We start from the raw sequence: 70,935 nt of genomic DNA on the forward strand, positions 1-70,935 counted from the left end.
ATGGGGTCAGTGGCTCCGAATGGCTTTCGTTTCTCTCTGCCCAATAATGAAAAACGCTTCACAGAAACACTTCATCTAGTTTATTACTTTGCTGCCTGCGTGATGCGCTCCTTTTATTATTATTTTTCGCAGATATTTTATAAGAGGGAATGCATTCATGTCTTCATTACAAGCCTGCCAAAGGGAGGGTTCTTAACGGTGCGTGACATGTTAGCATGAATTTACAGGGTTTGTTTACCCGAATCACAATAGAATTAAAAACATGCTTCAGCCTTAATAACTGGGAGAGACATTATTGGGTATTTATTCTAAAGGTTTGAGATATCTGTTTATGGAGGGAGTTGCGCCTCCCTAGAGAGGGGATGACGTGCAACAATGCACAGCTAACAAAGGCAATGTTCTAACACGAGCTTTGAAGGCAGTGCCACAAACAAAAATCATTTCCATTTAGCGCTATCTGCATGTGCTGAAGTCAGAGCTTGTAGCTCTTTTTAGATGCGTGTGGAAATGAGGAACTATATGCAATGTTTACAGAAGGATAATATATCCTTCACATGCACAGAGTAAAGAAGAACATGTTGCATTTCTCATAAACGATGAACCAGTTAATCTGTTACACATTTATAGATAATCTTCAGGACTCCTGTGTTAGTTGAAACTGTGCACTTTTCTCTACACGGATGATTCTGCTACAGGATACAGTAGACAGACAGCAGCCTTAAGCCAGTTTCTCAACCTAATCTATCCCCCTTGTATGAATAGTCTTGTAGCACAGAAGCAAAATGAGAAGGAGATGGGGGCCAACTGTGACCTGAATGATTATTCTAGCACTTACCGGCAAAAGAAAGTTTCACCGTATGAATCCAGCGACAGCCTCCTCTCCTATACTGAACTTCCTTCTTGACTGCTGTCTGACGTTGACCCCTCCTTCAGATGACAAGAGGCAAAAGACTCAACAGAGGCTGGCATCAGTCTTCTGTGAAGTAGTCAAACCACCTGTGGGAGGATCCGAGTGAGAATGTGTGTAGTAATTTTTTTCCTGTTTTTCCTGTTCCCTCTCTTGGTCTGTGTGTGCAGTGCAGACTTCTGCTTGTTTCTGAATGAATCATCTCTGCTCTTGCGCCCTCCCTTTTTTTGCACTGCAGGCAGTTTTCGGTAGGTTGGTAGTGCAGGAAGGACAATAAGAGTAAGCCTGCTCCGACAAACATTACTTTCAAGTTCACAAGCAAACTCCCTGCACACGTCACGCACACACACCTTTGGATTTTCTGAACCTGTAGGAACCAATCGGTATCTGAAGATAAATGCACTATAAACACACTGCATCCTGTATACTAGCCAACGGACACATCATTGGTCCCTTTGTCTAACACCAGGAAAGGACTACCTTCAAAAGAGTGTTAATGCAAAATGTGCAGGCAATCAGTGACAGGCAACATAATCAACGTACTGACAGCTCTGACTATAAAAAGCCCACACTTTATCCATTCAGTGTTCACACCAAAGCCTCAGTATCACAACCCTTTTTATTTATTTAGCTTTATAATGAAATGTAGCAGCCTCCACTCCATTAAAACAGGAAATATGAAATCCTAAAGCGGCGTGCCCTGAATTTCACCTGAGAGCCGGTGCGTTGGATGTCTAAAAATATACAAAATGACCTGATTAGACAGAAATGTTTGTCAGGAGGTTACAGAAGTGAAAGACTACACTATGATGCATCAGGTTCTGCACAGCATATGACTAACTGTATTGGGAAAGTGTGAGGAAAAAGTTGTGCTCGGGGTTGGCTTCCCACTCGCACACTCACAGTAATGCTCACATGCTTATTTGATCAGCAGGCACACAAAAGGATCTCAGATCACTGGGACAGTTTTTAATTATGGGAAAGCCATAAAACCACTTACAGGTGTCATTAATTTACTTTATTAACATTTAACACATCCTGCATTGAATCGGGAGCAGAAACTGGCCACGATCAGGTGCTTCCCTTTAAGTAATGCATGTCTCTTTCTAGAATCCTGCAGAGAGCACCTGCTCAAGACCGCTTTATGGTAAAATTATGTTCTTTCCACTGACGGATTATGGACCCAACAGCGCTCACTGAAATCTTCAGTAGTTTATAAATTCTTCTGTAACCAGTGACATCAATATGTTTAGCAACAATAAAGTGTCGCAAAAGCTCATTGGTTTTCCCTGTCACAAGATGTTTTTTTGTGTAACACCTTGGTAATGAGCCATCTAGCACTTAAAAACCGACTGATACTGAAAGTAATAAATTCCTAAATTGGATTAGATCACAGGTGTCGGACTCCAGGCCTCGAGGGCCGGTGTCCTGCAGGTTTTAGATGTGTCCTTGATCCAACGCAGCTGATTTAAATGGCTAAATGACCTCCTCAACATGTCCTGAAGTTCTCCAGAGGCTGGTACTGAACTAATCATTTGATTCAGGTGTGTTGACCCAGAGTGAGATCTAAAACCTGCAGGACACCAGCCCTCGAGGCCTGAAGTTTGAGACCCCTGGATTAGATCTTCAACTGGAACACTAGTGACACCAACAGCACCCTCTGTGATGCCTCCAGCTACCAAGTTGATACTGCATAGCTGCAGACAGGCAGACATACAGCCCCTCCTCTCAGCAGTAGCTTAAATAGTTAATATTCACAACACTAAACAAAGAAAGCTCCCATTTCAACAACACTGCAGTACTGAACATTTACGGTGCTTGTTTTCGGCACCTCTATGCTCCAACATGTGGCGGTGCGCGGTGGGCATACCTTCTGCTATCCCAGTGCCTGTGTGAAGGATATTACTCTGACCGCTCTGCAGCTGTTGGAAACCCACCACAAAGCCTCAGCAACAGTTGTTCATGTCAGTACTACTGGCTTAAACCATCGTCAGAGATCCTCAAACAAGACTTACACCTCGTGTGCAGTCTGCTGGATACCGGAAAGCAATAAATCAGCTCCGGGTTACTGACCCGCCTGTACTGTTTTGATGACGTAAAAGTCAGCCGCCAGCGTGAAGGCATGTTTCTGCATGTTTAGCTCAACAGCTATTGGAAAAATAAAGACATTCCATTTGTCAATACGAGCATTCTTCAACTGCCTTGAAACACTTGTTGACCAATCAACAATCGGAAGTCGCTTACGTCATCCACTTCCAGCAATTTGCAGTCTCGATCTTGGAGAACTGCACTGGAGCACATCTCAGCTGGGTGAAAACCCTGCTCTGCCCTCTGTCTGACTGAAAAGTGTACGTGGATGGACGCATTTGCTGGACCATAAATTGTGCTCGAGTCTATCAGGTCAGCTGATGCTGTTACCAGTTTTAAATGATTGCTGAAAGCTTGTTTTCAGAGGTTAGCTTTCCTCCCAGGGATTTCCTCCATAATTTTAACCCTTTAAATACCAGTTAACTCACATAATTTGTATGATTTATATAGGGATAAAAGCATAAAATCCACATTTTTTTCTAAATAATACATGCAAACTGATTTATTTTCAAACCATGATGGAGGTTAGATGCGTAGCAATAATTAAAAGTATCAATGAGTTTTATGCATCTTTGTTTTTTTGTGCAGTGACAGAAAAATAAAAAAAAAACTCCCTCTCAGCTTGTTCGTGGCCAAAAATGGCCGCCCCCTGTTTATGTTTACAAAATACTATAAAATTAATATATATTAAAACACTTTCCTACTTTCGTTGACTTGATTTTTTAAATTAGCATCGCTTCTAGTCATAAAAACCAAAATACAATTCAAATTCAGATATTATACCCTTTGAATACCAGTCGGATTATGTATTATTGCTACGCTTTTGGTGGAAAATAGTAATAAAGTTGACATTTTTTAGCATATGAATGGTGAAACCTAATATTTTTTTTATCATCATTGCAGGTCAGTAACAGTAACAATGATTTATTTTTACTTTATTTATTTATCTTTTCTTTGGGGGTTTGGGGGTTTGGGGGTTTGGGGGGGGGGGGGGGGTGAATGGACAAAAAGAAAATCACACATGGTGTGTTAGTGGCCAGAAAGGCAATTTAATGACCAAATAACCACTGAAATGACCAATAAAATGATCAAAATTTATATTCCAGTGTGAGCTTCTGTGTGCATCCTCATTAGCAGCAAGATGTACTAACCACATTAGAGTGGTTTTTGTAGGCACACTTTCTACACCTGGTGCAAAGGGGCTGCTGTTCCAGTCCTGGAGGTGCGCCTTTTGCACCTTCTTCTCATTTCGTTGGTGGGATGTGGGTCACACTCTGGTTCATACTACTGTATCTTGAGATCAATGGCAGAAGTGGCTGAGAATCAGGGACAAGGGTGTCTTGCAGTTGTTGAGGTCACCAGCATGTGTCCCTGATTCTCAGGATCACTCTTCATTTGTAGGTTGTAGAGGACTCCTCCACTTCAGTGAAGTTGTTTCCGGCGGGACAAAGGCATCGTATCCCAAGACATCCAGGAAATTGGAGAAAAGAGCCATCAGCCATCAGTTAGTTTTCTTTCTACAACTCGAGGTGCCAGCATCCTCTCTAAGTTATCCAAGCAATATTTGTGCCTATTGTAGTCCAGGATTGCTTCTTGCTTTCACGCATCCTTTATTCCCCATCACTGACTGCTGGTTCCTTGTGTGTTGCTGTCAAAATGCACATTCCTCCGTTGCTTTGGCATGTGGGATATTGCTGTGGTAGTTTTGGTGAAGCCAAAGACAGACAACAAAATCGTCCTCTGTTGCAACTGGAGGAGCTGGGGAGGAAGCTCTGGGTTGTTTCCCCTGTGCCAGTTTTCATCTGAGGGGCTCCTCTGCCAAGGTGCCCGAAGGAAAGACGTCGTCCTCGGAGCTCCTCCGTCAGTTGGAGTCTGAACCCCTTTCCTTTTTTTACTTCCTGAGAACTTCCAGTGTTGTCATTCAACATGCTATGTATTGCTTTATTCTGGTGTAGGCTTTATCTCTACTTCATCCATAATCCTCCAGTCCTCACACCTTGGCCTCCCGTGCAGGTTTGTAAGGGTGCACAGCAGCTAAAAGATCTCCTTTGTTATAAAAAGGTCAAAAGTAGATCTCAGGCTGCTAATGCAGGAAACTGCATACAGGGTGACTCCTGGTTTGATACCAGTGGGTACTGGATTGTAGAGCAGTCTCTCTTCAGTGGTGGGACCCACATGGTTTTCCTTTCATGAGGGATCCACTCAGTCACCGGCTCCTCGGTCTCAGAAAATGCTCCTATGTTCTTTTCCATCAGCTGCTCGACCTCCACCTCCATGCCCTCCAACCCCAATCCTCCCCCAAAGAAGAGGATTCAGGCACTGGCTAGTACTCATCATCAGTGGTGATGCAGTCAGCCTCTTTGGAGATTGTCCCCTCATCTTCTGGAGAGTAAGTTTCTTCCTCTTGGGCAGATGTCTTTTCTTCAAGGACAGAGGACTGCTTGGTGTCCTTGCTCTCTGACCAGATCATATAGGCAGTGCTTGAAGCAGTGATGACCTTCTTGCCATATAGCCAGAATAAATGATCTGGAAGCTGTTAGGCTTACTTACAACAACGTCTGCATCTGCATAAACTCCAGGACACGTTTACAAACAGTGTTTGTTGTTGTTTGCGCTGCAGCTGCAGTTTTGAACTCTGCAAAATGTCCTGTGATTGGGTTTTTTATTTTTGTTTTTGTTTCTAGAGTTAATAGTTTGGGTATGGTATCTTTTTATGAAAAATACAAGAGTAAAAGTTCTTTTAACATGTGCTTCAAAGCTGAGTTTGTCTGGGAACCTCAAAGCTCAATAGCCTGCATCCACAGAAATTCACTGCAGCCTATGTAATGTTTGATGCGTCATTATTTATTCCAGTCTATCTTGCAAATACATGTTTGTGCTGCAATGTCATGCACAAACACAACCTATTAGATCCTTAAGATCAAACCTATGTCAAAATTGTTTCATTATATTGGTCCATTGGAGTGTGGTAGGCCATCAAAGGCCGCTACTAGAAACTCGAAATATTACATGAAATCGTTTGCTTGGCCAAAAATGGGTAAATGATGTAATTTGTTAAAAAACATTAAAAACTACAATTTTCATGTGTTGAGTTTAGAATGAAAGAAATTTTACCTAAATCGCATGATATAGTACTATCAATAACAAGGAATCAAAAAAGGTGGTTATAATGGGTTTCAATTGGCCAAAAATGGCCACGATAGAGTCAAGAGGAACAATTTGGTGTATAGTGAATATTATTGACATTATTAAGGAGCTGATGTTGAAAATTAAAAAATCTGAAAAAAATACACACCTTTGGGAAGTTTCATTCCATTTGCATTAACAGAACAAATGATTTTTACAGTTATATGGCTTAAGTATTAAACTTCCTCTTTGTGCTTTCCTCATTTTAAGACATAATGACTAACTTTTAAAGAGACTCAGTCGATTACTAAGATTACTAATGTATAAATAAAACACTTTTTGAACAATGGAAAATGCAACAGAAAGCTAATTATTTACAAATCCCTCAAATCTTATTTAACTGGAAACAGCACAAAAGACAGACAAATGGATTTGCTAAATATGGGACGAATAAAATGTTTCTTGTCTCGTTTTGTTTTATGAACAATCTCATTTTAAAATATCAACAGACAAGTGTCTACTCTAAACGCAGGGGTCCCTCAGGGGCTGAAACTGACAACGATTCAGATGAGCGGAAGGAAATCTTCAAACACTTTGTGACGTTACATTTAAACTGTTGAAATAGTCACCACCTTTTGACAAGTCAAAATGTGGAGGTAACGGTTGTTGTTTCAAAACAAAGTGCCACGGCTGCTGTACTTGTGAAATCGCACTTCAGAATCACTTTCAGCAACAAGGAAGGAAATGATTTCTGTGGTGAGTATAGGGATGCTGAAAAGATGGTGCAGAAAACTGCGTCTGATCAGATGGAGAAAAAAATATGTGGGAGAGTGTATTGGTATAAAATGAAAAGTCTGGCACACAGATATAAGAATGTCGTGGATTACACCCGTGTGCACTAAACAGGATGTTTTATCACAAGATGGCAGATCAATTTGTTTTGCCAACTCAGCTAAACAAGCCGTTTTGTAGATGGTATAACTAACGTGTCAGTTTATCTTAAAACAACAACTGTAATCTGCACATTTTATATTCTCAAAATGATCACCAATATTTTTCTTTCTAAGTCTGTGAACCCCTGCCCTCTTTTATCAGAGACAAGACAGAAAGTGCACTCATATCTGAAAAGTAATCTACAAGAGAAGCTCTCAAACAATAGATATATGTATATTTTATGTAAGTTTCTGCAGTTCCTCTATGTCCCACTTGAAGCTAGCATAAAAACGAGTCAGCCCCCATAGACCTCATATGAAAAAAGGAAACGTTACAGTATTTAAAAGCATTATTACAACCTACAACCAAGAGAAAGCAACAACTTCAATGCTGAGGCTTAAAATGCAGCCACTGTGACACTGTACACTGAACAAAGCAATGCCATGCATTTCTGTTCCCTTCCCCAAACAATGATGATAAAAGCCCAACCATGATCGCAAGATAATTCCTAAAAAGGAACACACTTCAACACTCAACGGGAAAGCAGGATGCTTTGCAAAACATATAAGAAAACAATTCCCACTAACGATGGAAGCAACAAAATTGCTTCACTGCTTGACTGAGTCACACTCATAATTAACACCGATTTAAACCGGCTACAAACGGACACTCTAAACGGTTCAAAGCATCCGAAACACTTGACTTTGTCTTTCCTGTTTTGTCTCTAAGTGTTTTTATGAATCTATGGGAAACACTTTGCTATCTCTTTATTGTGAAAAGATAACTGACACGGAACCAAAGTTTTATCGTTTCTCGCTCGCGCGCGCGCGAGCTCTTAAATATAAAACTACTTCTCTTCAAGTAGCAACAGAAGACGATGAGCTAGCTTAATGGCGATTACTTAATGAACCACTAAAATTAATTTAACCAAAGAAATTCTCAATATCTTGAAACTGAAATAAAGCATTAAATTCGTGTAATGTAAGTGGCTGTGCGTACCTTATAGTACGGTCAGAACTCCCCCAGCCGCTGCCGACTACTCCACGATCCTCACCGTTTAATTGATCGCACGGTAGCTGGAAGGAACCAAACGCCCTCTCGGAGCGAGGGGGGGCTAATTTGCATAGAAGCACACAGTCTGTTAAAAACCCGTCTGTTAAAAGTCTGTTTCTTGTCTATGCCTTGTTGAAACGGGTCATTCATTGTGAAACAGAGTTTATCAATGCCATAGATATCTAATCTTATAAACCAAAGGACTCTCATCACCCCACAAGAAAAGTAGTGACACCTGTAGCGACCAGGCATAAAAATCACCCAGCAATAATAACAATAGTAATAATGATTCCATAGCGACAACTGCTTTAGTTTAGTTAGCGTCAGATCCATCAGGATTGCCAGGTCTCATGTTTCTGCCATGTGACGGGCTGAAGAAAACTAACAAAGCAAGTGTGAGAGGCCTCAAAACACAACTTTTATAAATAATAATAGCAAGTCCACACCACTTTCCCCTCCACTGAACACTACTAGTTTGAACGTCAGGCACAGATTATTATCCATGATCTATCAACTCTGATTCTATCAGTATAAACGCTCAACTGAATACATGCAAATTCTAATGACAGTTAAAAGTGCTGTCTTTAGGGCATGACAAGTAACCATGTTGATCTGTCTATCTAAAAGATGGATCAGTTTTAAGTGACATTCATGCCACTTAAAACCCCCAACGTAAACTGGATGTAGTTAATCTAGTTTCATAGCAATCTGACTGTAAGATATTATCTGTGAGACTCAAAATGTTTAACAGGAACTGAAGTTTTGTTTGTCGCTTACAGCTATTTCTAAGAATCTTTCCTTTATTTTTTAGTTTTCGTGTATATGGGGCTTAAAGCATGCCAGCTTTCATGTCTCATTGACTCGCTACCTAGAAAAAGATCAGGTTACAATCATTCATCTGCTGGAACAGAATAAAGTGAATGTGAGTTTACAAGGAGTGGACTGAGGCCAGTGTTGGTGTTTTCTGTGTTATCAGCTTTGACATGACTTCAAATATCTGTCACATTATTTAACCCAAAGTCCAGGAGTGTGTCTGTAAACATATTATGACACATGAACGTCAGTCAAGATTTGAGCTGATATTACAAATATGTGACGCTAAAAATGGATCACTGTGTTTCTTGGACTTTTCTATTGGTCTGAGTGCTGTCAGACAAATCTTTCAACTCTTTAACTCTGGAAAGCTGAAGAAAAAGAAGTAACCCTACTGAGCTGTTTGTGCCACGTCTCAGACATCCTCATAGAACAAGATGACTGAGTTTCCATACGAAGTTGGCGAGGGTGGTCTCTATGCAGCTACCCTCGGGAAAACCCAGAAACCACATCTTTATAGATATATACTGAGGCGTCAAAACTCGTCATTAAGGGTACGGGGGTCGTCTTTATGTGTAAAAGTATACTGTCAAAAAGAATATGCTAGTTCTAGTCAATAACGACCACTGATCACTCTCAAGTGGTTAACAGGCCTTGTTAATTTAAAACACGTGGTATATTTCAGCTTCAATGTACGCTGTTCAGCCCGTGTGTATTAGAGAAAAACCAAAAAATTCAAACTTGTGTGACCAGTTGTTGCTTTTCAAGAATGTATTCTGTTTCCAGCCTGAAAAAAAGAACAGTTTGAAGAAATCAGTAAAAGTTCACCATGACATCCACACGCATTATAGTGGCAAATAACCTCACCACAAACGTCACAGGCGAGAGATCGCACGGCTCTGCCTTCGCCTATACCACATACATTGTTTCCTTTACTATAACTTCTTAAGCACCACGCCCCCAGGTACGGGGGCGAAAGGGAGATCGCATTGGTGCTTAACAAGAAATATTGAAGCAATGGAATATTGCTTCACCTTCGCAAGAGCTGACTTTTCAGTCCTATGAAACAAAGTGAAGTGAGAGTTGGCGCTTTGTTCATAGAAATACCAATGCATTTCAATAAATAAATTTTCATATATTTCCTTTGTTCGGAACATGTTATATAATAAATAAATGTTATATAATACTTTTGTCTTCATTTCGGCTTATGACTATTCTACAAAAGGAGTATTAGGAAGAATTAAGATTAAGAAAACACATTAAGAAAACAAATAGAATTGATTTAGAGAATAAAGTCAAAAGGAGGTAACGGTTGTTGTTTCAAGACAAAGTGCCACGGCTGCTATACTCTCAGAGTTTGTGAAATCGTATTTCAGAATCACTTTTAGTAACAAGGAAGGAAATGATTTCTGTGGTGATAAGTATAGGGATGCTGAAAAGATGGTGCAGAAAGCTGCGTCTGATCAGATGGAAAAAGCATATAAACCTGGGAGAGTGTATTTGTATAAAATGAAAAGGCTTTATTCTCAAAACGATCAACAAAAGTCTTCTTTCTAAATGTGGCCCTAACACTCTGTCAGACTGTTCTCAGAGAGCTGTGCTGAAGCATATTCACAGGATATTGAAAGGAAGGGAAAACCGTGTTAGGAAAAGGGAAAATCACAGCCCCGAGAGGAATCTCAGGAACCTGAGAGCACTTCACAAGGAGTGGACTGAGGCCAGTGTTGGTGCTTGGAGAACCACCATGCGCAGACGTTGCTACAACTGTCACTTTACTAATATGAGCACGCACTTGAAGCAGAGACATCAGAAGTGTTTTACCTGATGTAAGAAAAATAAAAGAAGTGTTTGCCCAGTGGTCAAAAGGAAATCCAGGTCTTAAAGTCTGGAGTCATATTAAGTCGAGTCTGTGGGGATTTTAGGTGCCGTGTGATCAACTGGTGCTCGTCACAATTGGTCTGTTGTGTTTTATCGAGTCCAAAGTCAACGCCATTTCAGAGCACTTCATAGGAAATAAACGAATACATTTTTTATGGAGATTTCCTTTTACAGCGGGACTTTGCACTGGCCCACAGTGCCAAAAATGGCAACCATGTTCTTACCTTTCCAGTGGTCATAACCAGCCAACTCCCATGAGCTCCAGCCAAGTACTGAGTGCATGAATTAACATGTTTTGTTATGTTTGACATTTCTATATGGAAATTGGTTTTAATTGGTCTTAGGAAACAATATTTTGAGGTACTGGATATCTGATTTCCATGCGCCACAACACTGGTCTAGAAAACAATATTTTTGTTTGCTACAGGAAACTTCAGATCTTAATCTAGTTTCCTAACATGAAAATAGATTTAAGCTTGCTCACAAAAAAAACAAAAACCCTTCCTCATGTTTGCCGTCACTTTTTTGAAGACCACACTTGTTTCTTAAATGCTGTAACGCATTGCCGTTTCTCTCCAGTCATCCTAGCTGTCAAATGCTTGGAACACCATCAGTAAAAAACAAATACAAAACTAGACAAAAAACTGTTTTCAGGTTTAAGGGCAGTGAGTGACATTTGTTCACACACAGGTGAAAGAATGCTTATTGACCACACACATTCATTCAATTAGTACCAGAGAAATGACTCAGACACAGGAAATCAACAAGCAAAAGATCAAAGACGTTGATATTATCAAAATAGATTTTATTCTAGACCTTGAGATCTGAGTGATATTACAACAGTCTGATCAGGAGGCTGCAGACTGCAGCCATGTGAGTGAGAGAGAAAGAGAGTACAAGGGAAAAGACGAAAAAACCCCCAACAAATCTTAAAATCAGTATTTACACGTTGTGTTATAATACATCGACAATTAAATCCAGATTTTTCTTTTTGTTGTTCCTTTTGAGTATACAGCTACAAATAAATCAAAATTACAAAAGTTTTGATCAGTACAAAACCTTCAAGGGCTCTCCAACTTAGCAAAGATAGAATTAGTACTTTTGGAAGGAACAAAAATTAAAAAATAAAATAAAATCGCGAACACACTTGAATGCAGCGTAAAAAGCTTATCGTCTAAAAACAAACCATTATAAAATACCATTCCACCGTCATAGACATCATTTGAAATAGTGTCCTTGTGATTCACTCCAAGTACTGCTGACTGTATTAAAGCAAACTTCAGCATAGTTCAGCTTCAGTATTTTATTTTTATTTTTTTTAAAAAGACAAGTAACATGCTGAACAAAACCTCTGAATTATCCAGCGACGTGTGTGCACATATCTAGCCGAGGGTGTTGTTATGGCTACGAGATGAGAGCGGGAATGCCATGAAGTTAGTTTATCTCAACGTTGAAGTGTCCTACGAGTCAGACAAGACACCGCTGACCTTACTTTTCCTACTGAACGCGTTCTAAATCATTTGAGCCGTCCTCAGGGACTTCTTAAATCAGATGTGCCTGAGACAGTTTCTCCATTTGCACCTAAAGTGCAGGTTAAAAAAATAATAATAATCAAAAAATCTACCATTGTCTTTTTCTTTTAAATTTAGTTCTAACTGTTTAATGGTATTTTATAAATAAAAACCATTCCTCGTGGTCACAACTGTCAGTGATGCACAAGAACATCACGTACTGTATTTCATGAATCTTGAAAAGGTTACTTTAAAATCCACCCATAACGTAGGAGTGGCATACACACACAAAAAACCCCTGTAGTAGCATAGATATATATTCATAAATGTATTTATATATATTATATGCAGATACCATGTTACAACAAGTCCTATGCTGAGAGTCTGCATTTTAACAACACAGACTTGCCTCAAAAACGAGCCAGACGAGACACTGCTAACCTTATTTTTCCTACTGAACGCGTTCTAAGTCATTTGAGCTAACAACACGTTACGAGTCCTATGCTGAGTCTGCTTTTCAAAAGCAGACTTGACTCAAAATGCCAACTCTGAACACTGCACACAAAAGCACCGTCTATCCGTGCATAGGCCTGAACACAGCCTGTCTCCAGTGTGTGTGTGTGTGTGTGTGTGTGTGTGTGTGTACGTTAATGCTGGTCAACTACTACCTGACAACAGCAGGAAACAACACTCCAGATCATCTTGGTCTAATTGTTTCCGGTATCGAGAAGCAATTAGACCAACAAAGCTGCATTATGAAAAACAATGGACAGCAACAAGCCATTAACTGAGAAAACAAGTGCAATTAGGACTATTAATTGTACAAATCCGATGAAGTAATGGGCTGGTTTTCCCGTCTCTGTCACCAAGTGATATCTGCACCAACAGATCAAGGACGAGGTGAGTTTCAAAGACGTGAACCTGAAGCTGACCGCTCTTCAACAGCACTGCTGTCATCAGTGTTAAAAGCTACACAGATCATTTTTCAGCCAGGAGATTTTGAATTCTTCAGGACACCAACACAACCTGATGAACTGTGATTACCTGAAAACCATTTCTGAGGATAAAGGTTGCAAACAAAGGACAGTTCAACCTTTGATTAACTGCTTCATATTTAGTTTTTTTGTTTGTTTTTTTTAAATGGCAAAAAATGGAACAAACCTACTGGATAAAAATAGAGTTGACAAAACTATACACCTGCATTTTTGAACCTCAAAGACTGCAGTAAATGAATTTATCTCCAAATGTACGACTCTGAACATCCACTTTTTAAAAGACAAACATCTTTTTTCTTTAAAAACAAAAAAACATCTCCCATCTCCTCTCTCTTCTCTCCCATCTCACATGTAATTTACAGAGACCAATAAAGTCCAAACTCAACACAACAATGTCCACAGGACACTAAATGCTGACATATGCAATATGCACACACCAGAGAACAAAAGTCTTTACAAGTCGGATACAAAGGACAAAAAGAGCGAAATCAAGAGGAATCCTGGTGTTTTGGTTTGCTTGTGGTGACACATTTATACTGTGTGATAACAAAGAAATGTTTAACTCCTGCAGGTCTGAGGAGCAAAGACTGATGTCCATGCAGACCTGGCATATCTGATGCATTTGCATATAAACTGTTTGTTGCCATGGTGTGGTCCTTGGGTCTATGTCTGATGGAGGGCGTGCTCCAGTTGGCTGTAACAGCGGGCCATGGCATCTGTGGGACTACAGCAGTGTGGCGGACAGGCAGGGACAGTCATTTTGGCTATGTACACATTCGTAGTCGGTCCATGGCTCCCCCCGATGAGTGTCATTTTCTCAGGTCTAGTACGCATACCTGTCAAACAGGAAGGCATATGTGGTTAGACAAAACGTCACCCAGTTTCAGTTTCTGCCGTAGTCAGAAGCTGTGTGAACGCTTCAAGGTGTACAAATATTTTCCAATCAGAACCCAAAAAGAGCAGAGGGCCATACTTCCCCTGTGGCATGTTTAAACAACTGTGTTGTCCCCTCCCCCCTCCCAAAAAAAGTGCATGTTTCAATTCGCATCACCTCAGTAAGACCATGTGAAAATTAAAACAAATCATCCTAGGTGAACTTAAACACCTTTGTTCCCCTTTTGTTAACACAGAAAAACGCACCACACAAAAATACTGCAAAAGGACGGTCGCCTTATATACATAGAGTATAAACTCAACATGCACATTTCACTTGAAAATTAAGATGTGAAAATGTGAACAAATCAACTTGTTAGAGATATTCTTCTCCTGTTGAAAACCCCCCCCAAAAGAAATAAATAAGTCTTCTCATCAGATATTGATGCTTCTTTCCTGTGTGACAGAAAATAGGAGACAGATGTTTGTTTGTTTTTTAAGTTAATTCCCAATAAAACTGTTCTATCACTAACTACATTGCTGTCTGTATTACTGCTGAAGTCCTAAATGATCACCTTTAAAGTGTTTTTGTGCTAATAACATCATGTACAGTCAGACAGGCATGGAGAACAGCACTGACTGGGAGGCTTTGAACAGATCACATAGTTCAATTCAAAATATGAGACTTTAAGAACGCACAAGCATCTACTTAAAATCTATTGAATGTATCATCTGTCATATTATTATGTACAATTCCACTGTACTTTGTTCATCTCCCTTAAATAAACAGGCAGTTTGCCAATCTGTTATTTACTCATTTTGACATACTGTAAATATTAAATATTGTGCTTAAAACATGAGTAGAAAGTGATATTTTTGACTGTAAAAACCACAAGCTTGTTTAACTAATCATTTTCATAATTTGAAATGCAAATAGAAATTGTACATTAAAAAAAAAAAATGCACAAGTTTTGCAAACAACAAAGTTATATGGTACTATTTACCTAAAATGCAGCCAAGGCTCAGACTTTTTTTTATATAACCATTTCAAACTATTTACAGAACAATCAGGTGTTCTGCATCAAAGAAGAAGACACAAATTATTTATGCAACTCCAAAAAATAGTTTGTGTCCACTATGACACAGATGAGAACAGCACAGGGATAAACCTGCAGGTCTGACAGCAGGCGTGTCACTCAGTGTTTACACTGCAATCTGCCTTTGGTGGCTTTTTTGCAGCAACTGTGACGTTCACTAGTAGAACTGACACACAAAACAAAACAACGACTACACCACACACTAACTACACAAGACAACACACTAACTTGAGACTCCAAACACGGCAAACGTCACAAACCTCTCACGTAGCAAAACTCTCGCTCTCTCTCTTTCGCTCACTCTCTCTCTCTCACTGCTAAAACTTCCCCCTCTTCCCAAACAACCAAATGCCACATGTTGCCATATCATTTTTTGATTGTTCCACACGGTACATTTTTCCACCAATAGGGAAGGAGTGTTTTTTCTTTTTTCACTCACAATCAAAGCGTGTTTGCTAGCGCTCTCCTTAGAAAACGCTGTTTTTACCGTTTCTTCCCGGAGTAAACGACAGTTTTATTCAGAAAAAAACCCCAAAAAAACCATCGGTTTTACGTGGCCTATCAACACAATTTAAAACCTGGTACATAGTTTGAAATCTGCACGTTCGACCCAAGTTGAAATGGAGACTCTGGGCCCGTCGACCCCAGAGGGTTAATCAGAAAGCCTAAGTTGGCTAGTTATGTATCGGGCTAATGTTTAAAGCTTTCACTTGAGTAAATTAACTCATATTACTGCTATGTAATGTTAGCTAAGTTCACAGCATATTCCATAAAAGCGCTGCCATACTGCATCACACTCAGTGCATTTCAATCATTGCTCAAGCGAGTTTGACAGCAATATAATAATCATAATTTAAAAAAAAAAAAAAAAAATAGCGTGTGTAACGTATGCATACTGGAAAATTATTTACTAGCACTCACCTATCATGCGACTGGAAAGCGCAAACTCCGCCATTTGTTCCATCAAACACTCATTAAAACAGCAGCCTACAGGTATGTTAGCGCACTCATGCCCGACTGTTCGAGGGAGGGGCGGGGCCACATGTTGAAAGAGACGGAGGCGCAAGGGAGCCCAGACCGCGAAATTTTGCTTTTACATTTTGCGACTCATTTTGTTTCTCTATCTGATAAGAAAACTATTCAACCAGATAGTTATTTGTGGTGAATGAAATACAGTTACACTTTCAAGCACCACATCTAAAATTCAAGCACTTTTCAAACCTTGAAAAGACAACATTAAAATTCAAGCATTTTCAAGGATTTCAAGCACCCATATGAACCCTGTGTGATACTGTGGAAACTGAACGCACTGCAGTGTGAAGAAGACTAGTGGGCATTTCAGCATAATAAACATATAGTTTAGCGCACCAACAGTCCAACTTAAGACCCTTTCTGTTTGACTCTTTCTCATATGTACAGTAAGCTTATTTTAACTTGCACCACTTTTTCCTTTGTCTTTATGATAATCAGTGTATGTACGCAAACAGACCAATGGCAGGAACTCGTTCCACGTGACGCTACTCAGCCAGTCATATCCTTAATTCAGAGCATGTGTGAAAGACAGGATGTATAATTCTGAAGAAGTAGGTTGCGGAAAAGGAGGGTTGAAGCTGAGATGGCTTATATCTGAAATCTATAGATTTCAGGCCATTTTCTAAAACATATAGAATCAACATTTCAAACAAACAAGTTCCTCAGTTTGGAAACCTCCACAGCACTCTACATCAGTCTTCTTCACACACAGCAAAATCATCTCTACAACAAAATGTCAGTTGCCCTTTACAAAAAAGTCCACAAATGAGCACACGATCAACCAAAGTGATAAAAATCAGCAGCATTGCATAGCCTGTTTCAACAATGCACAAAATGCCTTTCACACTTCAAAAGCATTGCTTCACTTAACCTAACCGCTTTTGTTTGTCACAGTTTAAATCGGTTTGTGGTGACAGATCAACACAAATTTTAGGTAGCGTATGGAAATTGTGTTTCGTAGGAAATATGGCAACTTGTTTCAGCTTAAAAATAAAGTTTGAGAGTCACAGGACGAGCCGCTAAGCAGTTTGTGTCATTGTTCTACTGTTTTGGCTGATAACGGTGTAGCATCCCTGACTGAATGATGGTCTCTTATACTGATGCTTCACAGAGGTTTTATTGGAAAAGTTTTTATTGAAATATTCAGTGAAGACACCGTAAGAGCTAGGAGCAAAACAAAACCAACAATATAACTACCATAACATCAAAATATCAAGGAAATAAATTTCTCCTGCTCACATATAGCATACAAATCAAATTTACATCACTCAATTCACTATATCACCTCACTAACTTACAACTACACATAAACTCTATTAAACGACATTGTGATTGCACATAACTTATTCCATTAAAGGAAACATTAATAAACCTTGTGCCACTGTCAGCCAGGTACAAACTGGCACAGGAAATGTACATATTTTTCACTTTAAGGTAGGGCTGCTCAATTAATCGAATTTTAATCTCGATTACGATCTGGGCTTTCAACGATCATTAAAAATGACTGAGCCGATTATTAGCCCCTCCCTCATGCTTTACTCTCGCGCTGCTCCGTGTGGCAAATCGAGCGCACCTCTCTGCATTTCGAACACCGTCACAACAATTAAGAGGACCCGAGGGAAGCTCGGGAAGCTAAGCAGAAGTTATTTGGAGAGGAGAGTGACTGCCGTTGGTTGAAAAGAGAGGCAAAAAAAAAACTTCAGTGGTGTGGAAACATTATGGGTTGGTGGAGTCAGACGTGGATCAAGTAGACAGTGTGTAAACTTTGCTACAGTGTTGTAGCTGCACCACAGAGCAACACTGCAAAGTTCACTAAACATAGATGTTTACATTTTTCATTTATTTTTTATATTGCAAACATTTGCACTGTTGTCAGTATTTGCACACTATTTTATATTATTTTTTGACAATCTTTAAAGTCATTATTCAATACATTGTTATTGTTAAATAAATATCGTCAAATAATCGAGATCTCAATTTCAGTGAAAATAATCGTGATTATCATTTTTGCCATAATCGAGCAGCCCTACTTTAAGGCACACTATTTATCATATCCTAAAACAAACGTTACTAACAAGCCCTTTAACGGTTTTGCGCCAGTTTCCTGTTGCAAAATAAAAGCATGGATTTCAAAATAAAACCGAACTACCTTTCAAACTGCAAAATAGAAAAGGAACATTTTTAAGTCTTTCTCAGGAGTGGTCCAAGATAGGTACATATAGAAGACACATACTCTATATAGGAAGGTCCAGTCCGGGATGTTATGTTATAAACATACTATACAGTACCTTGCTAGAGCAATGTAACTTTGTGCCACAATGAGCAATAGAATGCATAAGTTGAGCATTTCAACTTGAGGGGTACTTTGAAATAATACAAAAATACAAACAGTTCAAATTTCCTTTCCCTTTTTTTGGCTTTGTGCCCCAAAAAACAGGAAACATATCTACACTGTTCCTCATTTTCTCCTACTGCTTAGCACGTAGCTGCTTACTAGTCGAATGTTTCCATTCCCACTGCTGTGTCAGTTTGCAAGAGACAAATACTTCATAATGCAGAGGCATAATGTTTGAAAAGCACGAGACCTACAAGAACAACATTTTCGGTGTGCCTGGGGAAAGGTACACTACTAACAGTGCTCTGCTTCATACACAACAGAGCTTTTAGCTCACATAAAAGCCAGCACTCTAAGGCCAATTAACAATTCTGCTATCAATATCAGCCTATAATCCAATTAAATAATTCAGCAGTAGATGTACTCCAGCCTTTTCAATCCCCTCATAAGAAAGTCTATATGCAACTCTGCGCTTCCTTGTAACCTCTTATGGGACTTCTGCAGTTTCATTCAAATGCAGATAAAAACCTTTTAGAGTTTGGTTAAGAAGCATCTGTAAACAGACAGACGGCTATTTGATGCCATGATGACCATAAATCTTGCCCTGATTGAGCATTTTAAATGAAGCCTTCAGATTGAAGTGCTTTATTCATGGCTGCCGAAAGTGCTAACAAATCCAACAAATATGAAGAAAGTTCTGAATTCACCATTTATGAGAGGCTGTTAGCTGACAGCTCATAGAATAATCAGCTCAGGTCATGGCTACAGTCAAACAGTCAATTTTGCTTAGGAAAGTTTCTAAGCGAGAGAAATGACCAAATACTTCTGCTACTGTAATACTAGCAGCAGATGTACTTGTAGTAGACCCCCAGCCCATTCTATCAGAACAGCTTGGCAAGACCTATATTAAATGGGGCTGACACATTTCTATGGTCAGGAAGGTGGTGTGAAAGTTGTAGACACAGGCTAGAGCACATGTACTACTGGGAGTGATGAAGCTCTCAGGCAGCAAAACTCACCGATCCATCAGATGCGCTGGCTCCTACTTTGTCCCCTGTTGCATTCCAGCACACTTCAAAGATCCCACCTGTCCCTCGGTAGCTGTGGACTAAAGCACCCGTCTGGAGAGACACGCACAGATTCATCAATAACAGGCAACATCTTTAGAATATTGTGGTTCAGCATGTATTACCAGATCAGCTTTTAATTTGAAGGTAGCATCACAGACCTGAGTGTTCCAGATATGGACACACTTGTCAAAGGAGCCGCTGGCCAGGTGCCTGCCATCTGGGCTGAAGGCCACGCTGTAGACGGGCTCCTGGTGGCGGGTCAGAGTGTGGATGCACACGCCCCGCTCCACGTCCCACAGGCGCACTGTTGAGTCAAACGACGCACTGCAGAGAGAGGGGAACGAGAGAGGATGCAAAGGGTCATGTGTCAAGAACCATGTGCCAGATATAAAATACACTGCGTCAGTGGCATGACTGCTACTTAAAACGGAAACTGAAACCCACCCCTAAATAAATCTAAAAATCTAGTCCAGAGAGTAATTGATGGGAAGCAAACATGGCAGAGCGGCATTATCCCAGACGCAGAAATGAAGATGAATTTTTTTTAGGCTGCTCGATGTTACCAATAACAAACCTATAACTCATTCTAAGCTTTAATTATTTACAATGATTCTTTATTCAGTTAAACATGCAGTTAATGAACTCTGAATTCAGAGAAAATACAAGGAAGTAATAATGCTGGCTAATGCACAGCCAACTCTTATTTGCATTGTGTAGTGAACCATGTCCAAATCCTGAGCACATCCAACTGAAAGCAAACATTTTTCTCTGGACTGTTCTTTCAAAGGGATACATCAGCTCTCAGACAAACAAACAAGCATTTAACTCTCATGCCATAGTTACGTTTAACTGAAAAACTCCCAAAATGTTAGTATTAAAAAGGCCATTTACTATAAACAATCTGTTTATATCTGTGACTGTTTTCTAAAGGTGTTCCACCAACAACAATTTACATACCATTAACATTCCCTTATAAATAGAAATCCCCTTTGACACATGACATAGAGAGAAAAAAAGATGAAAAACTAGGAACACGTTTCATTCGATTCTTACCTGGCCAGCATGAGGCTGGCGTTGGGATTGTTGGTCCCAGGGCCTGTGGGGCTCCACTTGATGGTGTAGATTTCTTTACTGTGGGCCTGGAGGTCATGGACACACAAATCCTGCTTCATACTCCAGATCTATATGAGAGAAAATCAAGGCAACATTTAAAAGCTATTAATTTAACTTGTAATGTACGCTTGGGATTAGGGCTGCTCGATTATGGCAAAAATGATAATCACGATTATTTTCACTGAAATTGAGATCTCGATTATTTGACGATATTTATTTAACCCTTTAAGATCTACCATAGAACCAAGTCTGCCAGAGCTTATATTATTTTATTTTTTTTACATGTTGTAGTGCCATTTGTGGGAGCATTTCAAGTTGCTATACATCAATACAACTGTTATAGCCCATATATTAAAAATATGTATGCATTAAGTCCATAGTAACTACATTAATTGCAAAAAAGTGCAATAAACTACAAAAAAATTGAAAATCGTTTTTGTTTTTTGTTTTTACATATATTTCTACTTGGCGAAATTTATGAGGTTTATCCCTCAAAACTTTAAATACAAAAAAGTTGCAAAAAATAGTTTACAACAACAGGAAATTTATTTTGAGTGTCTTCATAGTTTTATTTTGGAGACACAGCAATTTTTATATACTGCAGGAAAAACAAAAAAACAATCCTATGATGCAAATTTGCAAAGAAAACAGCATGTGCATCAAAATAAACTATTTCCAGCAGTGCAATTCGAGTTCTAAGCATCCCAGAAACTATTCAGAAAAGTCAAACATGACTTATGAAAACACCAGTATAGGCTTTTAAGGCCTACAAGTAAAAAACTACATTTTCCGCGAAAATGACATCATTTTCGGGCAGGAAATGCGATAGTTCGTGTTGACGTCTTTTTCAATGTGGGAAGTGTTTCTGGAATATTATGTTTTTGTTCCTGCAAGCGCTTTTTATGCAATTTTTGCAAAGCTATATGTGGAAGGAAACCGTGACCTAGGACAAGCTGATGGCATGAGATGTAAGTACAACTCCTCCGGTTTCATATGGAAAAAAATTTATTGTGCTAGCTTAAGCGGTTCAGGTTCTACAGGGATTTAAAAATAGTTACACAAAACAGAGCGTGCTGCTCTGACCGGCTTTAAAGGGTTAACAATAACAATGTATTGAATAATGACTTTAAAAAAATAATATAAAATAGTGTGCAAATACTGATAACAGTGCGAATGTTTGCAATATAAGAAATAAATGAAAAATGTAAAGATCTATGTTTAGTGAACTTTGCAGTGTTGCTCTGTGGTGCAGCTACTACACCATAGCATTTACACACTGTGTCTACTTGATCCACGTCTGACTCCACCAACCCATAATGTTTCCACACCACTGAAGTTTTTTTTTTTTACCTCTCTTTTCAACCAACGGCAGTCACTCTCCTCTCCAAATAACTTCTGCTTAGCTTTCCGAGCTTCCCTAGGGTCCTCTTAATTGTTGTGACGCGTGTTCGAAATGCAGAGAGGTGCGCTCGATTTGCCACACGGAGCAGCGCGAGAGTAAAGCATGAGGGAGGGGCTAATAATCAGCTCAGTCATTTTTAATGATCGTTGAAAGCCCAGATCGCAATCGTGATTAAAATTCGATTAATTGAGCAGCCCTACTTGGGATACAGTGTTCCTATGAAGGCCCGGCTTGTTCTTTTCCGTTAGGCCTCATTGCGTTGAGTGAACCGACCTTTAGGGTCATGTCATCGGAGCAGGAGGCCAGCAAGCTGCCAGTAGGATCCCACTTTATGGCGTTCACTTCATTCTAGGGTGAGAAAGACGTGAGTGTAAACAAAAAGTCTGACTGGCGCACATGGCCACAGATAATACAATACACTACATGAGGATAACACTGGCTTATGACCAAACAAAAATCTCTTCTAAATTCAAGACTTTAAACAAATCGTTTCCAAGGTTAAGGTTTCATTTACTCCAGCTCACATTTTTATTTTCAAACTGGCCAAAAATGAGAAGGGTAAAAAAAAACAAAAAAAAACAGACTCTTTGCCATAACAATTTGCAGAACAATCGTGTTGACCTGCATAGTACATATTTCTATGAAATAAATTAGTTAATAACCAGCCTATCAGGCTCATCAGCTTATGACAGAGACAAATGATAATGGCAGTGACACATAATGGTACGATAATTGTAGATATTTTTTTTTACCACTGACTGAATGCACTTTATGAGCACTATAACTTTTATAAGAAACCAAAAGGAGGGAGTGCCACCCTGATATTATGTAACACAGTAATGTTCCATCTAAATATAGTCAAACCTAATAATAGACATAAATTTAACTGAACCACTGTAAAGTGATCCCTCTCCTTTCATCTCAGACAGCTGTCACAAAGCTCCCTGCCAGTTTGCATTCACCTTTACTTTACTGCCATCTTGTGGCCGCAGTCTGCTATTGTCAACTGATCAGACCAATGTGCGGGTCAAGCGGACCTGGCTCTGCCTTTACTGCTCTGAGATCAGTCAGATCTGGGCTTTGTGTGGAAGCACAGCTAGTATTAGCAAGTAAACAAGTATCACCGAGTTGCCTCTTGCTAATCAGTGTGGCCAACGTGTGTGATGTAGAGAAAATGGAGAGTGAAAAGGTTGATACTAACTGCTTTAGTACATTACCAAGGAAAGTTGTGACAATGATGTTTGACTTGATGATGTTAACCAACACTCCACCTTTATTTGTCATTAACATTTTAGATATTGAAAGTTAATCGTACTGTCAACGTTTTTCATTCTATTGATTTCTTGCTATTAACACATTTTATTACACTTTTTAAAAACATTTTTATTCATGCAGCAGCAATATTTGAAAAATTCTTATTTTTGATACTTACTTGATACAATTTTGCAATTATACAGATCATACCGTGTTTTATTGCTTCTCTACCTAAAGGAATGGTTTGAAAACTTCATCTAACACTTGTCAGTTTCAGCTAATAGTAAATCATTTTGGTATAGCAGATATTCATTTAACTAGAAAAGTAATATTTTACAAGTCATCAGCCAGGAAGGAGTGTAGACAGGCAGCATAAATGTTTTAATCTGATCCAGTTTATCTTGTTAAATAATGAAGGAACATGTTTCTGTTTGTGTCTCTGGGCAACAACCTTCTCCCTTTGTCTTTCTGTAAAAGTCACCGCACGTCACTGATCAAACAGCGCATTTGAGCACCAGAGCTGTTTTCCTACTTGTGCAATGGAGTGCAAACACTGGAGTGTTCTATTCTCACCGTGTGTCCCTGGAAGGTCTTTACAGGTCTGTCCTGGCCCAGCTTACACACATGGATGCACATGTCTGTGCTACACGAGGCAAATGTGTTATTGCTTTGCCAGTCGACATCCAGAGCGGGCGCTGTGGAGAGGTAAAGATATAGCTTAAGGCTGATGTAGCAGTAAGTTGACGTAGAAGATCACAACGAACAAATCACGGTAAAGATTTCTTCCTTCCACATTAGATCTGATCATCAGATCAACATATGGTTTTAAAACAAAACAAAAGAAAAAAAGCTTTGTCTATTCATTTAAAGCTGAAATGATACCTTGTGTGTAAAGATATACTAGCTCGAATATCACAGGATCAAAGCTCAGTCACAATGTCCAGAAAAACTAGACAGAAATAAGTGAAGGTCTTCTCACTGTGCTCTCACACTGCAGTTCAACTAAAGGTAACGTATGCCTAAAAACAGAAACACTCCAGGAAACGTCATGTGAACAATCCAGCTGACTCCTGTCACTCACCTGAGTGGAAAGGAAACTGTTGCTTCGCCTCTCCCGTGTGTGCATCCCAAATAATTGTCGTCTGTGTGAAGATAGAGATGCTTTTTATGACGAACTAGTGTCATTTATAAAAAACAATCAAAAACATTACATAGAATAAAACACTCTCTTTTTAACATCTTGCAATCTTTTCATATTTTGCTTGTTGCACAAGCAGAGATAATACAAAACTACACCACTATATCACAAACATGACGAAACTTTTATATCACAATACGCCAGCCCCTGGTCAATCATGAGAATCCCAAGGTGACAAGGTTTTAATATACTTCTGTACACTAGGTGGCAATGTTGAACCATGTGTTGATAATTCTGACTGGACAAACAAATAGCTTTGTGATTTCAGATGAAACGCTGCCCTTCACATTTATGACATACAACAACCTGATTATGTTACATATCCACACAGACGTGCATGGCATCAATTTGCTATTGCTAAAAGGAAGAAAATTATAGAAAATAATTGTCATTAAATTATCATTTATGCAAATTCATTTTTAACTTTCCCTTTATAGCAGAATATCATTACGAATTTTCTGCTTTTAAATTTGATTCTATAAAAATGGGCAATATTTTGAGTAATGACCAATCAAACCCAAGACAATGTGTTCAAATTGTTTGTTTTAGTCAGACCAGGAATCCAAACCAATGACCGAAGATTTCCACCCCAAAAATATTCATAAATAATAATAAAAAAAATACAAAGAAAAGCAACGTGTCTCACCTTATCCACACCAGCGCTAAGGATAAAGTTTCCTTTCTTATTCCACTTGAGTGCAAATATAGGGCCTTTATGCTGACCCAAAGTACTGGCCAAGTTACCTGAAAAAAAATAACCAAATGCCACTTGGAAAGAGACCAGGGACAAACGCCTGAAATGCTACGATGCAGAAGATGCCAGAGTCTTACCGTCTTTTGTCCATATCCTAGCAAAGCCATCATATGAGCCGGTTGCTAGTAACGTCCCCTCGCTCTGAAGGAAAGAAGCGTGGTGTCATTGGGTGCAGCCAAATTATTATGACTAATTTATGAGTAAATGAATGAGGCTCATTTTAAGCGTTGTGCATCGACTTTGACTACAAAAAAATGGTAACAGGAACATATAAGAGTAAAAGAGCACAAAATGTTTGCAGCTTGGTTATGGAAAAGGCCTTTTCCCTCATCTGAGTGCCTCCTTATACATGGCTATAGTTAGAAGGAATGCCTCTTGATAAAGCTGTGTTTATTAGCATGCACACAGGCGCACAAACCCACACCCGAAGACTAGATGACCAACACAGAGCACTCAGTATGATCGTGTTAGTGTGTGGGTTCCACAGTTTAACTTGACACAATCCCACTTTCACTCACATTCCAGTCTAGTGAGGTGACGTCTTTGTTGCTGGGTACGTCCTGGCCCCCTTCCCGAATGCAGTGCCTCAGAACCAGCTGGGTGGATCCGCCTGTGCTGTTCTCGCTCAGGTTCCAGATCCGTGCTGTCGAGTCCCCGGACCTGAAGGAGTCAAAACAACCTTGCGTTAGGCACACCCACATGACTTGGACTTCTAAAATCGGTACTGATAAGGTTATAAAACTGACCATCATTGCTCCTGAGTAGGGTTGGGGTTTAAAGGCATTTTATCGAACCTGAACCCAAATCATCAAATCCAAAATCTTTTAAAATCCCTATCAAAACTTTTCACATCATCTGTTGAAGAAAAAGGAGAAAGAGATTTTACAAGCACAAAACTCATTCACGTTGGTTTATGTGGATACTTGGCCCTTTACGCAGACCCTCCTATATTACAGGATTGTTCCAGATGTAATCGCTTTTTTTCTCCATTTTATTTTAAGACGCATGCACATACTGAGGAGCAAGACTGTTGAATACACAGCAAACAGCCAGCTGAATACTTACCTCTGGTTGCCTACCATTATAAATTAAGACTCGCCGTTTTAATTTGGAAAAAAGGTTTAAAATGTTATTGGCATGTTTCAGCTTTTAATTCCTGCTGAACAGAGCTTTCTTTCAGATGATCGTTATTTTTCGCCTTTTTTAGTCCACATAGTGGTTGTGCATCCTGTTGGATTGCATGCATTATTCTTCTATATCATCTTGTTCAACTGCTGAAAAATTCAGGCATTTCCCTTGAGCCATGTTGACAAACAGTGGAGCGTAGGAGTGGAGAAGTTTGTGTCTGATGTAACCGCAGAGAGAGCTGATTTATGAGTGGGTTTGTCTGACTAAGAGTTTAACAAACTTTGGTCCGAGTAATTAAATAAGAGTAGAGCAAATACAGCGTTTAATGTACGGCCCATTTACCTAACAGGTGCAACTCTTGAGGTTATCTGCCTGGTTTTAAAGCCATAAAAAAGCCACCAGCTATAGATAGACTGACTGTAAAACGGCAATAAAGTGCACAGAGTTTGACACTTGAAGCAAATAGAGAAGAATTTAACATTGTGTTTAACCCTCTGGGGTCGACAGACACGCCGGCGCGTCAAAATCACATGACCATTTTAAGACGACACAGCTTTCACATGTGGGACATTAATGATATTTAGCGTGTTTAGAGGCTATAGTTAGTGTGTTGTGTAGTTATTGTTTTGTATTGTGTGTCAGTTATACTGTCACAGTTGCTCCAAAAAAGCCATTTAAGGCAGATTCCAGTGTAAACACTGTCTCCACATGGAAAACTAGACTGATACACCTCCTGCTGTCAGACCTGCAGGGTTTAGGCCTGTGCTGTTCTCCTCTGTCTTATACTGAACAAACTATTTTTGGACTGGCACAAATAATTCGTGTGCCTTCTTTTTGATGCAGCACACGTGATTGTTCTGTAAATAGTTGGTTAAATGGTTAAATAAAATAAAAAAACGCCTGAGGCCTTGGCTGCATTTTTAGGTAAATGGTACCATATAACTTTGTTGTTTGCAAAACTTGTGTATAATTTTTTAGAAATGTGCAATTTCTATTTGCATTTCAAGTTATGAAAATGATTTGTTAAACATGTTTGCAGGTTTTACAGTAAAAAATATAACTTTTTTCTACTCGGATTTTGAATTTTTGTGTCTGAATTTAGATTAATTGTGCTAATATAGTATGCCAAAATGACAAAATAAATTTCAGATATTTGAGGTTGTGCTGAAAATAATGATACCAAACAAGGCAAGGTAAACAGTTTTTAAATGTGAAATATAGAGGTAAGATCAAAAGTAGTCAAAAACGGCCAATTATACCCTGGACCCCAGAGGGTTAACACCAAAAGTGATTCTTGTCACTTTATCTGTCAGTGAGGGATAAATCAACACCTGTCAGGAAATCTGCTGCGTTGGATTCATGTGTTTTCTGAAAAATGTGTCACATTTGCAGCATGTTTTGTTCTTGAATACATACTCCACCCATGTAAAGAGATTCCCTCTGTGTGATTAAGATAAGATAACCTTTATTAGTCCCACGCGTGTGAAATTTTACCAGTGTTGGTCAAGTTACTTGAATATAGTAAATAGTTACTATTACATTGATTACTTCTCCAAGAAAGTAATCCTGTTACTTTACTCTTTACCTATTTTCAAAAGTAATTAATTACTTTATTACTTAGATACTTTTAAAAAAAACAAGATACACAACCTAAAGCACCAGATCTTTCAGCCCAATTCTATTTCTTCTGCATAATCCATCATATAAATCAAATGAAAAACTCTTTTTAAAACTTGTTTTATTTGTTTTAATCTTTTAACTTTATGCACATTGCATCGAGCAAAAATTAAAAAATATGCAACATTCTCTCACTTGAAGAAATTTGTTTCAAGCTATTTTCTGCATATCCCAGCATATAAAATAAAATATTTTTTTGTGTTTACACTCACTCTTTCAAATAGAAGCAAGTAAAACACAGCACAAAATAAATAAAGTCAAAGATTCAGCAGCACTGAGTCCTGTCACTCTTAAGTCTATTTTCACCTGTTTCGCAGGAGTGGGGCTGTTGGAGGTTTGCCCGGTGCTGCAGCGGTCATGTCAGTGAGGGGTTCTGGGGGTTTCTCTGAATTTCACATTCCTATGGCAGCGTGCTCGGTACTTGCTCAGATTTCAATTAAAATTTTTTGCTGTAGAAAGAACTTTTCTTCCCACACAGAGTGTACAACACACGCTAATGTTTTTGTCACTTTTTACGGAATCAAACTCAGAGTAATGTCAGTACTTCCCAGCTTTAAACGCTGCATGGTCGTACTCTCTCCCACACTCCATATTATCCATTGTTGATCTGCACACGTCTGCTGCTGCCACGGATGTCGCACGCTCAGACGTCATTGTCATTAGACACTCTCATAAACAAAATCAAGGTTTAGTAACGCAGTAACACAGCGTGCTAATGGGAAAGCAACAGTAATCTAGTTACTGTTTTGCAATAGTAATCCCTTACTTTACTTGTTAATTGAAAAAAGTAACGTGTTACTGCAAATCTCGGGTGATTACACTGAAGTGCACCAGCAAATGTCCAGGAAAACACTCCTCTAACTGAGAAACATTCATTTAGCTGTGATAAAAGCTCACTGACTATTCCACACAAGTTATTCTTTTTATAAATCAACCATTTAAAAATGATCAACTATGTTTACAGATCTGGACTCTTTATAATAAATCATCAAGAGTGAACTCTGGGTAAAAAATACTTAAATTACGACCGATATAAAAAAGACAAGAAGGAAAAGCTAAATCATTTTGGTTATTTGAATTACAAGGTGAAAAGGTGATAATGTGAAGGTCTCAAAGAAACACGCTTATGCGCCAGCTCTCGCCCATAATAATCCCACGTTTGCATCAGAAAACTGTAATACTGACCCAGAGGCGAGGAGGTCGTTCACTGGGTTCCAGGCACAGATAAAAACCTCCGATTCGTGGCCCCTCAAGACCATGGCTTTACTCTGGGGGATCTCCACATCCCTGTCTACCTCCATCATCTCCGAGTGGTGATCTACAGGAAGGAGCGTGAAACAAAAACTTGAGTATTCTTTAAGTACTGTGCAATTTTTCAGAAAGCAAAGCGAATGCAGTGCAGCAGGAAAAGAGAAGCAAATACATGAATGATGAGAAAAAAATAATGAAAAGGTATGTTATATGAGCACATGCTAGTTTCCTCTCATTGAACGCAAAGAAGAAAAAGTAGAGTCCTGTTCTACTGCTACAAAAGTTAATTTGAAAAGGAGTAACCAGTTTTCACTAAACATCATTGTGCAACAACCAGCCTAGCAAACCGCATCACACTGTACAAGATTAGTCATGATGGGAATCTGACATCACCCAACCTACAAACCACAGCATTCCCACAGCAGCACGCGAGTATGTCATCGCTTGAACTTATTTCATAAAAAGTGGCTTAACCGCAAGCACGAGGTGCTGAGGTCAGATGGTTAACACCACTGTGTCCACACAGCAGGAACCGGATCCTCAGTGTGGAGGCATTTAAGCAGTGTACTGAATTGTAGGTCATCGGCGTTCTTGAAGTCCTAAAGCTCCAGCACACATGAACTATTGCAGGTAGGGCTGGGCCACATCATACCGCTCACGGTAATATCGGTATAATGTTGGGCAATGATAAGAAAATGAAATATTGTGATAGAATATGGGTAAAATGCATATGCGCAATGCCTTTGCTTTCATACGCACCATCATTATTACTGAACCGATTTTATGTGGTACACGGCGCTCAAAAATGTTTTAGTACCACTTTGCTAAGCTATGAAGCTGCACCGCTTGATGGATTGTCGGAGCATTATGGCTACCGTAGTCGGGAGCCTCGCAGAGTAATACATACTGTGCTTCAACATAATATTACCGCATTGTGTGTGTATAACCTCTTTATAAGCTTTGTGGATATTATACATGGTTATGCTGAGGATATGTCGGCCCATTGTACAACACAGTCAGGCCAAAACCAACCAAACCAAAAGCACTTTACACAAAACCCTCAAACTGTGACGCAGCCATGACGGGAAAGATTAAACCGGTCACACAGACAGAATCATGCAATAAAATAAAATAAAAATCAAAGAGGTTAGCTTTAACAAGATGCAATCTTTCAGAATATTATGAAGCCATTCTAGTGAAATTAGCAAAAAAAAAAATTTTTGACTCATAACCTGATTGTGACATTAATTCAGGTTGTACTGTTGCCTCACTAAAAGTAGATCATCTAGGTGTTTTGTGTACTCATGTTTGAAAATGTGCCAACACTCCTTTGTTTTATAACTGTGTATCAGACATTTAGCTCAAAATAACATCCTGCATGAGACAAGAAAACACAACAGGTAGTTCACAAGCTGATTCAGATTGTTTACAACCATGAGCTAAACTTACTGGCTAAGGTGTGGGATCCATTTTCCTCCCCGTTGGCAGCGCCCTCTCCGTTCTTGGTGCTTCCCTGTGGCCCCGTGCTGCTGCCACTGCTCGCTGCCGCCTGCTGCTGGGCCAGCTTGTCTCTATAGGCCTGCTGCCTGGTCTGGACCACATCTGGCATTACGGCATCAATCAAAGACAAGGACTCGATTGGCCTCCCGTCAAATAAGGTGCCGTCCTACAAAGAGAACATACAGTGTTATTTAACCCCATTACCAAAGGAGTTGGAATGATTGGGTGGAAAATTGGGGGGGAAAGGGGAAGCTGGAAGATTGGCACGTTGACAGTAGCCATCTTAGTTTTAAAAAACTGAATGTGATAAAGAGGAACAGGTCTGACTGTGAAACTACTTGCTCCGTTTAGCACCCAGGCTCTTTTAACAGAGCCAAGCAGCTGTGACACGGCCAGCATGTGTTTGGCATTGCCTTGCTGAAATAAGCAAAGCAGCATTATTGCTGAAGATTCACCCCTTCCATAACAACATGAATTTTGGCTTTTTAACAGTGTGTTCATAACAAGCCAGGTGGTCTGGCATTCATGATTTCCAAAAAGAATTTCTAACTGAAGTGGTCACACTGTTATCAGAGCAATCGACACATAAGTAAACACTACACCCATTCTTTCCAGCATGTTTCAAGTGTGAACTAATCAGTCGATAGCAATGCAAAGACAGACCCTGACCTCATTGATGCTGACTTCAGCCTCCACATACTGCAAGCCTTTCTGAATGATGGAAATGAGGGCAGCAGGGGGCACCAAGGCTCCATTGATGTTGGACTGACTGATGTGGCTCTCTATGCCAAAGGTGAACGCAGAGTGAGAGAAGCCTGCGGGAAGAACGGATCATGCAAAAAGTAGGATGAAGTCAAAGTTCATTTCCACAGACTCAAATGCTGCAAGATTAAAAGTTATTCATGACCAAATATTAAAACTACTAACACTGCGATTACTACAACAGCAAGCAGAGCTGTTTGATCAAATATTGATTTGTTGGACATACCAGACTCCTGCAGATATCTGTAAACCAGGAAATTAACCTCATCACTGCTTATGCTCATTTTTAGTCCTGGTGATTAAACCATTGGGTCAGCACAGGATAGGAGCCTGTAAAAGTAAAGCACAAAGCACAGAGTTCATTAAAAGCCAGTGGTATTAGACACTGCAGAAGTGAAGTGCAAACGAGTTCTAGTGGTACACATCTCGATCACTCATGTGTTAAAATCAACAACAACATAAATGGACTGCAAAAACATTAGTTGGTATTCTGGCACGCTAAATCAGTTTTAAAGGGGTCATACATGCACTGAAAATGAAAATGAATCCTTAAATGAAATCATTAAAAATAAATTAACTTGCTTGACCTACATCTTGGATATTCAAAAACAGAAGTAGGCAATCGCAAATGTCATTTGATAAATGACGACATCTTGTTCCTCTTTATTTGTGGATGCAGAAACCACTTAGCTCTAGGCAGGGCACCAGTTTCCATTCATTAACCTACGACAGGAAATAATTACCAGCCGCCTTCACGAGGCAGACAGGTTATTTTATACTGAAACGTCTGGGAAAGATGGGATTTAAACCTCGGCAATAATCCATCGAGTACTTGTGTCTGTCCTCCATATTTGTTCATGCAGAACCTGCACTGTTTAAATGGGACTGTGGAAATAAACAAGGAGACTGGACGAGGGACAGAACATCTACTGTTTCCACGATGCCAGCCTGCTGAAAAAGTCAACATGTCTCCTGCCACATCCCAGAGGCTCAGATCCAAGACCAACTCAACCAAAAGGGCTGGAATCTGGTACAAGTCCTTCAGTAATCCATAACAAGGTGGTCAGAAAGTCCTGCGGGATACATTTTCTCACAATGAAGCAGTATGACTAGAACTTAGCAAAAAGCCTGAAAGAAATCACAATCTCCGATAAGCTCTACTGAAGGAAACAAAAAATGACAACTAACAACACATTTCAATAAAATATGCACCCCTTGCCACCAGTGTATTACTGTCACAGCACTGTCTTCACCTTAAAATCTCTGTTTGATGGTTATAGCACAAATAAATGTAAGCTGATGCAGCACTCCTGCTGTGTGAGCTTTTATGCTCACAAACGTGACATCACATCTGCTGGTGACAGCAGCAGTTTTGGTGTCACTTCAACCTCTTGATTATTATAACCCAGCTTGTGCCTCCACAGCTGGGTGCAGAACCTGAGTGTACAATCGTGTTGGGTTTTACTGCCAATACAGAAGCTCAGTGATTCACAGATTATACAAAAGGGGATGTGTCAATAGTTTAAAACACGAGACCTTGTGGAAAAATAACTTCGCCAATGTCTTTACTTCCAGTTTTGACTCCTTCCCATCTTCCCATTTCTGAACTGATGTGGCGTACAGTCTGAGTAGCAACACCTATTGTTCATTAGAAAACTCCAGCAGCCACCCGCATCTTTAAAAGCGAACATAAATAGAAGCTGAATGCAGTCAGGTCTAAATGGTGAGCAAAGAGTTATGAGTATCTCTTAGGTAACTTTCAAACTTGTTATGAAATTTTAATTAGCAGCTTAATAGCTCAGAGACATAACTCCCAAAGCTTAAGCATCATAAGTCAGCTGTCTACCCAAAACCCTTTCAGACATGCATTTCTTTTGATTAATCTGACAGCATCTGAACATGCTGGCTTCTCGTCTGAATATCAGTCATGGTCACTTTTCTGTAAAGACTGTCATGGCAATCTTAATAGTTTAGACCTTTTAACATTTATGTATCGCTTCCAAGACAACATGAAGTCACAATAACTAACAGGTCTACGTCTGTCACATAGCCACTCACAGTAAGATTAAAGATAGAATAAGTAATTCGAGATTATCTGATAGAAAAAAAATTATGGCACTAATAAATATACACAGATGGGTGTGTAATTCATTTTTCTAACAAACTGATGCATCCTCATCAACTTAGAATGAATACATAAATACATAGACAAATACATATTGGCATTGGTTTGTGGAAGCCACCATGTTGCCTTGCCTTCTTTTATTTTCATCATATCGCCTCCATCACTCCTCTCTCCCCTGCCTGATTTCCACCTCATACTTTCTTCTCACCTCAAGCTTCATCTCCTAAACTGCAGTCAGAGCTCTAACACAAGAAAACATGTTACAATTGTATATTCTTAGCAAATTAGACATGCCACCTTCCCATCTTTGGACAACAACAACAACAACAGCTGGTTACATGCTAACATTATACCAGCTAATGTAAGACTCAAGGTTCTACTTTTAAAATAAATAAATAGAATACAATTATTCATTGATGCGAGAAAAAAGAAGGACATTTTTGGATGCTGTGTGGATTTTCAATTTAGGGCTCAATGTGACTGCACCTGCAAATGTGCTTATTTATCATTGCAGGTTCAGTCACACATAACACTGAGGGGAGGGGATCCCTCAGTAAAAAAGCTGACAACCCACTCCACTCTTAATTAGGCAAGGGCCTGATGAGACGTGGAGGAGACAGGTAAGCCATTTTAAACATAGAAAAACAGACTGAACAACTCTGAGGTCAAAAAGGAAGAACCAACAAAGAGAAGATACTTCCAGCTGCGCCCTTATTCCAAGCTTGACTCACAGTTAGGAGTCCACTAACTTTTAACTCCTGAGGCCAAGACTGTGTCCCCTCTTGGTGTTGAACCTGGGATCTTTTGCGTGGAAGGCAAATATGTTAACCGCTACACCAGTACAAATGATAATAGAGTTGTGATATTAAACCTCTAATGTATTCACCACCCCCTGAAATTTCAATCAGTGATACTGCTTGTCTTCAATGGCAGGTCCTTCAATATCTCCCCCTCAATTACGAGAAGACTCAGATCCTTCACTTGAACTTCCTGCATGTCATTGATATTCCACTGTGTGAGTTTTCTTAGTCTGCATTTCATCTTCAGATAATTCACTCTCTTATTAGCTTCACTAACATCAACATGATATTCCTAAAGATAAAGTATGGAGTTAAATATGTGACTTATCATGAAACTGAGCCTGATTAACTGCAGGAATTTAGAGATTACAAGCATAAAATAACCTCTTATAACAATAATTTGGCAGCACTGGTTGACATTTAAAGTCATAAACAAACTATTCATATATTTCATGCTACATGCCACTTTGCTCTCTCTCTCTCTCCAGTTTCTCTGGTTCTCATTTCAGCCTCATTTATTCTTTTAAAACTAGACATTCAGCAGACCAAGCTGATGAAGTTTCAATGACCACCCACCAAATGTTTAAAATAGTTGTACAGGTGTAAAAACACAACATACGAGTCAGCCGTACAAACAAACAAAAAAAAAAAACCCTGCAAAGACACTCCCATACTGTAAACCTATAATGACACATGGTATTAATGGTGTTCTGTAAAAGCAGCAGGAGGATTTATTGACGTATTCTCTAAATAAATATTTCACATCATTAACAAACATCAACTTTAATTAAAATCCAAGCATTTTAGGACATTCCTGGTGATATCTATTAATGCTGGATTCTCAACATTTTCTTTCACATTCCTATTACTAGGACCTGTACCACATAAAGTAGTCATTTCAACATTCCCAGGATTAAATATGAATATATATAATACAAGCTGAAAGGAACACAGCTGTTGCCAACAAATCAGCTACAAGAGTGCTCTTAAGGGGCAAATTACAGTACTGAAAGTACTGTATAAATGTGTGTGTGGTTTAAGTGCTTTGGTCAGTGAAACTGGAAAAAGAGTTGCTAAAAGTAACTCTTCAAGTGCAGCTTATTTAAAGCAAGGAAGAAAAGCTGGAAAAAATACTGTGTAAGTTAAGGGACTTCTCAGTGTTACACCTTAAGGACATGGGATAATGAGAACGACTAAATCATGTTTAGGGTGTAAGACAATTTTCTTTTTTCAACTCCAGCACTGATGGTGTTTAACAGCAAGTAAAGAATAATTATAAAAACAGAATTCAAAAGTAGGCTTAGAGAAAGTGTCAGCTTCACGTATCAAGGCAAATAGAACAACAAGGAGAAAAAAAAATGAAGGAGGAAGAAAATAAACACTCTAGCCCTAAGTATTATCCACAAACCAAGTTCAGAGGGATTTTCAAAGAGTGATGAAACATTTTGTTTGTTTGTTTGTTTTTACAGAGAACTGACTGGTCAGCATGTAGTGATTTTGTACCTGCTGATCTCTTATCTCAAATGTAAATAGGTTATATCTGCAGCATAAGTTACTACGGTGATGTAACCCTGTACGAATACAACCCCTTTGTAATACTGACAAACACTGGGTTAAACCTGAAATTACCGCAATAAGCCCAAATCCTGCTCCGTACTTTAGACTTCTGGTTAGACCACAGATAAAAGACTGCTGTGCTCTTCTTTAGAAGAGTCCCTACACTAGGCATTAGCGATATAATTTTCAACACAACCAAGAGAAAGACACCAAGCAATACCTACGGAAGGGGGTGGGAGGGCAAAGGAAGGACAATAAATAGTGATATGTGTTACCCATGTGATCGTGATATCCTCAGAGGCGCATCATAGCGCTTTTGTCCTCGGAAACAATTTTCAGCCCCTAGGAGAAGAAAAATACAAACATAAATGCCCCATTACAAAATCAGTAACTACACTACAGTTCATTATACATACAAAAGCTGCTTGGTGTGTAATCACTCCTTAAAACAAACAAACAAAGTGAACAAAACATATTTTCATATCTTTTAAGTTTGATATGAAAAGTCAGACTCATGAGTGGCACCCTTATGACTCGCAGCCCAACTCTCCCCATGTAGTGGAGGTAAATAATCTGCTCCAGCTTTCTGAGAACCAGACAGGCCCTGCCACACATTCACGTGGGACACAGTTTCCCTATCAGTGTCATGACAAATTACCCTACTGAGAACGAACATTTTAGCAATGGCTTGTTAGCAAGTGGATGAGAAGGCAACCTGAGTAAAATGCTCTGAAGGAAGGGGCGTGTCACAAAACAATGAGAGAATCTAGGTCAGCAATGCAAAAAGCTGAATACACCAAATGGATATGTGTGCCATGCCTGGCACCAATCCCTGCAGTACTTCTCTAAAAGAGACGCATGCCTTAAATACACTTAAATAGTAAAAAGGAAACGAAATACAGATGTTCCACTGTTGATTCAATGTAATAAAGGCGGCTGTTGCCTAGAATATTAACAAACAATTGCTCACTTCTTCGTGTGGTATTTTGCATATTAGTACTTTCAACTGGGCAAATCAGATTTTGTTTGGTTACCATTTTAGGCGAAAGGTCGTCTGTCTGACTGGAGCCAAGTTAAATACATTTGTCATCATGTTAGTCTGCAGGGAGCTAGCGATGAATGAATGAGTTGAACTTTGGTGTGTGACAAGTCACTATCAGCACAGTGTGTGCTCATAAATTACTCAAACTGCCCCCAAGTGCCTTTAAGACAACTCTGTTTAAAATAAACTCTCTACTATCAGCACATCTATTAACAGAGTAGCAATAAATAGACTTAAATAGTTCCTGCTGTATTTGTAGGTAGGCTGACAATTGTCCACGTCATGTGTCACGGGGAGATGCGAATGTGCGAAAGGGCGCTACCGGCCTTAGCATTCCAGATATAATTGTCAAATGAAGGCTAATTACTTGCGTTTCATTCCCTTTAACTTCACCACCAAAGAATAGTTCAAAGTTGTGTAGATGCAATTTTAACGTGGTGTCTAGTGTGCAGTGATAAAAGCTAATCAAAAGCTAACGTGCGAGTTAACATTAGTTTTGCCTCAGCGGCGGCCGTACCCGTCAGTACACATGCCAGTCAGGCAAGGCGGTCTGTACTTCATTTAATGCTCCTCACAAGCACTTAGCCGCATCTGCTAATCAAATATTTTAAAGTTCTATTAACCCGTAACTTTTTTTTTATTCATACAAAAATATACGCAATTCAGGACAACAGAGTAAAGTTAGCTTCTCTGAAACTGCATTTCAAACGAATACAGTGAGGTCGTCAGCCCGCTGCCGCTCTGAGCCTTCCAACAAGCTAACTAGCTAACCTAGCATGCTATGCTAACAAGTTAGCTACAATTTCCTACCTACTTGGACAAAAACCTCTCAATTGGCGATATCTTCCACAGCTCTCGTGTTCAAGTCAAACCGTGTCATCTCTTTAACCGACTGCAAGAATGGTGGTTTTCCCACATATATGAACTACGATAAGGTTATAGTATTAAAGCTAAAGGTAGGCGTTGAGAGGCTGTAACGGCTTCAGACATTAGACACATTGGAGTGACCCGACATGCAAAAATGAGCTCCTGTAACAACTGTTATTTCAAAGCGGCGCGGACTAAAGCTCAATATAAAGATTAACCCGTGACGACGGGAGCCCATTATGCAAAAATATTCCACGTGTGTTCCGTTAAATAATCAAAACTAATAGCTCACTCATGTTAGAATAACAGGGTATTTTATAATTCCGTCCACATGTAATTGAAACACAACCATAGAGCGGTAACTAACCTATTTCCCTCAAAAAAAAGCCACCAAAAATCACGCCGGGTTTTGCAAATGCTGAAACTGTCCTCGGAGTTGATTAAATATAATGTCTTCGCCCGTTTCATATGTTCACGCCAACATGGAGCCGCATTTCCACGCAGAAACCGAGCGATAAGATGGGGGGGGGGATTAGGGAGAAAAAAAAACCATACCAAGGCCTCAGCGAGTTTGTCCCGCAGCCAAGCACCAGTCATAACAGTGTCCTCGCCCATCCCCCACTACACCCCATTTTCTCTTGGCGAGTCACCACTAGCCCTGGATTAATGACACCCCACCCCCTATCCTTTCCCCAGTCATTCAGACTGGGAAAGTCAACAACAGCTTACATCATCATTGCAATCTGTGTTTTACACAGATTTATCAGAGCGCTTTTTTTTTTAGCTGCACACATAATCCATAATCATGCTAATTCCGGCCATGTGCACGATGAAAATCACAGTCACGCTTGTACTGTAATCATTTAAGATTTATAGTGTCTTTAAAAAACACTGCTTTAAAAACAAATCCATCTTCATAATGCAATCTAATGTGTGCTGTATTACAAAGTGAATTGTTTGAATGTGACAAACGAATGCCCCCATTTAAGTCTTACACACCGGGGTGACGACACCAGGTGAGATGTCTATTACACAGTATTTAGTACTGCCTTTGTTACACTGCATTTCCCGGTTACCACTAACAATGGTGTTTGAGTGGAACACTTTAATTCTCACACGTGTTCGTAACCCGACCGCCACAACACAGTAATGTGTGGGTAATTACCAGCGACTGGTCATTAGTCACAGCTAAATAGAGTTCTGCCAAAGCTGCCGCATCATCTGTAACCAAAGCAGCGCTGATAATACAGCAGTAGTGTAGTATTTGCATGTAATCAGAAGGAAGCCGTGTGAAACGGGCATTCATTTGTATCTTATTAACTGTGTAGCTGAGAGATGGATTTGCCTGTAGCAGATAAAGTATGATAGTGCAGTGCTTTTTTTTTTTTTTTTACTCCCCAGCCTCTGAGCAGTTTGATCCTCCCACTCAATAATCTCAGAGCTCGTCTTGTCCATTTGAAAATTCCTTTCCAATACCTTATGCCATGCATTCACATGTATGTATGGGTTGATAATATGTAACAAGACTTTTAAGTGCAGAAGATATTAGATTCGAGATGCACTGATATAGCAACTTAATACTGATAGCGACAGATAGTGGCCAGATTGACTGAAGCTATTTTCACCTATCCTTCTTCACAAGAGGTCCCCAGAGCAGATAGCGATGCACATTTGATTTGGTAGATTTTAACACTGTGTGCCCTTCCTGTCACAACCCCTAAGGGATTTGTGTGTCCCCTCATGATTAAACCAGGGGTTGTTTGCTTGGCAGAGCAATCATACAAATCACTACGCTACGGATCCACTATTAGCCAAATAGACTGATATTGATATGTCGGTGGCCAATATTTATTGTTGTGTTGTGTTACTGGGTATGTGGAGAAAAAAATGTAAAAAACAAACAAACAATAAATACATTTTTGTTTATATAGCTCCCAAATCCCAACAATAATCACCTCATGCTTCTTTATCTTGCAAGGTAATGGAGAGAAAACCTCAAGAGTCAGACGACTATCTACAAGCGAGCACTTGGTGACAGTGGAAAAGAAAAACTCTCTATTAACAGGAAGAAAGCTCCAGCAGAAGCAGTAGGCATTTGTCGTGACTGATTGGTGTAGAGGGGAGGCCAAGCAGAAAAACCTATTGTTTGCTTGCAATAAAAATGCAAATATCACCATCACCCGAGGTTCCGGGTGATGGTTGGTGTTGTGGTTAGCACTGCCACTTCACAATATAAGCTTCCAGGATCAAACCCATTTTCTTCACACCTAAGCAGAAGAAAACTGATGGATGGACAGTATCAGCCCAGAGCTGATGCATCCCCAGTCGAGATGGAGCTCCACGAGGAAAAACAAAGGACCACAACACAAAACTTTGCTATAAAATCTCACAAAACATGGCACCAGTGCTGTTTGTCTCCATTAGTTAATTTCCGAGTGATTTCCCACGTTCTGCCTCTGGTGCTCTCTCCTCGAGCCATGAGAAACAGAAATATGTGCTCCATCACTCCCACTGTGTGAGGGTGTTTTGGCTGCCAAGTGAAGAAATGTGAAGCAAATTCCTCATCTCCAGCGCCAGCCTTTACGCAATACATGATTCACTCCAGAGGCAAATATTGTGAATCGACTCACCTTTTTCTGCAAGTGTAAATCCTGCTCACCCATTTTCACCTGACCCACGTGCACATACTCTATACTGTATGTGAATATATAGATATATATGTACGGTATTTCTGCATGCATGTGTGCAGAAACCCCTGGTTTACAAAGTCTGCTTGTGTTTCAGCTGTTACCCCTTAAAACAGGGTTAGCACAGCTTCCCTCTATAATTGTGAGACTAGGAGTGTGTGTGTGGGCGGGAAACTAATCTGCAGGACAATAACAAGACCAGGCTTTATCAAGTGCCTTAGCAACTGCAGTATGCCTTTTTCTTGTGTGTGTGTGAAAGATCATGAACAGAAGATTAGTGGGTATATTTTAGATAAGGACAAATAATTTGACACTAGTGGGTCAGTTTTTCTTTCTTTGTTTCTTCTGTTTTTTGGTGTTTGCAAACCTGTCAGAACAAGCAACGCCTGCTTCTGACCGCTTTCTGAAGAGTTCACATGCAGAACTTTGAGCAGCTGATGTTAATGTGTACATTGGAGGATCCCAACCTTTAGACTGGAGTCTCATGTTGCCATTTCTTTCAGCGGATGGATGCACAGGTGACACGCCAGTCAGCACATAAATATTAAAACCGGGCCCTGCGTCCAAAGGTGCTCTGTGTTGACAGCAATTTAAAGACAGGGGTGGAACAGCTTGGCCCAAAACGCCGCTCCGCGCTGGCTCTCCAAGCCACCTCCCGTGCACCGTTAGGGTGATGCATTTTTGTGTGTGAGAAAGTGAGAGATGGAATAAGAATGAAAAAAGGGAGCTAGAGAAGGGACTGCAGCTCAGCTTCACTGCCTGCTCAGCATGAGCTATTTTTAGATCCAGAGAAACAAAGACGCAGAATCGCCTTTCATCCCCCCCCCACACACACACCCACCCATCCACCCCCCTGTTAGCATGTTATTTCACCTCCAAATGTGGTGCTTGAAGACAGCCTGCACTTTGTAGCTAAGTTTAGATATAACCTCAAATAAATACAAACGCCTTTCCATCTGCCCTTGAGCATTTTTCCCCCTCATCCTGCTATATCTATGCACAAATTCTTCCTGCTGTCTTACTGTACACGCAGAAGGGACCATTATTTTTAAGGACCAAATCCAAGGCCAGGGTATAATTACAGCAGCAAGCATGTGAGCTGAGTGGCAGGAAGGAGCTCTGTGGTTCTTCTGGGAGGTTGTCTTGTGTTACACTGTACAGTGTACACTGTTAATCAGCTGGACGATGCAGAGAAAGTCAAGTAGTGAGCAGTGACAGTATCAGATCTTGTGCTATAACTGAAAAGGGCAGACGTTCGCTCAATCGCTCAAAACCAAACGGGATGAGGAGAGATTGCAGTCAAGATGGCTCATCAGCTAGGGTCGGTGAAGTAAAATCCACCATCTGGTCAGGCTGTTGAGGAAATTACTGTTTAAAGGGAAGTGGTAAAAACAGGTTAAAAACCCTCCCAAAAAACTCTACAGATTTAATCTGCAAATTGTGTTTTATTTTCAAGCTTAAAAAAGCATTTGTGTAACTCATGGTTACTTGAAACAGTAAAAGCCTTATAAAATACATCACATGTGATTACATCACTCAAGATTTAGAAATTTCGCAGATTAAATTCTGAGCGAATGTTTGCTCTCACTCTTTCTTTCTTGCTATCTTTAGTCTTTATTTTTTAAGTGGATTTAATTGTCATTTTTGCTTTTAATGAAGAGAGCCAGAAGTTTAAAAAGCAATAAGATTCCCCCGTATAGAATAAAAGCAGGGATATCCCAGCGATGTGGTTTGCCTGATCAGCATGATCTTTTCACACACGTAATAATAAATATATCCCTACAAAAAATAAATAAATCACACTTTAACACCCATGTCTCCACCAGAGTGAAAGCATCACCCCTCATAATGAATTGAGTTACACGTTTAATGTTCAATCAGTGGATGGAGAGCCACCCTCCACGTTTATCTTTTTCCACTTTTTGAGGTTGCAGAGACACCTTGTGGCCACAATGTAGCTGCAACTTCTTTTTTTGTCTTGTCACAGCATTTGACTTTGAATTTGCCTAAACGTCCTGTAAATGGGGAAGCACTATGGTGCAGTGTGTAGCACTGTTGTCTTACAGCAAGGGTTCAAATCCACCATCTGTGTGGTTTTTGCATATCCAACCCGTATCTGTGTGGTTTTTATCCAGGCGCTCCAGCTTCCTCCCACAGTCACAAAGACATGCAGTCAGTGGTTAACTGTGATTGTAATAGGTGTGAATGTGAGTGTGAGTGGTTGTCTGTCTCTGAGCGTTAGCCATGTAACAGACTAGTGACCTCTCCAGGGTGTAGCCTGCCCCTGAACTGGATAAAGGAAAGTAAATGGATATAGACATATGTACAATATAAGGCCAGAAGCGTTTGAAGTAACTGCTGCGCACAAACATAGTAACAGGCCCAGTCAGAGGTCTGATCATTGTGCTGCCCAACACATTTTAAGGCATTGTAAAGGGAACTCAAATTACTGACCCAGGTATGGCAGGCATCCTGTTCACTTGGGGGTAAGAGTTTAAATAAGACGTAGCCAGCTGCTGTCCCCAGGAGCCTGGGCAGCATTTGGAAGAGCTTCTGCTGACAGTTGTACACCAAAGACTGGATTATCACAACAAGCCCCCCCACCACGAGCGACAAAAGGTAGGACTTCACAGAATTGACATGTTATCGCTGCGGTTTCAATTCAGCATAAGCTAATTCAAAAGTTGGGGCTTACTTCACTTCGGCTGTGAAAAGAAAGAGATTATCACGGACACCGGGGGAGAAACACAGGCCATGTGTGCTTAAAAAAAGAACCGGCACACAGCGGAAAGCTGACATTTAGCACAAAACGGATACAAAAGAGTTTGAATCTTTTACAGATCTGGTGCATGTGCTATTTATTTCTAAGCGATCAGATTTAGATGCAGTGCATTGATCTGTTGAATGGAGCACACTGTGATTTTCCTCCTGGAGTGGCCTAATGAATCATATGTTTTTTACTCAGTCGGAGGAACAGCGCTGCAACCTTCACAACTGCTGCAATAATAAATAGCTGATTTAGTTAACATGCAGCTCACTTTCCCCTGCATATTATACAGCATTACTCTGTGGCCCTCTGTAAAGCGCTTATACTGTACCTATGTGGGCTGCTGAGGGGCAGGACCAGCACTGGGACACATGATGGGAAAGCAATAATCACTGGAAGGACAACATGAACATACCTTTGTTGTCATCTCTTCACTGCCTCCGTTTTGTGCACCTTTGCAATCTTTCTAAATCTCTCTTTTCTCATTTTTTATTTTTTGGTCACTTGTGTTTCTTTTTTGTGGCTCCACAATTACGCGAGCTACCACGTGCCAGCTCTGTTCACTATCATTCAGTCTCGCTCGCGCTCACGAGATTGAAGCGAGGCAGCTGGATGAAACATGAACTAAGGACACACCCGTGAAAACATGAGGGGACGCTGGCTGATCGTATCGGCCTCTGGCTCAGGATGTTCATTAAAATGATAACAGGAAAGTGTGAACAATACGTTCCTGCTGCTGTAAGCATTTCCACACCAGCACTCGGTGCTGGAAAATCTCTTCAAGCACGCAAAAACTGTCACCCTGCAGAGCTTTGTGGGGTTGGACAGTATGCAGACCAAGTAGACTTTAAAAAAAAAAAAGCAGAGACATGAAGAAATTCGTGTTTTTCGAAACTGTCGACAGGCTCTTTGAGCCTCTAACACTATTTCACTGCAGTTTGAGACATTTCACATAAATAGCACATTTCCAGACATCTCTAGAAATATATTTGAGTTAACATCACTTTTAAATAAACCTCATCAGCTGCATTTTTGGTTAGCCTCACTTACCAGCGAGAACAGTCGAGGCCCATTCCTCACAGGCTGTTGTGCTGCCAGTGTAAATCAAACCTGCACTGAGCACAAGGCTCAGCTGCCAACACGTTTACAGCTTTCAAAGCCTTTAAAATGTTTTGCTTGACAGTTAAGTAGACACATGGAGTTAGGGGGTCTCTCTCTGAAATTGTGTGTGCGGGTGTCCACGTTTAGCTGAAATCAATACAGTTATGCACCGAGCTTGAGGCCCTCGAGGGGCAACGGCAGGGTGTGTGTGTGTGGGGGGCTGGTTAAAAGTAATAAGACACAGCGTAAAATTTGTGTGAGTGACTCCCTTTGTTGTAGGGATGCATGCAAATTCGTGTGGAGTGTTTGGAGAGAAGCGCATTTTGTTGATAACATTAATGGTTTCCTTCAGATGTCTTGTGTCACACTGGAGCTGTCTCTCAGCTACATTTCCCCTAAGCAGCTGGGAATGTGATACAATAAGGAAATTACTCATCTAAGAGGAACTTGCTGGCTTGTTTTCTAACTATTCTGGTCCCAGCATTCTGGCAGGGTTGTTATCCCCTCACAAACAAAAAAGAAAAAAAAAGAAAGAAAAGAAAGAGGCCGTGTTCATTCTGCTTCCATTTTGAGCCTTGAATGAAGCTAATGTTTTCTTTGGAGGGCTGTTGGGGCGTAAATAGAAGCTTTTTCTAAATAAATTCCAGCCTGCGGAGGAACTGATTTTTGATTTTCAAATAAAAGCAGTGACAATATGGGAAATTCACCCCAAGTTACAGCGTGCACATGCAGTCTTAATAGTGTTTTAAGAACTTAAAGATGACCAATTACTCCTAATGTCTCAGGTGCTTATTCAATTACATGAAAGCTAATGATATTAAAGAAGCTGTACGTACAGCGGCACTGAATGCTGCATGTTTTCTTGCAGTGGTAGGACCTGTGGAGGAGGCCCATGCAAGGTGTTGCTCTTGTGTCTCAATAGGTGCAAATGACTTTGTGTTGACAGTGTTCAGAAAACAGCAGGTAGGTTTTTTCTTTTTTTCTTTTCACGTGTGCCACGTCAGCATTAACGCCTTTCATCAGTGGCAGTCCGTCATCTTGTAGAATTCTTTGTGTTCAAAATGAGATGTTTACCTGGCGGGGCGTGCCATATCAAGTGCAGCATAATGAGGAACTGTTGTTCGAGGGCTATTTGAAGTAGTGTTTACTTTATCCGGAACGTAGTGCGTTTTGACAGCCAATATGCACCAGAGGTAAAGCGTGATTTGCGATTCTCACGTCTTACAAATCTCCCTTGGAACCACCGACTCGGGATTTGTGCTCTGTTTAGGACAGCGGTTCTTAACCTGGGTTCGATTGAACCCTAGGGGTTCGGTGAGTCGGTCTCAGGGGTTCGGCAGAGCCTCCACCGTGACATGCACGGCTCATTTTGTGCACCAATAAAAAACAAATCTATGTCTTGAATTTGAAAAAAATCATATTTTATTTTTCACTAAAGAGGGGTTCAGTGAATGCGCATATGAAACTGGTGGGGTTCGGTACCTCCAACAAGGTTAAGAACCACTGGTTTAGGATCTTAAAAATAAAACCGGCTGCACTCTTTCACAGGTCTTTCCAGCAGCCTTTCCATTCTGCTTCATCAGACACAGGCGGACGTGCATCACCATCATTGTCGTCGCCAGGAAAGATGTTCTTTGTGGCAGGGGCCAGAAATACAGCAGGATCGGGAAGAGGAAATGAAAGGAGGTAACAGATTCTCATCATTTCAGGCTTGAAAAAGTATGAAATGTCAAGAGGACTTCGATTGCCAAAAGTATTTCAGCTACAGCTTTAAAAAAAAAACTTAACTCCTTCTAATTTTCCATCATCAGGACAATTTACCAGAAATTTCGAGAGGTAGATATATTGGACAAGAAGAAGACGGTGACCGCTCTGAAGCCCGGAGAAGATCGGGCCATTCTTCTGGGACTTGGGATGATCCTCTCTTCAGTCATGATGTACTTTGTCCTGGGTATCACCATATTGCGGTCCTATGCAGACAGGTACAGGCCTGCTAGTGTTTGGAGGAGGCGGCTCTGATATTTCTTTCAGAAACATGTTTTATTCATCAGATGTGCTTGTTGACAAACTGTTTCTTTGCTCGTTCAAGCGGGAAAAATGCAAAAATGAATACTTTATGAAACCAGATCTCCAGGAGCAGATTACACTTTCCAAACTGAGCTCGTTTCATGGCATAACATCCCGAATGCTGTCTTTCTTTCCTCTTCTTCTTTTTTGTTGTCGTAATAAATTGGATCTTCCTTTAAATGTCAACACAGCGTGTGGACGGAGGAGGGTGTGTGTATTGTTCTCAACTCCACGGTCACAGCAGACATGAACTGTTCCTACAGCTGTGGGTCAGACTGCTGGAGGATATCCAGATACCCTTGCCTGCAGGTCTATGTGAGCGTCAATAACACAGGCCGTGTCAGCCGTTTATCTCACAATGAAGAGACCCGTGATGCCAGCTCTGAAGTGAGTACGGTGCCAGAGAGAAAATACTGGGAATTACTGAACTGTTTCAAATGTTGACAATGGCTGTCAGATGTTGGCCCGGCGATAGATGCCCAATTCAGAAATGTCAGATAGCGTGTTGTGAAATAAAACAAAAGTAGCTCTGAGTGCCAAAAAACAAAAAAGTATGACTGGCTGATTGCCCTCTGGATGACCTCTGTGTCCCTCACTCCTGTCCTTGCAGTGTTTCTATGTGCCCAGGTGTCAGAAGGACAGCACAGCCATGCACGCCATGATTTTGAACATTTCTGAGCGACTGGAGGCGAACCAGCAGGTCCCGTGTTACTACGACCCCAGCGAGCAGCAGGAGATGACTCTCTTGATTCGCCTGTACGATCACAGCGCCGTCTTCCACTCGCTGCTCTGGCCGTCTTGCACGCTCGCAGGAGGGGCCCTAATCATCATGATGGTGAAGCTAACGCAGTACCTCTCCAGACTGTGTGAAGAGATAGGGAAGCTCAAGACATGAAAAAATCAAAATAAACCAAGAAATTGATGGTTTGTGAGGGACGCACGACATAAAGGAATTGCTGGGAACCAAATGAATGTTTTGTTGCATCTCGCAAACCGTTCTCTTCAGCTGAGACATTCAGAGCAGCTGATTTTCACCTCAGAGCAAGTGTATAAATGTGAATGAACTGTCAGCTGTATAAAGATCTGAGCGCGGTTGGGAAGATGTTAAAGCATGGTAAAAATGTCTGAGAGTGCTTGTTTACAAGTGTTACATACCCGACGAAAACGAATCAATATTTGAACCGATGGAGAAAAACATCGCTGTCTGAGCAGAAGTGTCTGTGGCTGATGATGTCGAACAATGTGACAATGATAGGAAAGCATTTTGATAAACATGTGCCGCTTCTTCTTTTGTTCATCAGTTGTCCAGTTTCTTCAGATTTTTTAAGGCTACACTCCACAGCATGCCATGATAAGTGAAGTTTTCAGCTAATAGCTTTTTTGTTGGTTGTATTGTTTTATGCCTGTCAAACTGTGTTTGGCAACTAAAGAAATGGGAGCAAATTGTGTGTTTTTGTGACAGACTACTAGTAACAACATGGCAGCGCTGCCAGGTTGTCTGTTCTGTGGTGAATGATTCATAGATGTTATGTGGCTTAACAAACAAATAGAACATTGTTTTGAAAATGTTCATGTACAAGGACTGGACTGAAAATGAGTGAAAAATCAGAGACATCATGACACAGCGTACATGTGCGCTGACTCAGCCTACCAGACTAAATAAATTGATTTTGTATTCCAGGATCACAATTTTTATTGATTACATCTCTATAATAATTTTCTATTTGAAATTACATCTTACATTGTGGTAGTTCGCTGGCTGTGTCTGGCTTGTAACTGTAACAAATGATCAATCCCTCAGCATTTACAAGGTAGAAAACAAATACAGATGCACCTCTGCTAAATGTTCACAGCTTTTTTATAATGAAAGAGAACCTGATTTTTAAAACCTGCATCACAAACACAGGCGGCTGCCTGACTGCATATCCATATGCTTGAATATGGCTTCTTCAATTATCAATTTTTCAAAGTTTTAAGCTGCTCACACTCTAATCACTCAGTAATCTTGACCATTTAATCTATTCCTTTGCTTATTGAATATAGACTGTTTGTTTTACAGATACTCGAGAAATGTGTGGAAATATAATGCCCTGAGTAAATAAAATAGTGCTGCAATCGTATTTTGTAGGCTTGTTCACTTCACGTTTCTATAAAGGGTTTGGACTCTGCATGTGCAATCTGATAGCTTTTCTTTGGAGACATTTCATTTCAAGAAAACAGCGAGCAGGCAGTTTCCCGTCAATTCCCCAGTCTTATCTCATGACAAACTCCTCCACCAGCTCGGTCAGTGTGGGAAGGCGGTCCGAGACGATGAGCCTGTTAGCATCCCTCGAACAGGCTAGCTGTGTGGAGCTAGCGTGTTACCAAGCAGTGCAGTATATTTTCGGGACGGCACGATGACGAACAACAAGAAGTGTTATAGACTTACTCCACTACAGAATATTGACAACCTCGGTGGGAGCTAGGGACGTGTTTCCTTCTGAAAAGCGGCACTGTCCCGACCACCCCGTGTCACTCTTCGGATGGACTAAAGTAGCGCGGCTGCTTGGGAGTTCTGGAGCGGATGGGATTTACTCAGCTAGCCGCGGCTAATGATTGAGCAGTCCGACTAGCTTTACGGCTAACCGGTTGCCGTTAGCTGACACAGGTAAACCTAACATGTTAATTTTGTTGTTGTTTTGTTTTTTTGCAGTGTGTTTGGTTTTGCTGTTGATCGATAAAGCTATCCAGTTACTCACACAACACTGTTCACTCTTACCCTTTAATTACATTAGGGCCAGCGTGAAAATAGCGTGTGCATGAGGAGAGGTCTTCATACTGTATATGACATTGATCTTCTTGGTGAACTTGGCTAGCGTGGCTAGCTAGCTCGTCAAAGAAACATTATCTAAAGTTAAACCACCAGACAGCAGTACACATCCAACCAGTCAATGTGTATGTCAAGTTCAAGGCTTAGCTGTGTTAGCCGTGATAAACCAATATACGGGGAAATATGCTAGCTAACAAGTTTGTTTACATGATTCTCAAAGACCTTTTGAGTCCACAGCCCTGCATCAGTTCATTTCTGTCCACTTTAACTTGAGCTAATTCAACACCAGCTGACACATGTGGTCGATTTTGCGCATCTGATGAGTTGACAATTTTTGTTATCATTGGATCAGTTTGTAACGTCAAGTTGTTGGCATATGTTGTGCTGCCGCTCTTGTGCTAACCGAGCCAAAGAAACATCTGTTATATAAGTAGCACACAAATACTAAAGAGTGACACTACAGGTATTCTACAATTATTTTTGTTCGCAATTCTTCTAAAATTCTTCATAATCAGTTAAAGTTTGATGTTTCCAACTCCCTTGGATATAGTTACATTTTTGTATATCCTGTCACTGAGAAGCAGCTGCCATAACTGTAGTGAAATATTTACCACAGGCGTAATTCTGCTCCTTTCTGTTTCTCAGTTGGTCGAAATTGCTCATCTGGTAATTACTGGGCTCAGAATAGAGAGGATCTGCTGGCGAAGCCATGGCTCCCAGACCATCATCGGGAGAACTATGGGGGATGCACTTGATGCCCCCCAGCATTCTAGTGGACTGCCTTCTGCCAAATGGCATGATTCTCACGTTGGAGTGCCTCCGGGAGGCCACACTTACTACAGTCAAGCATGAGCTTTTCAAAGAGGCCAGGAAGTACCCTCTCTACCATCTGCTGCAGGAGGAGAGCTCCTACATCTTTGTTAGTGTCACCCAGGAAGCAGAGCGGGAGGAGTTTTATGATGAGACCAGGAGGTTATGTGATCTTAGGCTTTTCCAGGCCTTCCTCAAGGTTATTGAGCCAGTAGGCAACAGAGAAGAGAAGATTCTCAACAGAGAGATAGGTACAGTTCCTGAGTTACTATGCAGTTAAAAACAGCCCGTATTTATTTGGTTATACTGTGTGTTATATACACTGTATTGTGTTGTCGTTGGCTCTCCTTTTTAATACATAATAACAAAACGCAATTGCTTTTTTTCCCTTTCAGGTTTTGCTATTGGTATGCCTATATGTGAGTTTGATTTGGTGAAAGACCCTGAGGTGCAGGACTTCAGAAGGAACATTTTAAACGTTTGCAAAGAAGCTGTGGACCTCAGAGACAGCAACGGACCCCACAGCAGAGCATTGTACGTCTACCCTCCCAATGTTGAATCCTCAGCAGAGCTTCCCAGGCACATCTATAGCAAGCTAGACAAAGGTGAGGCATTTTACTCCGAGGTGGGCAGCACCCCTCACTGTGCTGGAACTGTTTTGCCAATGCTTTTGCCCTCCGTTTCATCTGTTACTTTATTTCCCTCAGGTCAAATCATTGTGGTCATTTGGGTCATTGTTTCGCCCACCAATGACAAACAGAAGTACACCCTGAAGATCAATCATGATTATGTACCAGAGCAAGTGATTGCAGAAGCCATTCGGAAGAAGACGCGCAGCATGCTGCTCTCCCAGGAGCAGTTAAAGATGTGTGTGCAGGAGTATCAGGGAAAGTACATCCTCAAAGTCTGCGGCTGTGATGAGTACTTACTGGAGAAATACCCTCTGAGTCAGTACAAGGTAATCTAATTAAATCTTAGCTTAGCTGCAGCTGATTCTATTGTACTTAGAGGGGGAGAGACAGATCCACCTCACATCAAATTATCATCCAACACAAATGTGTTCGACACTTAGGGCATGAAATTAAATTTCTGAGGAAATGTTCGGCCAGTCAAGTGTGCACGTTCGAGAAAAGCCCCACACACATCACACAAGTACAAAGTGCTGAGTGCGTCAGTTATTGCTGAGCTGCAATTATAAATTCTTGGAATTTACATTTTGATAGGCCCAGATGTGTACGAATGGCTTCAAAATGTCAAAATGACACGAGCGGCGTCAAAATGTCACAATCGCATCTACTTCAAAATGTCACTTTTATCTGTCCTCAACAGTATGTGCGCAGCTGTATCATGCTGGGAAGAATGCCTAACCTGATGCTAATGTCAAAAGACAGCCTGTATTCCCAACTGCCCATGGATTTCTTCACCATGCCGTCATATGCAAGGCGAATATCCACAGCAACACCCTACATGAATGGGGAAACAGCCACCAAGAATCTGTGGACTATCAACGGAACGCTAAGGATTAAGATACTGTGCGCCACTTATGTCAATGTCAACATCAGAGACATTGACAAGGTACAACTGCAGTACATTGTTGTCATCTTGTTTTTCTTTAAAGCTCATCTGGCTTGTTTCTCATTTGAGTAAAATTTATTCTGACTGTAATATTCCATCTCAGTAGCTTGGAGATTATTAAAAGATGTTGCACTGCGTCTAGCCGTCTCTCTCAGTCAGAAATGTGCTGAAAGAAATCGTTATCGCTTAGATTACTTTATAAATCTTTTGATTTGTTGCTGATCTAGATCTATGTCAGGACTGGGATATACCATGGTGGAGAGCAGCTGTGCGACAATGTCAACACGCTACGTGTGCCGTGCTCAAACCCCAGGTTGTGCATAATCAAAGTGTTTTGTACTCTATGATTTTACTGAGCTTTGTGGCACTAATGTGACTGATTCATATCTGTGGTTATGTTCCTGTTTGTGGCAGGTGGAACGAGTGGCTGACTTACGACATGTACATTCCAGAAGTCCCCCGAGCTGCCCGACTCTGCCTCTCCATTTGCTCTGTCAAAGGACGGAAGGGAGCTAAAGAGGTTAGCACTGAAATGTCAGCATTTTATATTAAAATCTTCAAGGTATTGTCGTAAAATTCGCATATTTTCTTTTTAAAAAATCCCGAAATTGAATCAGTCACGGCACAGTAAGTGAAGTTGGCCCTTATAATGGTCCAGTAGCCAAAGATGGTTGTTGACAGTAAGGCATTGTTAGAAATTAATCTTTCATCAACTGCTTCTGGGACCTGTGTTCGCCAGTCAGCCAACTGGAATGCAACTACAACTCATGCCCCGATCTACTCGACACGGGCACTTGTTAAAAAACACAAACCGAATTGATGGAAGTAAAATGTGCCAAAAAAAATGTTTGGGATGCCAACCAAGAAAAAAATGTAGCTGATCTTTTAAAATGACATGCTCTTTAACTATGATCGTGTCTGTGCCAAGGAGGGTGTAGCAGAGAAAGAAACAGCGTCGATGTTGCGTTGGTGTGTCATAGCCTGTGATTCAGTAGGCATTGTCAATCACGCAACCTCATGCATCGAACTCGACTGGTTTATTCTATCCGTGTCTCATCGTGTGACTTACAAGGGTTGAAAAACAGCCTCAAAAATGGTCTTTGCTCCTCTTGAATCAAACCTTTAATATGGAGAGTGAATAACAGCCTAATATAAACCAATCAGTGCCTCAGATGTTATCGAAACTGTTCTCAAAATTATTCTCTGCACCTCCACTGAATTTGGTGCAACAGAAATGAAGCACATTAATCGTAGCTATTGTGTTTTTCTTGTACCATCTCATTAGCCACAGAGTGGTTGTTTTGTTTTGTTTGCCCCCTCCGGGGTGAAAGAGGCCACGATTTAACACCTTGTTGATTTTGGCCAACAAGTGTGTTTTAATATTACAGCAAGCACTCGTGGAGAAATTATTCTGTCAGAAATGTATCAAAAGCACAAGTGGTGTATCTGCCCGACAGCCAAACAAACTAGCATGGTTTTAATTAAGAAGTCAATCAGTAATTGGCCCTTTTCCCAGCAGACCAGCAGCAGATGCGATTAAGTTTCATGGTGCGCGTGGTTTAAATGGATTTCCATACAGGAGCAGGGCAGGAGTTGGAGCTGTGCAGTCTGCCTGCTGCAGCTATTTTTTCTCTTCTTGCGGTTTTTTGTTTAAAAACCATGTTTCTATTAACAGTTATGATCAGCCAAACCAATGATGCACATGTACTTTGGACATTTCATTATCGTCTTACCTGTTCTTACTTTATTATCACCAACTTCCCTGTTTGTTTTTATTCCACTGCACCTGTCTGCTCCGTATCCACCAGATGTTGCCTTGCTGATGATTTTCACATGGATCCTTTTTACTCGTTTCCTGTAGGAACACTGTCCCCTCGCCTGGGGCAACATTAACCTGTTTGACTACACCCACACACTAGTAGCAGGGAAGATGGCTCTCAACCTGTGGCCTGTCCCACATGGCCTGGAAGACCTGCTCAACCCTATCGGTGTCACGGGCTCCAACCCTAACAAGGCAAGTGGCAAAACTTTCTTTGTTGTTTGCACTTCCAGTGTTTCTCTGTTCTGTATATACAAACATGTTGATAATAGTAGCATTGTATCTTTAATTTGCATAAACCTGAATGAATCAGGATGCAGTTTATAAACACTTGAGTTTTTGCCAGCATCTGAAGCTTTTCACATACACGCATTATGCATAATAATAACTTTTAAGCCTCGTGACCCAGTTATAGCAAAGCTGGCGACACCTTGTACAGTTTCAGTAATGCAGCAGCTGCTGCTTAAGCTGCTCGATTTAAGCAACCAAGCTCCTTATCCCAATTAATTAATTACTCATTGACACGGGCGCCTTAATTTGATTACAATAAACACCTTGAATGACCTTTTCCCCTCTTTACCGTTTTCTAAACATACAGGAAACCCCATGTCTGGAGCTGGAGTTTGACCATTACAGCTCCCCTGTCAAGTTTCCTGATATGTCTACCATTGAGGATCATGCAAACTGGAACATATCCAGAGAGCTTGGCTTTAATTACTGCCACACTGGTTTGGTAAGAGTAAACACGTGTTTGTTGGTTTCTGTTTTGCTTTGCTGGTCAGATACATGAACACATTATCTGACGTGATTTTCATTGAAGAGCTGCCACATCATAGTTCATGTGCACTCTACACAGAAAGTATGGGGGCCTATAAGGTTTATCTTTCTGTTAAATATATACACAGTTATATAATAAGGTCATTTTCTTCGCCTCTTGGTTCTGTGATGTGATTGAGAGTGGATATCCCTAATAATGTCATCTCAGGGACTCAATCAGGTGCAGCCAATCAGAAGAAAGGGTTTCCTTAAAGGGAGAGGAGCTGAAACGGATCGTTTTAGACAAAGGATGAACCGATGGGCCTCACCAAGGCTCAGTACAAGATAGACTTAGACTATTTTGAACTGTGAATCATGCAGTCACTATAGCAAATGTGGAGCTGGAAATGAGAATAATCATCCCGCTGTTATATGACAAGTGGCTCTAGAACCGACTCTGACCTCCTTGGTTTGTTTTGCTAAACTGTGTTATTTTGGTGTCATAGAGTAACAGACTGGCACGGGACAACCCCCTGACTGACGGCGACAATGAGCAGCTACGGCAAGTGTGTAACAGAGACCCGCTTTCTGAAATCACTGAGCAGGAGAAGGACTTCCTGTGGAGACACAGGTAATGATGTGTGCTGGTATGCTTTTATAAAGGGCTTTTGAGCTAGTACCCACTCGGGGCGATTCGTCTTTACTCTGCTTCAGTCTTTTTCCATTACAATTGAATAGCACCTAATGTGCCGACATCATTTGTATGCAACACAACAATGGAGGATGTAGAGGAGAGGGTACACCTGAAGCTCAGTGTATGGCTTTTTCTCAGACTGGGGTAGCACGATTTTGTTTTTTGTGTAGCCGTTGCCGGCTCTCACGACGCCACTGTCCAGTCTAATCAGTGGCATGCAGCCTGTTGATGTCACGTTTTCAGATTGACTCAGTTCGCTTGGATCCCCGGAAGAGTAGGCAATACAATACACCACCAGTACCACCTAATGGAAAACTCTAATGACAAAATGAGCAGTAGGACGAGTAGCTGCTAGATTTGTACACAGAAGTCTTTAATGCTGATGGTGGAAAAAGTTATAACTTATTTGTTTTGTCACCAATTTTATTTTAGACATGACTGCATCAATATGCCAGAGATCCTTCCCAAGATCCTCCTGGCTGTGAAGTGGAACTCCAGAGATGAGGTTGCACAGGTGAGTGCGGGGTTTCTACAGCTCATACACCTTGATATCACTTTTTAACAGTGATTGAATATGCTTACTCAAGTTCTCGACCTGTTTTTGCACATGAGCCACAGCATGACTTTTCTAGACCCAGCAGGGCTTGATGCGAGAACCTAAATGTCATACTCAGATGGATTGAACTCGAGCAGTCTTCACCCTGCCAGCTCCCTAGTACAAAGTCTGTGTGATGTCAGATTGAGCCAGTGTGAGAATAGAGCAGGCAGGCTGGAGATTTCACGGGGAGTGAGTGAGTGTAATGTGTCCTGCCTCCTTCAGCAGCTACCTAGGGAACACTACACACCTAAATCTATAGGAGAACTTTGCAGTGGTGAGAATACAACTCTGACACAGAGAATCTGTTGTCTGCAACATGTATGAAGGGGCAACTTCTCATAGTCCTTATACAGCTGTGTATTACAGGGTTGTTCAAAATCTGTGTTCTGTATTTAGCTGCCTTTTCTCATTTCAGATGTATTGCCTTCTAAAGGACTGGCCTGCTATCAAACCAGAACAAGCCATGGAGTTGTTGGATTGCAACTTCCCCGATCCTATGGTCAGAGAGTTTGCTGTGAAGTGCCTTGAGAAATACCTAACTGATGACAAACTCTCCCAGTATCTCATTCAGCTGGTTCAGGTGTGTTTAGATCAAACTAAGCCGCGGGAGCCATTTTCATTCTGCCATGTTTTGCTTGATGGACTGAAGGTATTTTCAATATATTCTCTGTGGCCGTGTCTTAGGTTCTGAAGTACGAGCAGTACCTTGATAACCCACTCGCACGGTTCCTGCTGAAAAAGGCGTTAACCAATCAGAGGATAGGACATTTCTTCTTCTGGCATTTAAAGTGAGTTTATTTAAAAGGATTTTCTTTCAGGAAGTTGGAACTGTTTGTAAGCGAAAGGTTAAAGTCTTGTTTGAGTGTTTGGCCTTTGGTACGGATGAATTTAAAAAACATACTTTGAAGATGCCTCACATTGGTTTATGTTTTAGGATTTCCAGGGAGGCAGAGTGTATTTTCTTTGGGACAGAACCTCTTAAACTTTTTTTTCTTTCCTTGTTTTTATGCGTGAAGGTCAGAGATGCACAACAAGACAGTGAGCCAGCGGTTTGGTCTGCTTCTGGAGTCCTACTGCCGGGCCTGTGGCATGTATCTGAAGCACTTGAGCAGACAGGTGGAGGCCATGGAGAAGCTCATCAATCTCACTGACCTCCTCAAACAGGAGAAAAAAGATGAGGCTCAGAAGGTAATCTGACAGCTGGCAGCTGTTTTGAATGTGATCCACTGAATCGTTTGGTTTAATCTTGACAACATCTGGACCGGCCTGGCCGCAGGGACACCACATTAGAGTGCAGTGATAGAATTTGGAGCTTTGCTTTTTCTCTCTTTTTTTTTTCCCTCTTAATTGCTTGTAGTAAAATATTCAGCCACACTGGCATAAGATATTTCATCTTTTTAAAAAGCTTTTTGTAATCACTCATTCAGTGTATTTTTTGTTATCATTATTATTATTATTATTATTATTATTTTGCTTTTGGGTCTTTATGACATCAGTGAGAGTGAAAAACCTCAATCATCTCAGAAACATAGATAACAGAAGCCCCACCCACCTGCTGTTCCAATTTTCTGTTTGTGAGGGGTAGCCAATCAGAAGAAGGGATGCTGGACTTAATCAGCAACCTCCTCGTTTAAGACAGAGGATGACCCGAGGAACTCCACAAAGGCTCAGCATGAAATAAACAAGGATTATTTTAAACTGTGACTCATGCAGAGCAAACCCAGAAGAGTCAAATGAAAATATTTCATTGAAATGAGAACAATGGGTCTCTTATCCTTATAGTACTAGTTCCAGTTAAATATGGAACTTAAGGTTAGCAGTCGTTAGTAGTTAGTGAACTTAATATGTAGCTACAGGCTATAAAAATGTTTTGCTACTAGTTGCTATGCCAGTCACACGGGTTAGCTTGGATGGCTTGGTCATGTATTAAACCAGTATGAAATGCCCAGTGCCCATCCAATCTAAATCTACCTGGTGCTTCTTAGATGGTTCAGCATGGCCACCAGAGGGTGTATGTCATTGCCTGAAAGCCCTCAGTGAAGGAGCATTACCTCATTGTGAGAGATTTTGCTGAAGAGAAGCAGCAGAAAGTTGACTGTGATTGCTGCATATGAACTTAGGCCAGCCCGTTTATCCAGTTGCTCAGCACCTGAGGAAACTAACTGTCACATTTGTTTAATCCCCTCTAAGGTTCAAATGAAGTTTCTGGTGGAGCAGATGAAAAGACCTGACTACATGGATGCACTGCAAAGCTTCACCTCTCCGCTGAATCCGGCACATCAGCTGGGAAACCTCCGGTACTTCAGCACTCTTATCTAACGCAGTCCGCTCAAATGGTTGGCATTTGATTTTTATTCCCCCTGCAGGTGATGCTTTCGCCCTCTCCTCTCCGAGGCTTGAAGTATTACCAGATGTGATAAGAGCTGAACAGTTTGGTTCATATCAAGCACATTAGGACCATTATGAACTGAATGCTTGTAGAGCTCTGTTGCTGTGATGAACACAACCACAATTACAGAGGGCTTTCCTCCTTTCCTTTTATATACATGTATGTGTATTTTTCCTGCTAAAACATATCCATGTCTTTACTTTAGCCTGGAGGAATGCAGGATGATGTCATCAGCAAAGAGACCTCTGTGGCTTAACTGGGAAAACCCAGATATGATGTCGGAGCTGCTCTTTCAGAACAATGAAATCATCTTCAAAAATGGAGATGGTGAGTTGTGCCTCTACCTCCGCCTGTCTGTCCTCTCCTCAGCGCTGACACTCTCAGCACACACACACACACAGACCTGCCGAGCATGCGCACAGTTCAGCCTGCGCTGCGTCGTTTCATGCTACATAAATACAACTATAACTGCGCTCTTAACGCAGAACTCAGAAGGAGCAGTGCTCGTATTTGACCCCCGCTTCACGGCAGCAGGTTGTGCTTTTTTGCTGCAGCGTCTGTGACCAACATGACTTTGAAAGCTCTGCTCCATAATGCATCATGGAGTTGATCAAAGCAGCTCAGCAGCTCATATTCACCTCACCGTTATCCACCTCCTTGTCTCTTTTTGCCTCTGCAGATCTGAGACAGGACATGCTGACGCTACAGATCATTAGGATAATGGAGAACATCTGGCAGAACCAAGGCCTTGATCTCAGGTAGGCTCCTCACTTCGTCATGACAGCAGGGATGCAGGTATCCATTAACAGGCACCGGACCTTTCATGTTCTGCGAGCCATACTTGAATGCAGATTAGCAGGCAGACCCTGCCAGCCACCTCACGTCATTTAATATAAAGTCCATCAGTGCTGTCTTGAGATAGAGAGATATATATATATATATATATATATATATATATATATATATTTTTTTTTTTTTTCTTTATCGCCTTGCCTCTCATGTTTTCTACGCTTCCTCTTCCAGGATGCTGCCCTATGGCTGTTTGTCTATCGGCGACTGCGTGGGTTTGATCGAGGTGGTGAGGAACTCTCACACCATCATGCAGATCCAGTGCAAAGGAGGCCTAAAGGGGGCGCTGCAGTTCAACAGCCACACTCTACATCAGTGGCTCAAGGATAAGAACAAGGGAGAGATGTGAGCTCAGTAGAGATGTTAATTAATGTTAATTATTAATGCCAAGCCTTTTTTTTTCTATTTCTACTTCCTTTGTGACGACATCTGCATAAATTTCCTAGACTGCCTCAAATGATTTTGGCTTTTTTTTTTTTTTTTTTTTTTTGCCGTCTCAGGTACGACCAGGCCATCGATCTGTTCACACGGTCGTGCGCAGGCTACTGTGTAGCTACATTTATCCTGGGCATAGGAGATAGGCACAACAGCAACATCATGGTTAAAGATGATGGGCAGGTAATGATTACAGCCACTTCTGTTTCTGAGTTAAACTTCATCTCTATACTTTAGATTTTTTGGTTTATCCTTTATAATTTAATGTGTCATATTTTCTGTGTTCTCAGCTGTTCCACATAGATTTTGGTCACTTCCTTGACCACAAAAAGAAGAAGTTTGGGTACAAGAGGGAGCGCGTCCCCTTTGTGCTCACACAGGACTTTTTGATTGTTATTAGCAAAGGAACGCAAGAGTGCACCAAAACGAGGGAGTTTGAAAGGTAATGCTTCACCCACAGCGACGCTGAAAGGGTGGATGAGGTGCTTTTTGAGTCCTCTTTTTAAACTTTTTTGTTACAACAAATGACTCAGCACAGCAACTAGTCTGTGTAAAAATAAAAATCTGAAGGTGTTAGGAGAGAAACGGAAGAAGTAAATAAATATAAATTAAATGGTATGCACCACAGGCTTGTAGCAAAGACAAAAGATCAGACAGTCAAGCCGTGACAGATGTGGCCGCTAGTGATCTTATTGTAAACACACACCAAAGGTTTTCTGTCACTGATGAGATCTGAGAGCAACAAAGTGACTGAAGAGTTTGTGAAACAAAGATCCGGAGCCCAGATTCTCATAAACTGTTTCCTGGCGGAATGACGCAAGCTGCTCAAATGTTCCATAGAAATTCTGGATCAGGTTTGTCATTTATCCAAGACATGGAAATGTTTTTCCTTGCAGCGTATGCAAGGATGTAGTCTAATGAAGCTGATGTCCGCAATATTATTCCAAATTGGATGTCCCGAAAGAGATAAGGGGTCCATGTTCAAAGACTCTCCCAGTATCTTTTGCACCTCCTGCAAAAATGTCTAGGGAATGAATTTTTGGACACAGCCAATCACAGTGTGAATAGGTTCTAATTGAGGTCTTGCACTTCAAATGTAAGAAAGTCGATGATTCTTCTGTTGTCTTTGACTGCACACAGTGCCAGATTTAAAATAGCAGCAGTCTCTGGTGGGTAACTGGGGTGGGTAACAGAACTTGACCCTGCTCGTTTTGCTTCCCTCTTCAGATTCCAGGAGATGTGCTACAAAGCGTACCTGGCAATCCGGCAGCACGCCAACCTCTTCATCAACCTCTTCTCCATGATGCTGGGCTCGGGAATGCCTGAGCTGCAGTCGTTCGACGACATCGCTTACATCAGGAAGACCCTGGCCCTGGACAAGTCGGAGCAGGAGGCCCTGGACTACTTCATGAAGCAGATGAACGACGCTCACCACGGCGGCTGGACTACCAAGATGGACTGGATCTTCCACACGATTCGCCAGCATGCCATGAACTGAGGAAAGAATGGTGGCAGCAGCAGGACACGAAGAACCACAAGAACAATAAAAAATAAGCAAGTTGTTTCCCCTAACACACTAAGGCCTGGTGAATATTTCTGCCAGTGCTTGACTCTGAAACTTTGCCTGCCAGCGAGACTCAAAACGAGCACGCTCAGAAGAAATGCCTAAATGCTCCTTTTCCTTCTGAAATTTCTCTCCCTGCATTATGAACTTAAGAAGGTGGAGTTAAATTTCACCTGTTGTCTTCATAGGAGCTAAGCTAGCGTGGACCTGGACAGCATTGGCCTTTATGTGAACCAAGTATAGACAGGTTACATTTTATCTTTTTATTTTCAAAGCTTCTACAACCATCAACATTAAGAGAGGAACTTCATGAAGTGATACACGATGAGCACAGCTAGCTTTTTATAAAGAGAGATTGAAACCGAATTATTTCAACTACCTATTTTTGAACTGATGAAGGCGGGGCCAGGTGAAGATGGGGCTGTTGTTGCAGCGGGCAGCTCACCTGCCAGGTACTCTCAGAATTTTCCAATAAGATTATATAAACACTGAACAAACCTCAAAGTTTTTTGGGAAAACCTCAACTAAGCATTTAACACTATTTGAAGAAATTGCAATGATGACCTATTTGTAACCTACCCGTGTACAAATCATGTCCCGTCATATAAGTGACTTTTTGTACAGCAGTATATCCATATACTTGTATGCATTTGGTGCACATATTCCTTTTTGAATCTATTCTCTACTGAGCCAAAGTACTACATGCATAACTCCACTAGTCAGCAGTCTTATTGTTAAAAACAAACAAACCCCCCCCAAATAATCACTACTATTCCAAGTCTTGTGTGTACTCTTAGCACTGATGTCTGCAGTATTTGTTTTTTTTCTTGTCTGTCAGTATTAGTTTGTGTCACATGTAGAGGCACAAACGTGTCATCTATTCAGTGCACATGGACCCGAGAAAACCTTTCTGATGACCAGCTGGTTAGGGTTCGTCTTTCTTTTTCTTTTCTTTTTTGGATGCCCCAAAATATGAATTTGGCCAAAAGCGTTTTTTGTTTTTTTCCCCCCTTTTTGTTTGTTTTTGTATTGCGCTAGTTTGTTTCAGGAAAACAAAGTTTTTGCTCAATACGTTAGTTAGAAAAAACATTTTTTAAGGTCATCCTCATCACAGAGTCTCGGAACATTTAGCCAGCACCAGATTCATGTTGGACGACACTGACAGGTCGATAAACGTCAGGCTCGATAACTCGATATCAGCAGATCCCTGTTTTTTCCTGTTTGGTGGTTTTATTGTCGTTTAGCTAACACGGGTGGGAAACAAAGGATGTGCGGTGTTCATTTCGTGTGCTGTGCAGTTACTCTATGCAAGTCATAATACTATAACATGTACTGTATACTGATGTCGGGCACAGAGGGAAGCGCATCTTCCCCCTGGCGTGCTCGCACAGAGAACCGTCGGTGGACTTTGTATAGAAAGTGCATGGAAGAAGGAAAAAACCCAAAAAAACTCACTTAAGTTGCCGTGTAACAGTATCGTCTACTTCCCAGCAGAAAGAGCTGTGCAAAACACCTCTGCACCCTGCCTTTTACTTGTCCTTGAGAAACTTTGGAGCTTCGGTCTAAGCCATGTGTTTAAAAAATAAAACAAAAAACAAAACTTTTTTGCTCTCAATCACAGAGAGCAAAGAAAGAAAAGTATCCGAAGTTATATTTTTGAAACCTTCCAAGTGTCTTCTTCCATACCTGTGATTGTTGCCCTGTGCGTGGAAGCGTGGCCGGCGTTATCGCTGCACAGACTCTCGTACGCGTCCATAAGTGTTGTAGCTTTACTAAAGTGATGCCTAACAGGGCGGTTTCCTGGAAACGTTAAGTCTGTTAAAGTAAGCGAAGTTTGAGCGAGGACTTAAAACTGCTCAGGAAACTGTCGACTGACATGCACGCACTTCTGTACGGGATACAGAGCAGTGGGCCGGACCCGAACTGACAGAGCTAACCCTCACATATACTTTATAGAAGCCCTATCTAAACCACGCTCTCTCCCTTTGTACTTGTTTTGTTTCTCACACTGCATTATGCATGACTATCTACTTTTTTTTTTCTTCGACCTGATGTTGTCTACTTGAATTTCATGTATAGAAATGACCTTGTTACTTGTTTAAGGTACAACAAAGTCACAGTGAAGTTAACAGATACTGATACGTGTGCAAATGCTTTCCTTGAATAACTACAGAGGTAATATATTTTTGTATTTTTTAAATGTAAGCAATCTCATGAGTAACGGCTAACCAGGAAAAAGGCAAAAAAAAAAGTAAAAAAAAAAAAGGAGGAGTCACGTGTAACATTCACCATCCTCACGCAAAATCCAGCAAACAGCCTCTTGTCATCGAAAAGGATGTGACTGAAGGACAAGGACTTGGTGCTGCAGTTGGAGTACCATTCTCACATCAAGTGGAGGGAATTTTTGCCCCAAGTGGAAGTCTCTAAGCACAACGCGTACAAAGAAACTACCCTGCATGTTTTAAAATGATCCAGACCCATGCTAGTTATCTTTCCACCTGTATATGTCAGAAAAAAAACACCTCAAATACTTCTTTTTAGTCATCCTCATATCACCATGTCTGTATGCATTCATTTATTGTGCTGTTGAATAAAAACATTTCTCCTCGTGAATAAGTCTGTCGGTTTATTTTACTCGTTTAAAAATTTAGGTCATTTACAAGCCACTTTTTCATTTCCATGCTTACAAAAAAACAACTCCAGAATAATATTTACACAGTGAGCCAAAGCCATGAAGAGAAGCATTATAAAGGTTTCCATAGAAAAATACAAAAAAAGACTTATTAGAAGGGTCTGTGCAATATGGCACACTTGTGAAATGACTCCCATTAACATTATCTAACATTAAATGATTACGGTAAGAGTACCGTAATTGATACTACTGTGCAAAAGTCTTGAGTCATTCCTCATGTTTTTATATGTTGCTCAGAATTGAGAAATAAGTGCATACATTTATTGAAAAGTAAAAACATGGAAACTGTATACAAGGTGAAGGTTGGCAGTGAGTACTTTATATGACTACCTTTATTCTTCATCACAGCCTGAACCCTTTTGGGCAGCTTTCTTGTCATTTTGTTAAGTAAATGGTCTGTATTTGTATAGCGCTTTACTTAGCCTTACCCTAAGGACCCCGAAGCGCTTTACACGTTCAGTCATCCACCCATTCACACACTGGTGACGGCAAGCTACATTGCCCGGGGCAATAGCGGCGAGGCTGCCGGGCCCTCTGACCACCACCAGTGGGCAACAGGTGAAGTGTCTTGCCCAAGGACACAACGACCGAGACTGTCCGAGCCGGGGCTCGAACCGGCAACCTTCCGATTACAAGACGAACTGCCAACTTTTGAGCCACGATCGCGTAGTCCTCAGGAATAGTTCTCCAGGCTTCTTGAAGGACATTCAAAGCGTATCTTTGGATGTTTACTGTTTTTTGTGAGGTCCAGGATCTAGGGAGCGATAATGTTGCATTCTGCATTTTTCTATCCCGGTATACTTTCACTGCATTGGCAGTGTGTTCGGGATCATTCATGCTGATCTGTTCTACAAATTTTGTTAAGATCACCAACACCAATGGCTGAAACGCTGCCCCAAACCACGACACAGCCTCCACCGTGTTTTACAGAAGGCTGTAGACACCCACTGTTGTACCTCTCTCCTCCACTCCTCCATACATACTGACAATGATTTTAACAAAAAATGTCAGTTGCCACTGATTTTAAGTCCAGTCCACTCATTAAGAGAGGCATCTTAACACCCACCCTTCCACTTAGGTTGTTTCTTATTAGGCTTCAGTGAACAGTAGTGCCAGATGTATCTTTAGGTCCTGTGTCAGGTCTTTTCTGGATATTATCTCTTACAGACATGACTTTCAGATACAGTTCATCTGCTATAGATGGTTTTTTAAGGGCACACTGCACACCATGCTGAGTTAGGTCATGTTTTCTGCTACTGGCGCTTTGGGAATCACCTTGTTGGTGTAAAAATACTACTTCATGTTTGTCTCTGTTATTTTATACATCTTTCTTAGAATTTTTCATCTAAGCAAATGGGTACAAGTTAACAGAGTGCCTAAAGATACAATTTAAAATGGTCTTTGTCAAGTTGTCTGTTGCATGTAGACACAACACTGGTTCATCCGTTGAGTTAGTTGCTTTTTTATGCTTGACTGATTTATAGGCCAGTGTTAAGTGGCTTAAAAACAAACACCAAACAAAGAAGAAATCCTCTGGACATGTTCAGTTATTCAAGGATTGCACTGAAAATGAATGAAGAACAACAAGTGTCCAAAAAGAGATACTGTGAAAAAGCTTCAAAAAACCTGTAGATCTATCTCTCAAAAGCACTTTAAAAATAACAAGAGAGTCTGGATCCTTTGAAGTGAAACATAAAGACACGGGAAGTGCATTGAGAGTTTTACACAAAACTCCAGGATGAGAATTATTTTTAACCATGAATCATGCAAAGACATTCAAGCAGAGTCTGTTATTATTCTAAATATATTGTGTCCAGTACTCCCTCGCATATTATCATTGGACCAATAGAAACTCTCATCCAACTGTGACACATAACATCAATCTGTCACGAATTTCCTCACTTCTCTCAGGGTGCAAATAATCATCCCTCATAAACTGACTTATTAGCCAGCTTGCTATCTGGAAAACATTAAAAAGTATTAGTCAGTGACCCAGAGCCCAGGCTAGATAAATCAGTGTTTGGATTATCAGGAGAGCATTGGAATGCTTCTCTCCTGTAAGTGATCCCTGGCCCGAGAAAGTTGGAGCGCTACCTGCTCGACACTTAACAAATATTGAATATATGCCTAATTAAACATGAGAGGTACTAATTGGTGCTGACTGAGTGTGAAACATCATGAATGGTGTGGCTGGTCAAGCAGACTTTGTTTCTTTCTGCCAACATTTGGACATCAGTGTCTATTTAATAACAGAGGAAGGCACTTTTTAATAAGGAGGCAAAAACTGTATAGATTTTCAATTCTCACACTTCAGACCAACATTTTACTTTGACTAACCTTTTACAAATCAACACTAGATAACTTTATGTACCAGTTAAAAGGCTTACAAAAATGGCATTTTTTGGCATATTACAGCTTAAGCTCTGGACATGTCATGAGGGAGATTGTGCGCTGGACCTACGGAGCAGCCTGTACAGTTTGCCCTGAGTGTATCTTGAAGTCAGCCGGCCCCCTGCAGCTTCACTGATCACCTCTGTGGACAGATGGGCTAGACACTGAGTCAGTTTCACAAGGCCCACCAGCAGAGCTCCACCGCCCAGAAGTATACAGGGCCACAGCAGTGCAAACAGGACCATCTGCAAAGTGTACTTCCTGCGTAAGATGGCGTGGTTGGGGTACCTCGTCTGATCAGTTAAACATGCGGTGTTGTTCCCGAGCAGACTGTCCAGGCTGCCGTTCACTTTCTGGACTTGATCCTGAAGTGCTTTTCTGTCCATTTGGCATTTGGGCATGTAGAAACACTGAGAGAGAAAAAGATAAGATTCAAGTGTAATTTTTTATCAAGTGACCTACCCCTTACAGTTGGCAGGACTGATTGCAATCAGTGCGACGAGCTGCAAGGGTCTTTTTTTTTTGGTGTCTGTTAAAAAAAGCAAAGGGAATTTACAAGCCTCCGTTTTCTGCACCGGTGCCAAAAAATACTTCATAGCATCTCTCTGAATGGAGCAGAAGTGCAGTGTGAGAGCATCTCCTAATAATATCTACTGGCTTATTCACAAGGGCACAGGCATTAAAAGTGTTGCTGCTTTTCCATCCTGTCAGCTACTTCAGCCTTCATCGCTTTCTCACATGCATTCCCAGGTCCATGCTTAGATGGATAATAAAACACCTGAGAATCAAAATTAAGAATTACTAAACAAAGTAATCTTACATGCTGTGCTATATAGATATAAAGACCTAATATTCAGATTTAATGCTCCAGAGCTGATGTCCTCCTCCTGAGCAGTTCATGTAACAATTCCTAAAACCTGGAATTTTGTGTTTTAAATCCACACCTCGGTCGCGAGGAGAACAGAATCCTCATTTAAGTGGAGCACGGCCTCCTCGGTGGAGCCATTGAAGTAAACCGTCACCGTCGCCTTGAGGCACGGCACTGTGCTCACACCTCTGCAGTCCACCCACTCCTCCAGTATCTCACTCTTCTGCAGCACACAGCTGGCATTACCATCATCCCAGCCACTGGAAGACAACCAGCAGGGAAGCTTCAGAGAAGCCTTCAGACTTACATAATTCACATGCACACCTCAATGGCACTAATTAAAACAGCTGCATAAAGGATTGCTACTGCAATTTGTAGTAGCAAAATTAGTGTGGGATAGACTGACCCATCAACTTTTCCACAGGAGCAGGGTTCCTGCCCAAGTTTTTATAATTTCTTACTTCATCTATGTGGTTCAGTGCAGTTAGCCAATATTTAGCATGTTAACAGTTAAATTAAGATCCTGAACGTGGAAGCTTTAGACTTGCTCAGCATCGTCTGTCATTGGTCTGTCGGTCATTGTCCATTGTTGTGCTGAATTCTTCTGGGAACTCTCAGACAGGCAAGAAAAACTACTGGAATAAAAATCCCATGCAGGAATACAGAGCATAAGCATCATCAGTGATTCCTGTTATACCGGCTTTGTTATTCTGACAGGAGATTATGTGACACAACTGATGGTGAATGCCAATAAAACTTGTAAAAGCTATTGCAGGAGAATAGGGTGCAACAACAATCACATGTCATGTGTTTTTAAGTGCCTTTTATCAGTTTGTTGCAGAGAAATCTTTCAAAATGATTAAGAAAGCTCAGCAGAAGGAAAAATATACACCAGCTGTCACAGGGCAAGAGGCAGGTCACCACTCTATCTCAGGACTAACACGCAGAGAGACAGGCAACCATTCACACTCGCATTCACTCTTAACACACACGTCTTTGGACGCACAGACACGGGGAGAACAAGCCTTCAGTGAGGGGATGCATTTGTAACTGAGCCTGGAAACGAGACAACACTCCCCAGTGTACCTGTTAACAAAGGGTTTGATCATTGTGATGCCGACTACAAAGAACATGAGCACAGAGAAGGCCATCATGGTGCAGCCCAGCAGGATGGCGCGGTCCTCCCCGACGCTTGCACCTGACACCTGTGTCCGAATCCCCTGTTCTCCGTGCCCGTCAGCTCCTCGGCTTCGATCGCGGTCCTGAGCCACCATAGTGTGGCAGAATTCCCCGGGCCTCACACACACAGACACACACACATACAGGGATTTAATTCAGAAGTGATTCAAACTTAAATGACTTCACGTTTGGTTAATTTTACACTCTTTAAAACAATAAATGACTTACATACAAAATGTATTTAAAGTAATGTAAGTGATAAAAATGAAATGAAATACAACAAAATGTAACCAATACTTCAAAAAAATGAGCCATGCTAGCAGCTCTGTAAGGCTGTGTTTGAAAATACGGGTGGTTTGAGCTAAACGCCACTTAGCATGGTAGCATGCCATTGTACCACTTGCTAATTAGCAATAAACAGGAAGCGCAGCAGAGGCTCATGGGAAGGTCATTAGTTTAGGAACTAGCTTATTTAGCTAGACATGAACACTGTAAGAGAAAAACACTGCCCATAAACAATAAATCAGTGATTAGAGGTCAAGCTGGAGGAATCATTTTAATTAGTCCTGTGTTAATAATGTGGGCCTTAGTATTTCCTTTAATCGGCAGTTTGTTAGCTGCACCTGTTCGCTGCTTGTTCATGCCTATCACACAGCAGCAAGCAATGCATCTAGCCATATAAACATAGGCTAGCCAGACTGCTGTGAGATGGAAAAACAACAGTATCTCAAATAACCACTCGTTACACCAAATGTAAGCAGAAGATCAGGACAGGTTGAATCTTGAAGCAGATTTGTTACAGCAACAGCAGAAGACAACACTGGGTGCTGCTCCTGTCATCTAAGAGCAGGAAACTGAGGCTACATTACAATGGGAAAACAGAAGACTGGGAAAATGTTGCCTGGTCTGATAAGACTTGATTTTTGCTGCAACATTTAGATGGTTGGATCAGAATTTGGTATAAATAACACAAAAGCATGGATCTAGCCTGCCTTGTATCAACAGTTCAGCTTCATGGGATATTTTGTTAACACAGTTTTGCTACTGACCACATCCATCCCTTTATGCCCACAGTGTCCCCGTCTTCTGATGGCTCCTTCTAGCAGGATAATGCACCGTGTCAGAAAACTCAAATCAGCTCAAACTGGTTTCTTGAACATTGCAGTGCACCTTTGGGATGCAGTGGAATGGGAGATTCTCATCATGGATGTGCAGCTGACAACCTGTGCGATGAACTAAAATCTCTGAGGAATGCTTCCTGCACCTTGTTGAATCTGTGCCATGAGGAATTAAAACGAAAGAAGACAAAAGTGGGGCTGATCTGGTACTAGCAACGTGTAGCAAGTGGCTGGTGAGTGTATACAGGTTATTTCTGATATATCATTCCCCTTCAAGCCATACATTTAGAAATACTCTGTGCTGTGCATGTGCTGTAATCTCACACATGCATATATGTTGAATCGTTTTTTCTAAAATCTTGACTAGTCCTTTGTTTACAACAGTGCATATCTGTTACAGACTGCTGCAGTTGTTTGTATATTTATACAATATTTCTTTTTAACCGACGCCATTAACAGACCAGCAGGATGTCATGAAACTTACTGGTTTTGTAACCTGTTGGAGGCAGGACAGGATACAAAATATAGGCTTTTTTTTTAAAACTTTACAAACAGAAGATGTACATTTTCCAGGCTTATAGTAGTAATCCTATGCCCAATCAGTGGAATGCAGTATGAACTGACTGATGTCACCACAAACTGGTTTTTATACATACCCAGTGAGCACCTATAGCGTGTATAATGTGAAGCTCTGTTTAAATTCAGCCGTGCTTTTCCTTCATAATGAACCCAAAAGTGTTGCTGCCTGGCCCAGTCGATTGCCGGCTCTTACCGTGTCTGCCGCCTGCGAGCACCGTGCAGGTTAATGTTAATGGGGATGCTGGATGACCTCCGGGGAGAATCTGTGTTCAACCACATGCCCACTCCTATCTGAGCTACCTCCTGTACAGTATATCCACCTAACAAGCTCCTCTCTATCTGAAAGTCAAATGTCCTTCTGCCAGCAGCTGATCATTTCATATCTCCAACAGGCTCCGGGGCACTGCTGTGACTGGCTGAGTGGACTCGATATCAGTTTAGTCACCGGGGAACTTCCTGTTGTTTACCAAGGCTCAAAGGTGAGTGCAAAAACACCTTCCACCCTCATATGTGTTTCTATAGAAACCACCACAGGTAAGGCAGGTAGGATGCTAATGGCCTCTCAGCGGGCCTGTGACACTCAGCAGCAGCCGTTTGTCACGGAAAAGCCGAGCCGGATGAATCCCTCCTTGATTACCGTTTCCACAGAATGAAACACACGCAGTGACGCTACACTGGTGAGTACACATGCTCTATGAAATCATTTTTCATTAAAAAAATTACAGAAAGGTCAACACTATGGCCAACAAATGCACGCATACATATATAGTAGATTCCTACCCAAATACATGAGTCCTGCGACTTTTCATCACTGCAGGGGCCTGGTGAGCTCGAAACCTCTCAGATTGTCTGGACGTTATTTGGCATGAGCACATGATGCTGAGCGAGTTTATATCTGCTATTCAAACAATCAAATGTTTTGTATTATTCATGGGTTGCTGAAAAACATATGGCGGTATTAACTTGGTGACAGTTCTGTTTAATACAGCGAGCCCAAGGCTAGGAACACCACAGCAGCTTGAAAAAAGGAGCTACAGCTCAACACAA

General features: G+C 40.9%; 5 protein-coding genes across 8 annotated transcripts in view; 2 read left to right on the forward strand and 3 right to left on the reverse strand.

The window, feature by feature from the left end:
- b3gnt5b (UDP-GlcNAc:betaGal beta-1,3-N-acetylglucosaminyltransferase 5b) overlaps window positions 1-2,924 on the reverse strand; it is a 5,867-nt gene extending 2,943 nt beyond the window's left edge. Inside the window, exons 1-2 of the mRNA XM_085378057.1 lie at window positions 2,778-2,924; window positions 836-996 (exon numbers count right to left, since the gene is read on the reverse strand). The gene's annotated coding sequence lies outside the window, so the exon portion shown is untranslated. The remainder of the gene's footprint in view (window positions 1-835; window positions 997-2,777) is intronic.
- Window positions 2,925-12,596: 9,672 nt separating this feature from the next.
- tbl1xr1b (TBL1X/Y related 1b) lies at window positions 12,597-38,261 on the reverse strand. Of its 4 annotated transcripts, none has more exons than XM_085377681.1 (16): window positions 38,089-38,261; window positions 36,508-36,574; window positions 31,977-32,080; window positions 31,658-31,803; window positions 30,938-31,154; window positions 29,423-29,555; window positions 25,951-26,092; window positions 25,510-25,573; window positions 25,325-25,422; window positions 24,562-24,622; window positions 24,054-24,175; window positions 22,500-22,574; window positions 20,765-20,892; window positions 19,870-20,035; window positions 19,661-19,762; window positions 12,597-14,140 (listed from the first exon to the last, which is right to left on the reverse strand). In XM_085377681.1, exons 3-16 carry the CDS (start codon window positions 32,032-32,034, stop codon window positions 14,114-14,116), a joined length of 1,539 nt encoding a protein of 512 aa, XP_085233807.1. In that variant the 5' UTR covers window positions 32,035-32,080; window positions 36,508-36,574; window positions 38,089-38,261; the 3' UTR covers window positions 12,597-14,113. The 4 variants fall into 4 exon arrangements, with proteins under 4 accessions (XP_085233807.1, XP_085233808.1, XP_085233810.1 ...); XM_085377682.1 differs by having other exon boundaries at window positions 38,085-38,261; XM_085377684.1 differs by lacking the exon at window positions 36,508-36,574.
- An 8,062-nt stretch (window positions 38,262-46,323) lies between these two features.
- On the forward strand, window positions 46,324-47,658 carry kcnmb2a (potassium large conductance calcium-activated channel, subfamily M, beta member 2a). Its single transcript, XM_085378573.1, has 4 exons — window positions 46,324-46,382; window positions 46,508-46,678; window positions 46,955-47,150; window positions 47,374-47,658. Exons 1-4 carry the CDS (start codon window positions 46,324-46,326, stop codon window positions 47,656-47,658), a joined length of 711 nt encoding a protein of 236 aa, XP_085234699.1.
- Window positions 47,659-49,066: 1,408 nt separating this feature from the next.
- Window positions 49,067-63,664, forward strand: LOC146613734 (phosphatidylinositol 4,5-bisphosphate 3-kinase catalytic subunit alpha isoform). The gene is made up of 21 exons (XM_085376999.1): window positions 49,067-49,410; window positions 50,218-50,633; window positions 50,778-50,987; window positions 51,090-51,340; window positions 51,712-51,957; window positions 52,185-52,270; window positions 52,372-52,477; window positions 53,819-53,971; window positions 54,375-54,509; window positions 55,039-55,163; window positions 55,659-55,740; window positions 56,240-56,404; window positions 56,509-56,612; window positions 56,841-57,012; window positions 58,015-58,121; window positions 58,419-58,540; window positions 58,893-58,971; window positions 59,237-59,407; window positions 59,563-59,680; window positions 59,788-59,939; window positions 60,725-63,664. The coding sequence occupies exons 2-21, from the start codon at window positions 50,282-50,284 to the stop codon at window positions 60,993-60,995; spliced, it is 3,207 nt and encodes a 1,068-aa protein (XP_085233125.1). The 5' UTR covers window positions 49,067-49,410; window positions 50,218-50,281; the 3' UTR covers window positions 60,996-63,664.
- A 2,521-nt stretch (window positions 63,665-66,185) lies between these two features.
- Window positions 66,186-68,583, reverse strand: kcnmb3 (potassium calcium-activated channel subfamily M regulatory beta subunit 3). The gene is made up of 4 exons (XM_085377141.1): window positions 68,420-68,583; window positions 68,099-68,308; window positions 67,089-67,272; window positions 66,186-66,554 (listed from the first exon to the last, which is right to left on the reverse strand). Exons 1-4 carry the CDS (start codon window positions 68,581-68,583, stop codon window positions 66,186-66,188), a joined length of 927 nt encoding a protein of 308 aa, XP_085233267.1.
- Window positions 68,584-70,935: the final 2,352 nt, after the last annotated feature.

Source organism: Diplotaxodon limnothrissa, linkage group LG18 (genome assembly GCF_057381915.1).
Source record: "Diplotaxodon limnothrissa isolate DT_005_m linkage group LG18, D_limnothrissa_male_GT1.1, whole genome shotgun sequence".
Taxonomy (NCBI): Eukaryota; Metazoa; Chordata; class Actinopteri; order Cichliformes; family Cichlidae; genus Diplotaxodon; species Diplotaxodon limnothrissa.

What these genes read in the sequence shown, in the direction of transcription:
- tbl1xr1b (XM_085377684.1), bottom strand. Translation starts at nt 32,034, where the DNA reads ATGAGCATAAGCAGTGATGAGGTTAATTTCCTGGTTTACAGATATCTG. An exon ending in TGGATCCCACACCTTAGCCA is followed by an intron (nt 29,556 to 30,937) that starts GTAAGTTTAGCT and finishes TCCTTCCTGTAG; the next exon opens with ATCACCACTCGGAGATGATG. An exon ending in CCAGCGCATCTGATGGATCG is followed by an intron (nt 14,141 to 19,660) that starts GTGAGTTTTGCT and finishes CCTGTTTGACAG; the next exon opens with GTATGCGTACTAGACCTGAG.
- kcnmb2a (XM_085378573.1), top strand. Translation starts at nt 46,324, where the DNA reads ATGTTCTTTGTGGCAGGGGCCAGAAATACAGCAGGATCGGGAAGAGGA. An exon ending in TTGCGGTCCTATGCAGACAG is followed by an intron (nt 46,679 to 46,954) that starts GTACAGGCCTGC and finishes ATGTCAACACAG; the next exon opens with CGTGTGGACGGAGGAGGGTG. An exon ending in CCCGTGATGCCAGCTCTGAA is followed by an intron (nt 47,151 to 47,373) that starts GTGAGTACGGTG and finishes CTGTCCTTGCAG; the next exon opens with TGTTTCTATGTGCCCAGGTG.
- LOC146613734 (XM_085376999.1), top strand. Translation starts at nt 50,282, where the DNA reads ATGGCTCCCAGACCATCATCGGGAGAACTATGGGGGATGCACTTGATG. An exon ending in CATCAGCTGGGAAACCTCCG is followed by an intron (nt 58,122 to 58,418) that starts GTACTTCAGCAC and finishes TCTTTACTTTAG; the next exon opens with CCTGGAGGAATGCAGGATGA. An exon ending in AACCAAGGCCTTGATCTCAG is followed by an intron (nt 58,972 to 59,236) that starts GTAGGCTCCTCA and finishes TTCCTCTTCCAG; the next exon opens with GATGCTGCCCTATGGCTGTT.
- kcnmb3 (XM_085377141.1), bottom strand. Translation starts at nt 68,583, where the DNA reads ATGGCATGCTACCATGCTAAGTGGCGTTTAGCTCAAACCACCCGTATT. An exon ending in ATCAAACCCTTTGTTAACAG is followed by an intron (nt 67,273 to 68,098) that starts GTACACTGGGGA and finishes GTTGTCTTCCAG; the next exon opens with TGGCTGGGATGATGGTAATG. An exon ending in CTGTTCTCCTCGCGACCGAG is followed by an intron (nt 66,555 to 67,088) that starts GTGTGGATTTAA and finishes TTTCTCTCTCAG; the next exon opens with TGTTTCTACATGCCCAAATG.